The sequence below is a fragment of the Notechis scutatus genome, chromosome Z (genome assembly GCF_049901735.1).
Source record: "Notechis scutatus isolate UNSWTSFEM ecotype Mainland chromosome Z, rNotScu1.2, whole genome shotgun sequence".
Lineage (NCBI taxonomy): Eukaryota > Metazoa > Chordata > Lepidosauria > Squamata > Elapidae > Notechis > Notechis scutatus.
The window spans coordinates 40,767,582-40,839,670 of NC_142025.1; positions in this window are offsets into that span (position 1 = coordinate 40,767,582).

The window sequence follows — 72,089 nt, forward strand, 5'->3', positions numbered from 1 at the left end:
CTCAAACTGCTAATTATTGGGATAAAATCCTGAACCAATTGCCATCCATTCAAAAACTCTCATGAAAATTGGATATTAGTTCAGTTTGTGCTCTACCAGAAGCAATGATGGTTCTTACATCTCAGATTTCAGATCGCTATAGCCCTTCATTCTTCATGACTGATTTTTGCAGTGCTTTTTCTTTATCAAAGCTGAAATTCTTTACTGCATGTTACCAATAGTTAGCATTCCAGTACCACTATAATAATCAATATACATTTTGTGGCATTCGGAAAAGACTGAGCTGAAGTCTTCACTCCGGTCTGTGTTTCCAGCGGGAACACGGACCATTCCTATTGGCTGATGCCGTTTGACAGCCGGCTATAAAAGGGAGCTGTCAATGGCATCAGCTGTTGTCTGCTGGCTGGCTACCTTGTTAGCGTGGCAGCCGTGGCAACCCTTTATTGCTACAATAAACTAAAAGCTGAAGTTTGCTCTGTGTTTGCCTCAGGTTATTCCGCCGCTCTACAACACTGACGATGAGGACAGGATACCTATAAGAGGCAACCGGGCAAAGAATCGCTGAGCGAAGTCACTACAAAAAGAGCCAAAGTCACTACCAAGCTGAATGTCACTTTAAGAGCTACTGTCACTATTCGCAAGCACGAATTTCAACTTTCCTCGAAAGTTCCAGCACCGCTGAGTCGAGATAACTTTGAACCCTGCATTCCCGCCTTTCAGACCGACAGCGGAAACATGGGAGTCCTACAGAAACCAATTTGACTGTTTCCTAGATGCCATAGACCTTGCTGACATTTCCGACCATAGGAAAAAGTCCTACTTTTTAAACTTTTGCGGAGCCACAGTGTTTGACACTGCTACGGCATTATTGGCTCCACATTCAATTAAGACTGTTCCATGGGAAGAATTGCAGGAAATTATTTCCAACCACTATTCCCCTAAGCCATCCCAAATTGCCAGGCATCATGCTTTTAGGAGATGGATTTAGGCTGAGGGAGAGACTGTTAGTGGGTACATGGCTGCCCTACGAACAGCTGCCTTGCATTGTGGGTTTAGAGACATGTTATTAGACCAACTAGTTTGTGGAGTCAGGGATTTAAGACTACAAAGGCATCTATTGGCTAAAGGGGATTTAACCCTTAAATTAGCAATTGAAGAGTCTCAAGCTGCTGAACTATCAGCACTTTCAGCAGCAGAAATTCAGGGAAATCCAATTAGCCAGGGCAGCTCAGCCATCCATTACGATGAAGCCTCCTCAGAAGAAGGCTATGAAAAGGCTAATGATGTAAATCACCTCAGGCAGCAAAAAACCAGTCAAGGGGAAAACAGGCCAAACCCCAATCTACCTCCACGGCATCAGCCCATTTGTCTAAGCTGTGGGGGAAAGCACCTCAGGGCATCCTGCAAGTTCAGGAATGCCATTTGTCTAAAATGCCAAAGGAAGGGTCATTTAGCCACGATCTGTCAAGCAGGAAAGACTTTTGCCCCAAAGCCTCAGACAACCCAACATTTCCAAAAACAAGTTGAAGACTGTTTTACCTGCTATCAAGCCAAGCTGACTAACAAAGGCTCTAACAAAATTAGTGTTTTTGTTTCTATAGAAGGGAAACCTTGCAGGATGGAGGTTGACACAGGCTCAGCACTGTCCATCATCTCATGAAGTACCTTGAAACAACTACTTCCCAGAATGGCTAAGAAGAAGCTTCACGGCTGCCAGTTAGCCCTACGCGACTACCAAGGCAGAACCATCCCAGTCATCGGAAAAGTTTTTTGTACAATTTCAAAATATTAAAGGTCACTTTGCCTTTAGTGGTAGTGGATGGTGCCCTCCCTAGCCTGTTGGGGTTAGACTGGTTCCCTGCCCTTGGCCTCCATATAAGCGGAATCCACTCTATTACAAATGCTGAAGTGGACACCTTGAAGTGGACACCTTGTTTAATGACTATGCTGATGTGTTCAGCGAGGGGCTGGGCTGTTATTCAGGAACCCCAATATCTTTCAACTTGGACCCTCAGGCAGTACCAATCCGTTTAAAGCCTCGAAGGGTATCTTTTGCAATCCGCCCCAAATTAGACATGGAGCTTGACAAATTAATTAAACAAGGTGTATTAGAGCCTGTGGACTTCACAAAATGGGAAACCCCAATAGTGACACCCCTGAAGAAAGACGGGAGCATAAGAAACTGCACGGATTACAAGACGTCATTGAAAAAATATTTACAAATCAGCGCCTATCCAGTCCCTGTTATCCAGCACCTACTACATTCTTTTGAGCCAGGAACCATTTTCGCTAAATTAGACATGTCACAGGCCTATCAACAGTTCCCTGTTGATGACACAGCCGCTGAACTACAAACTATTGTAATGCACAGGGGCGCTTTCAAATGTAGTCGCCTCCAATTTGGCGTAAGTGTAGCCCCAGGAATTTTCTAATCCTTAATGGAAAGACTTCTTCAAGGATTACCGGGTGTAATTCCGTATTTTGATGACATTTTAATATCTGCCCCTGACAAGCCTCAGTTACTGCAAAGAGTCAGAGGAGTCCTCGATCATTTCAGACAGCATGCTCTTAAGTTAAAGAAAGACAAGTGCACTATTGCCACCCCACAGGTAGAGTTGTTGGGATACAGAATTGGCGCCTCTGGTATTCACCCAATCGAATCCAAAGTAAGGGCTATTCACGAGGCATCCACGCCAACTAACAAAACTGAGCTCCAGGCCGTTTTAGGACTTCTTAATTTTTATGCTTCATTTTTGCCTCATAAAGCTTCCGTTGCAGAGCCTCTGCACAGCCTCTTGGACAAGCAATCCCCCTGGCACTGGGGACCTAGGGAAGCCCATGCCTTCCATGCTGTCAAATCATTAGTTACATCCAATGCTGTCCTGATACAATTTAATGAACATTTACCTTTAGTTTTAGCAGCAGATGCTTCTCCTTTTGGCATAGGTGCTGTTTTAAGTCATAGACTGCCTAACGGTTCTGAGGCACCCATTGCCTTTTTCTCCAGAACTTTTTCCCCAGCTGAGCTCAACTACAGCCAAATTGACAAGGAGGCTTTGGCTGCAGTTGCTTCTGTCAAAAAATTCCATGAGTTTCTATATGGACACTATTTTGAGTTGATCACAGATCACAAGCCTCTGTTAGGCCTTCTGTCTGGTGAAAGACAAACTCCTCAGATTTTGTCTCCAAGAATGACCAGGTGGACTTTATTTCTGGCTGCCTATTCCTATATGCTGGTTCATCGACCTGGCAAGAGTCTATGCCACGCTGATGCTCTTAGTCGCTGCCCCCTGCCTGTTCCTGTGGAGGATCCTGCACCAACTAATGCTGTTTTCCAGATCAACTATCTCAAACTCCCCATCACTGCCCTTGATATCGCTGCCTACTCTTCCAGGGACAAGGTAATCGCCCAAGTTCTTGACTGGGTGGGAAGGGGGTCGCCAGCAATTCCTTATGCCCCCGAATTTGTGCCTTTCAAAATTCACCAGCAAGAACTATCTTCTTTGCAGGGCTGTTTACTTTGGGGAATGAGGGTAGTTATCCCTTCCAAGTTGCAAGACTCAGTTTTAAAGGTCCTGCATGAGGGCCATCCCAGCATTGTCAGGATGGAGGCCCTGGCTTGCAGTTATGTATGGTGGCCAGGCATGGATGCTCAGATTACAAGTTGGGTGAATGCTTGTCAGCCATGCCAAGCTACCAGACCTGCTCCACCCACATCCACTCCAGGCAGGTGGGAAGATTCTGTGGCCCCTTGGTCCCAGGTGCATATTGATCTGGCTGGCCCTGTTCATGGGTGTACATTCCTGGTGATGGTTGATTCTTTTTCTAAGTGGGTAGAACTGACCTTGATGACCACCACAACTTCAGAAGCTGTCACTAAGGCTCTATCAAGGATATTCGCTACCCATGGCCTCCCTGACACCATCGTGTCTGATAACGGCACCCAGTTTACTTCCTGTGAGTTTGAGGTCTTCCTAGCCAACCTAGGAATAAGGCACGCACTTACAGCTCCTTTTCATCCTGCCAGTAATGGCCTGGCTGAAAGGGCAGTCAGATCAGTTAAGGAGGCCCTGGCAAGGTGTGGGCCTATAGATTGGCACTCTAGGCTCACTAAGTATCTCCTGACCCAGCACACAACTCCCTGTGCCACCACTAATAGGTCTCCGGCTGAACTTCTCATGGGTAGACGTCTGAGGACCACCCTAGACAGACTCCATCCGCATTATGCCCCAGTCACACCCCTAGGGTCAAAAAGCCAGGCAAGGGAGTTCGCTGAGAATGACCAGGTCTATGCCTGGAACTATGCAGGACACCCTTTGTGGATGCCTGGGCAAATTGTGGCGGTAACTGGTCCTAAGTCTTACAGGGTCCAACTGCAAGATGGGCACATCTGCCGCTGCCATATCAATCAGCTTAGAAGGCATTGGAGTGCGTCTGCAGATGGCCCTCAAGACATTCCTGCAAGAGAGAAACCGCTGGCGTCCAAAGAAACTTCCCTTGGATCCGACAGGAATGCAAGCCTACCTGAACAGCCATCTGTCCCTCGCCCAGAAATGCCTGAAGCCGAGACGCCAGCTTCGTTGGCACCAGAAGTTGCCCAGCAAGCAGAAAAGTTCCTTCCAGCAGCAGCTTCATCAGGACTTAGAAGATCTGGCCACCTGCACAAGCGCCCGGGTTATCTGAAGGACTACGCATGCTCCGTTCTGGGGGAAAGGAGTGTGGCGTTCAGAAAAGTCTTCACTCCGGTCCGTGTTTCCAGCGGGAACATGGACCATTCCTATTGGCTGATGCCGTTTGACAGCCGGCTATAAAGGGAGCTGTCAACGGCATCAGCTGTTGTCTGCCGGCTGGCTACCTTGTTAGCGCGGCAGCTGCGGCAACCCTTTATTGCTACAATTAAGTAAAAGCTGAAGTTCGCTCCGTGTTTGCCTCAGGTTATTCCACCGCTCTACAATACATTTAATAGAATACATTGCATGAAATGTGAGGAAGGCAAAATGATATGGGATTTTTATGTAATTAAATATTTGTTTCTCATTTTTTATTAATTTATAATATAAAATACAAAAGTATGAAAGAAAATAGTAGAAAAAAATAGGGCAGGGAACAGGGAAGGGTAAGGGAAAATTTATATGTGTTTACTTTATTGATTCCATGGGCCATATCAAAGGGCAGAGTTCCAAACACAAATTATTATTAAAATCTGATAAAAACAATTTAAAATGGAATTGGATTAAAATACAATTTAAAATGAAATTGGAATAAATATACTATTTAAAATGAGATTGGAATAAAATACAAGAATTTAATATATGGATAAATAAAATATGATAAAGTTATATTTAAGTGTCACCCCTATAATTTACCCTAATCACTCTCACATATGCTGATCTCAACCAAACCATTTTGCTCAAGTACTGTGCTATGCTAAATGTTGTTTTCAAATTCTGGCAGCACATATGGTAAATTGTTTTGATATGGGGTTATAAATGGATCATTCATTTAGTATATAGACCAAGGTCTCTCACCTTCTTATACAGGCAATAGTCAAATAGGATGTGAGCCAGGTGTTCTACCTCTGCCACTCCGCAAATGCAAAGACGTCCATTATAGGGTATAGAATGGAATCTCCAATATCTGACCATTGTGTCAAGCTGTTTGAATCTCACTTCCATAAATATTTCCCACGATGTTTGGAAAAGCGTCGGAAATAGAAGGAAAAAAAAGGGGGGAAAGATATTGACTTCTGACTCCCCTTGGTGCATTAGACTAAGATAATAACATCAAACCTCAACTTTTTACTTTTACATAATAGTATAAACTAGCCATTTCTATAACAACAAACCTATTTAATTGATAATACCGAAAATCAAAGTTTTTTTTTCTACCTTTAGCACCAAATCCAGAATTGGTTTCTAAGTAGAAACAAAAATAGAGAAGAATGTTGAAATTAAAAGAGTTTTGAAATTGTAATTTTGGATGAACTTTATATACTGGTATTAGGAATGAACAGAAATCAAAACAAACTTCACAAGTTTTCCATATTTACACAATTTATGCTTTTTGAATTATTATGGGAATGACAAATAGCATACAAGATCTATATGTATGTTATCTAAACAGATACAGATGCATTCTAATAATTACATCATGAGTGTCTCTACCAAAGATATTGTATGATATTGTTCACCACTGGTGTTATCAAATAAGAAGGGTTTAGAAACTTCACCATGAAGCCCTTCCAGATATTAATTCATTCTTTCTAATAAAAGTGCAGGAGAGAGTCACATTTACTCCCATATTCATTTTGGGTGAGATATGCATGTCAACTGTGACTAGAGAATATTTCAGAAATGAACATAGCGCTTAGCCATAGCACTTAGACTTATATATCTCTTCACAGTGCTTTACAGACTCTCTAAGTGGTTTTCAGACTCAGCATATTTCCCCCAATAATCTGGGTCCTCATTTTACCAACCTCAGAAGGATGGAAGGCTAAGTCAACGTTGAGCCTGGTAGCCGGCCGTCAGCAGAAGTAGCCTGCAGTACTGCATTCTAGTCACTGCACCACCATGGCTCATATAAGTGCAGGGACTCATCTAGAATGACCCAAAATAGTTTTAAAATTTAAATCCAATTGTCAGGAGTATTATAAATTGAGTGTATTGTTATAATTTTAAATATATTTTTAATTTGTGGCCTATTACCTATAATTAATGCAATAGCGGTCATCAAAGCAACTTTCTAAGAAAATATTGGTCTTAAACACCATCAGTGAAAAACTGTCAAAATAACTTTTTAAAAATATGGTAGGATCAAAACATTGCAAGGATAGCAGAATGTTGTTGACCATATTCAAATCAAGAAAACTCAATCATGCATTGAAGCTGGAAGCATCAGTGTTACAAATATATTTTGGAAGGCAACTCATGGAAAAAGTGGATTAAGATAGTAGCAGTTGAAGGCACATTCCTTATCAAAGTATAATGTACAACCTCAGTTCTGAGTGAATGGATTGTTTTAATTGGAAAACTATTTGATGAAAAGTATGGCTTCACTCATTCAAAGATTGAAACTTTGGTTACTTTACCATGAATGATCCCCAAATATACGGGCAACCCTAATAATGAAAAAAAAAAATGTGAAGTGATATTGATACTCATTCATTACTTTAAATATTGTGTGAGAAAAAAGGTTTAAAAAGTAGAATTTATTACTGCACCTTCTAAAGCCTCTGATGTAAACTGTGGAAAAATACACAAGGCCTTTGGCAAATACAATTAGAAGAAAAAGTTATTGGATTTTGTGCTGACAACACAAATACTATCTCTGGTGGTAAAGTAAGAGTGGGAGGGGGGAAATCCAATATTTTCTGAAGACTGAAAGTAATTCTTGGGAACTTTTTAATTAGAGTGGTGGTTCAGCCCACACTGCCACACTGCTGTGCAAAGTGCTGGTGAGATATTACCTTTTGACATTAAGTCCTTTGAAATCAATTACTTTCATATTTATACCATCTGTTGAAAGAAGTTTGAGTTGGTAATTTGGAATAGCAGTTCCTTTCCACCCAAAGCTTACTGGTTTTCTCTGATACCTACATTGGACATGTGCTGAAGCTGTTTTCAACTGTCCAATCTTACTTTTGTTCAAATTACTTGATGTTCTTGTGTTCTTGGATGATCCTTTCGTTGAAATATAGCTCAGATTTCTGAACAATTATTTCTTTCAGGTACAAAATAAAGACAGAAGATAAGTATAATAAATGTAATGGAATTGACAACATGTCAATTCAACCTCAAAGAAAGTTGTTAGAACAAAAAGATAGAAAGCTTTTTATGAAAAGCAGGAAATACTATAAGCAACAAGGTTCCAAAATTCTGTCCATTCCTTCTTTGCTTACTCAAGTAAATGTGTTGCATTGTCTTGGAGCCCAGAGGCTTACTATTTGGGAAGTGTGCTCTCTAGTTTATGCAGATATACTAGAGAGCACTTTCACATATATAGAAATATTGTAAAGACAAAATAGCAGAATGGAACAGGGAAAGAAGTCAATGGATGAGAAATGTTTATTCATTTTGGAAAGACGCAAAATTAGAAGCATGATCCTGTAATATGTTTTGCCACATATCTGTCTGGTATGAATATACCTACATTATAAAACAAAAATTTTCTATTATAAATAGTTGGACAGAGAGGAAACAAAAGGAATTGGAATCTCTAAAATCATTGCTTATCTTGAGGGTTGCTTGTTATTACAGTGGTACTGAATTCTAAAATACTGCATGCTTCTTTAAAAATATATTCAAAAAAGATTGTTGTGAAATTGCATTTAACATTAATAATATACAAATTTATACAAATTAAAGTATCCCAGTCTTATACATGGAAACAAAATTGCTATAATAAAATAAAATCTTGGGTATTTTTTATGCTGGTTATGTTTGAGTGTATTTTGTTGCATATCCATTTAAGTTTTCTTTTGAAATTTTAAGAATAGGGTTCCAGTACAGACAGTTCTGTGTTTATGATAACAACTGAGACCACAATTTCCATTTCTAAGCAAAGCAGTTATTAAGTGAGTTGTGAAAAATGTTATGACCTCTTTGCTGTGGTAATAAAGTGCATCACCACAATCATTAAGTAAATCACATAGTTGTTAAGTTATTCTAGCTTCACCATTGACTTTGTTTTTTGGAAGTCACCTGGGAAAGTCACAAATGACAATTACATAATTATATGTTTACCAAGCAACCTCAATTTTGATCAAATGGCTATGGAAGCATTGTAATGGTCATACATGCAGCTGGTTATAAGTCACTTTCTTAAGCACTGTTGTAATTTCAAAAAGTCACTAGACAATTGGTTGTAAGTCAAGGACTACCTGTAGCAAATATCTTTGGAAACTATGAAGGTGAAACTTTTCAGCAGGTTTCTTATGACAAATCAACAGGTAAGGAGAAACTGAAGGAAATCTGATTAGCCCTGACATTATGCATTCCATCATCTACAACCCTAGTGTCTGTGCATACAGAATGAATGTCTAGTGGAACTAACCTTTCTGAGTTTTCTTTGCAAGGATTCACATTTTATATTAACATATCAGGAGTAAAGTTAATCGACCTACTTAGCTTCAAGGAGTCCTTGCTCTCTCTTCATATCTCTACATATAAATAACAACTTCTGAAGATGGCTTGAGAGACTCCTTTTATGATATCTATGCTATCTTATGCACAACAGATTCTTGAATGAATACAAATTTTTATTACAGTTACTGACCAGAATTGCAAACAAATAGATTAAAAATAAAAAGTAAAAACAGAATAAAATATTGTATTGGTGGTAGGTTCATCATTGCTTAACAAAAATCTGCCTAATTTTACAGGCAGTAGATAAAAATTTAGCTATGCTCAAGACTAAATCATATTGATCTGATAACAACAGCACAATAAAAAGATCAGAATTTCCAGATGTTTTACCAAATAAGGAATTATAAAGCACTTATGTAGAGGATACAGTGTAGCAGAAAATCACAGTTTTGAGTGGGAAAATGTAGGTTTCAATTAATAGATACTCTGCATTTCTCCACAAATTTTGTAGAAATAGCAATAGCACTTAGTTATATACCACTTAGACTTATATACCAAAATGGCTTCTCAATTTACCGAGTTCAGAAGGATAGAAGACTAAATAAACTTTGAGCCAGTTAGAATAGAACTCCTGGCAGTGAACAGTGAGTTAGCCTGCAATTCTGCATTCTAACCACTGCACCACCATGGCTTAGAAATGAAATGGCAACATATCAAGAAACAAGTCTGAAAGTGGGATATATACAAGAAAATTTCCTTCTTGCTAACAACAGCTGAAAATACAAGTTTAGAGCTTCATTTTATGTATGATTTAGAGGCTCTTAAAGAATCCTTACAGCCTCATAAACTTGCAGTAAAATAAACTTAAACAGCATTGGCAACATTTTTCATCTGTAACCATTCCATTGTTTTTTCATAGCAAAGGTAAGATTCCCAAAGATTAATTGGACTGAAAGCATAGACAAATGTGATGATGACCAATATCTGAAAGCATGTGTGATGGTTGATATTATTATTATTATTATTATTATTATTATTATTATTATTATTATTATTATTATTATTATTATTATTATTATTATTATTGTCAATTACTTACAAGATAATAGGAATAAGTATAAACATGAGTAGGTACAAATAAATGGGGACAATGGGATAGGGATGGTAGGCACAATTGTGCACTTATGCAGACCTCTTAGGAATGGGGTGAGGTCAATAGTGGATAGTTTGAGGTGAAAGGAGTGGGGTTAGAGGATGTAACAACAGAGTCAGGTAATGCATTCCAAGCATTGATCACTCTGTTGCTGAAGTCATACTTTCTGCAATCAACTTTGGAGCAGTTTATATTGAGTTTGTAGCTGTTATATGCTCTTGTATTTTTGCAGTTGAAGCTGAAGTAGTCATTGACTGGTAGGACATTGTAGCAGATAATTTTGTGTAGGACATTTAAGTCCAACTGTAGGCGGAGTAGTTCAAGGTTGTCCAAGCCCAAAATTTCAAGCCTGGTGATATAAGGTATTCTGTTGCGAGCAGTATAGTACTCTTCTCGTGAAATACTTCTGGACTTGCTCAATTGTATTAATGACTGGATTCCAGAATGATGAGTTGTATTTGAATATTGGTCTAGCAAAAGTTTTGTATGCTCTAGTTAGCAATTCAAAATTTCTGGGGGAGAAGCTTCATAAGATTAGATTTACAACTCTTAATGCCTTTTTGGCAATGCTATTACAGTGAGTTCTGGCACTTAGGTCATTTGATATGAGTACTCCAAGTTCTTGACAGAGTGAGGATCGTAAACGAGGTCATATCTGCCTAGCTTGTATTTGGTGTACTGATTTTTTTTAATCAATGTGTAGGACAGAGCATTTGTTGGTCAAGATTTGGAGTTGTCAATTGTTTGACTATTCAGACACATAATCAAGGTCGCTTTGAAAGACAGTAGTATTGGTGGTGCTGAATAGTTTAACATCATCCACAAAGAGGATACAGTTACTTATAAAGTGATTGCAAAGGTCATTTAAATAGAGTATAAAAAGTGTGGGTCCTAGAACACTGTCTTGGGGGACACCGCTGTTAACTGGAGCAGGTTTGATATAGCACTCCCTATTTTTACTATTTGTTGCCTGTTTGACAGGATGCAATAATCAACTTATGAAGGGATCCGGAAATACTGTAAGAGTTTAGTTTTAATAGTAGTTTGTCATGTACCTCTGAACCAAAGGCTTTGCAGAAGTCTATGTAAATTGCATCTGTTGCTTTACCCTGGTGAAATAGAGTAGTCCATATGTTTTTGCAATGTAGGAGTTGTAGATAGCAGGACAATTTTTCTTTGAAACCAAATTGTTTTTGGAGAGTAGGTTGTTTGACTCTAAGTGGAGGGTAATGAATTGGTTAATGATTGATTCCATGACTTTGTACATAACACAACAAAGTGAGATTTGTCTGTAGTTTTCAACCAGGCTGGGCTCACCTTTTTTGAAGATGGCGATGACCGTAGCTAAGGATCATAGGTTCGGTAAGGAGCTGGTTCTGAATGATATCTCATATATAATGCTTAGGGTTCCGCTATGGCAGAAGAGAGCTTTTTAAAGATATATGCACATAATCTATCAGGGCCAATAGACAGGGATGGTTTTAGGTTATGTAGTGTCTTTGACATTATCTTCTGTAAAGTCAATATGTAGTAGATCATTAGTTATGGTATGACTAGGAAATATGGGACATGAGCCATTGCTGTTTACAAAGATTGAAATGAAGAATTTGTTGAAGAGGTTGGCCTTAATGGCTTCATCACTGCAGTCTTTCCCATTTGGTCCTTTTAGGGGTGGAATGTTTCTTGAGTCTTTAAGTTTGGTGTTTACAAAATTGTAGAAGGTGAAGATAGATTTTGTACATAGTAGATTTTCCTCTTGCTTGCAGTGGTAATTTGTGCATTCTGCCTTTATCTATCGGCATAAGGAGTTATATTGGTTTTTAAAGTTGCTACGTAGCTAGTTTTGTTTTTATGCCATAGCGATTTTTTAAATTGATGTTTCCTTATTGTTATAGCTAATTTTTTAGGGTTTTTTTGTTTTTTAGGGTTACTAATGGTACATATAGTTTAATCACTCTTTCAAGTTCAAGCAAGAATGCATTATAATGGTCTTCTGTAAAACTACAGCTAGAGAACAGAATATGCCAAACAAGAGATGATAGGTCGGCATCTATGAGATCATAGTTGGCTTTTATGAAGTTGTATTTTGGGGACCATCATTATGATCCTCATTGTGAGGACATGGCTCGCCCTATGTTATCTGATTCAAGTTTACCTGAAACACTGTGGGGTGAAGCCATAATGTGTAGTAACCATGTTTTAAACAATGTAGTTAATACAACTGGAGAATTGCCATTCACTCGTTGGCATAGCAGAAAGCCAAATTTAAGTTATCTACACACATTTGGAGCTCCAGCATGGGTGCATATTCCCTCACAAGTAAGACTGAAAGGGCAACATAGAGCTAAGAAGTTATTTTTTGTGGGTTATGAGGCCAACCATAGATCATTTAGATTCTGGGATCAAGTCACAGCTCATGTTTATTGTAGTGCTAGTGCAAAATTTCTAGAGCACGTTGGGTGGGATAAACTGGAACAGGAATCCAGCAATGATGTTATTATTGACACCCAAATAGTCCCTAAAGATAAAATAAGTAAACCACGAATAGCCATTAAAGAGGAAGAACAGGGGGAAGTAGGAGAACAGGCACAGGAGGAGGTAGAAGAACAGGAGCAGGTGGCACAGGTGAGTCCACCAGTAAGCCCTGTATTACCAAGACGTTCAACCCGAGTAACACAACCACCTGATAGATATCAGGCTAGTGTTGTATGCCAAGTGAATACAGTTCCAAGGAATTATAGTGAACTAAAACTGTATCCTGCTAAGGATCAGGCTGCTTGGCATAAAGTAATGGATAAGGAACTGGAATCTTTAAAAAGATTGGAGGTATACGAAAATGTTAAGTTTTCACCAGGTAAACATGCCATAGGGTGTAAATGGATTTATAAACTGAAGACAGGTGTAGATGGGACTGTTACCCATAAAGCCAGGTTAGTAGCACAAGGGTTCAATCAGACAGCAAATGACTATGATGAGGTGTTTGCACCTAGTCTGAAGGCTACTACATTAAGGGCAGCATTAGTGTGGGCAGCTAAGGAGAAATATATTATAAATCATTTAGATGTGGAGACGGCATATCAGCATGCACCGTTGCAACACATTATATATTTAAAGAAACCTTTAGGTCTCAAAAATGATAATACAACTGATTGCTGGAGATTGAAAAAGAGTCTTTATGGCTTGAAGCAATCAGGATATGAGTGGAACCAGTGTATAGTTAAAGAATTAACTAAGATAGGTTTTGTATCTGGCATGGCTGGTCCATGTTTGTTTAAAAGAGAAAGTAATGGTGTAATTTCATTATTGTTATTGTTTACTGATGACATAGCATTAATCACCAAAACCGAACAAGAAGCTACTAAAATAATCTCACTGTTTGGGAGGAAATTTAAGATAAAACAGTTAGGAGAAATCAAACAACATCTTAGTTTAAAGATAGAACTAGGGGAGGATACAAAATCTCACAGTCAGATAAAATTAACCAATTACTAAAAAGTTTTAAAATGGAACTTTGTAAGCCGGCTAAAACACCAATGAGCCAGATATCAGTCCTTGAATGGTAGTTTATCTTATCTCAGTAATTGGTCAAGGCCAGATATCGCATACAGTGTTAATCAATTAGCAAGATTTAACACTGAGCTGACTGAAAGGCACTGGCAAGCTGCTAAACGTGTGTTAAGATATCTGAAACAAACAATGCATTATGCATTGTATTTGGAGCCTAAAGATGAACTGAGTTTAACTGCATATGCTGATGCAAGTTTTGCTACAGACATAAATACACGAAAATCTACATCGGGTACTGTAGGGAAAAGTATTGATTGGATGAAGGTCTATTAGACAGAAACATCTACGTTTGTCAACAATGGAGGCTGAATTCTTATGTTTGTCTTTATTATGTACAGATTTAGTTTTGTATAAGTTTTGTATTAATTGATATGGGAATTAATGTAACAGATTCTATTGTTGTTTATGAAGATAACCAATCAGCAATACAGATGGCTTCAAATATTGCTGTTAAGACAAGAACGAAACACACAGATTTAAGATATTTAAATGTGAGACAATGTGTGCAAAGTAAAATGATTAAGCTGGAATACTGTATGTCAGAAAACAACATAGCAGATCATTTTACAAAGGACCAAGGCTCTATAAAGCATAAAGCTTGCTGTGAGGGTTATGGATTTAGAATGTAAGGTTGTATATATTGTCCTACCCAAAAGGGGAGAATGTTAGGAATGTAAGTCACCTAACAATTATTTGAGTTGGACAATATATAAACCAGGATAAACATTTTAATCCTGTCTCTTTAAGAGAATCCTAAAAGTGTAATTGGGTGTGGTTTCTCAAATGGCCATAAGATGGGGCCAGAAACCTGGGTTGTTTTCGTCTTAGTCTCAGAAGAAGTCTCAGTGAGTCTCTGTTTCCTTCTGTTGGAGAATATTGCCGTTCCTTCTAATTGATTGCTATTCCTAGATTTGATGTAAGTCTGATACTGAACTGTTTTTGACACTGGACATTGTTATTGGATTATCCCTGGACTGAAAACTGACTGATTTAACCTGTGAATGACTTTGGACTGTGTTTGAACTTTGCTTAATGTTTCTGGAAGTAAAAACCTACATTAACAGTGTATCTGTGTGCTGTGTGTGTATTATTCAAACACTTCTCTCACTACGTCTCCCTATATGCGCTCATTCTCTTAACAGGGAATTACCTCAACAGTTTGGCATTGGATTTTTTTTCCTGGCATGAGAAGTTTGTTGAGATGGTACGTTGATTAAATAGTTCAATCAAACAAGATATTTGGGCAATCAATATAGCCTATATTGCACCAATTAATCAATTACAATAATCATGCTAGTCAAATAATTTCACTAAGCAACAATCACCCTAATGAATTAATTACACTAATCACTAATCACACTTGTCAATTAATTTCACTAAATCACTAATTTTACTAATCAATTAAATTACACTAATCGCTGATCTTGTACACTGATCAGTAATCACACTATTTACACTAAACACTCTAATCACACTAATCAATCAAATAATAAATCAATAAATCAATTGATAAATTAATATGTGCTGGTCAGTTACATAATGTAATGTTAAATTACACACTAATAAATGTGATAGGTATCAAAAAAGGGTAAAAAATCTCCCCACTATATTGCATAAACCCTCCCATGGTCATTCCTCTTCTCCTGTTTTCAGACATTACATTTTTTGTAATATACTCTGAAAATAGCCATTACCCAGTGTCTTATACCATATTCAATTTAGGTAAACACTGACAAAAATGCAACAATTATGGGCTTCTGTCAATTATCTAAAGCACAGAACAGGCAGCTGAGGAATCATCATTCATCCGTTGACAAAGAATTAGTCATTTAGAAGAAGTTGATGGAACTGCAGTTAAAGGGCAGTGTCTCCTTTACTAAAGATTTAAAGTACTTGCTACACTTCATTGGATGTTACTGAATAGAGCAAGTAAAATTAATAATAATAATAATAATAATAATAATAATAATAATAATAATAATAATAATAATAATAATAATAATAAATATTAGCATGCATGATTAAAGAAAAGAATGAACTAAGTCTACTGTTATTTCCAAGAAGTTTGGCAATTAGCAATTTAGTTCTAGGGTCGCAAGTGTATTTTTATCTTGATAGAAAAAAACACTTTATTAGAATGTATTCATTGCTGCAGCTGGACCTATAATCAGAAGTAGTCAACTTTCCCCCCTGTTATTCTGAATGAAGCATTTGAATGAGTGTTTCCATTTATATACCCTAAGTAATGTTTCATATAGAAAATATTTTTCCTGCCTTTGCAGTTCACTCAAAACTAAAAAAAAATACCCTGGAGTCATGCTGTTGTTTTAAATCGTATAGTGAAGTTGGATGACCTCCTATGGCGATTTCTCCTTAACCCGAGTAATTATAGGCTTCCAACTGCCCTCATAAAGCAAGGGCAGTTCTTTTTGGAAAGGAATTTAATTAATTCTGTGCATATGGAAGATTTCCCTTTAGCCATAAGGTGGCAGATTATTTCCACAGGAATTTATTCTCAGCAACAATATTTTAGCTGATCTGTTGCTCTTGACCAGATTATTTCTGATTCAGAAGTTAAACCTCCTCCCCCCTTCTCTCTCTCCCCCCCGTGTGTGTGTGTGTGTGTGTGTGTGTGTAGAAAATTGTTTTTCTTCAGCCTCTTCCTCAGCAGTATTTTCTTCTATATGGGGATATTTTCTTCTTTGTTTGCTTGTTTACTACTCAAATTTCTATGCCACCCAGCTTGAAACAAGTCCTGGCCAAGTGAGAAATCAATCAGTAATCAAAATAACACTGTTTAAATCTAACACTGTTTGGGGAACATTCAAAGTATTTATGACTCCAACTTAGTTGAGAGAGATGGTGTTTTGTAAAAAAAAAAAAAGTTCAGAAAAATAAAGATGGCGGTCAAAACTTCACAATCTGATCATAGCTCTCTTTTATCATCATCATCCTCTCTCTTTTATCATCATCATCCTCTTTTAATGACCCTATGATCCCTTGAAGGATGAAGTTTGGGCAACTGAATGGAGCTGATTGTTTAGTGGCTGGATGCCCTTCCTGGCGCCAATGTGGAATTTTTTCAGCAGCTATATTTTCAGTGTGCCCAAAGAGAGAGATAGCTGCCTTTACTTAGGATTGAACTCCCAGCCCCGTGATTATGAGGCAACAGCTCTACCTCTAGGCCACCATACCATTCCACCACACCTCTCTTTTATATGCACATAAAAAGGGGTGAGATTTCAGTCTCACAGTAATGGCTGCTATCTTGGCTTTTTTGACATCTCTTTCTGGAGATACCCTTATCTAAGACTTTTACAAAACTGGCATATTTTCCTATACTCTTTGGGGGATTTTTTTATTTTAATTCTTACTTCTCGTCTCCTGTTTCCTTGCTCCAGACAACCCTGCCTCTTTCCCTTTTATTAAATTTCAATATCGTGTTTTCAGAAGTTTTGTCTTTCCTTGCATGGATTATTTAGTATGCACTTCTCAACTGATTACACTAGCATGCAATCATAGTCACTACTGTACTTAGAAAAAAATTAGCAATTTCAAAATCATTCATAAGTTATCATGTAACCTTCACAAATCACACAAATTATAAAAAAAAAAACTACAACAGACGATTAATGACTGGGGAAATTCTAATACTTTGCTCTATGTTATTATTTATTTATTTTATCTCTATGGCATTCAGTTATGCTGTTTTTGTCAGTATCTTATTCCTGCCACTATGTATTGGATTGTCTCTGAAACCTCTAGGCAAAATCTGCACCTCAGGTTATGTCTAGTGTGATAGACTCCCACTTCTATGGATATGGTTCTTAGTTCCTGTTATTGTGTTGCTCTGATCAGTGCCTCAGTGCTGTCTTTTAGTCCAGCCCTTTCCAGCTACTGGTAGGATGTCTGCCATCTTTCTCTCATGTCTGCTGTTGTGCCAGACATTCTCTCAGCAACTCATCTTTAGGTGTCACCTTATTGAAATACTCCTGGATACTCTGGGTTTGATCCAGGATGTTGGTTTGACATAGATAGATAGATAGATAGATAGATAGATAGATAGATAGATAGATAGATAGATAGATAGATAGATAGATAGATAGATATGTGTGTATACTAATGTGTGTATACTAGTGTGTGTATACTAATAAATGTGCCTATGAAACTTCAAGGGAAAAGAATCAGTCACAAAGTGAGGACCACCACAGAAAAACACTGTTCCTGGGCACTTTGTGCACTTAAGAGACCCAAAGCATCCTCAACTTGGCAGGCTAGTCCAACATGAAGAAGGTGACCCCAAAGATACCTATTCCCTTAAGGGGAAAAGTTTCCTACACCTTGGCATCAGATTAAAAATGATCATGCTAATCCCTTTCCTCTTGCAAATCCATGTATGTCCTAGTAAGGTTATCCCTTGCCATAAGAAAATATTCAAAGTTAACACTTAGACTCAATCCTTTTTCCAGATCCAATATAAAATTTTACTATCATCTCTCAAAAGACACACCATGATAACTTGTTTTTACATTTTCAGTGGCTTCACCCAATACAGCAATCCCTTATAAAGTTTATTTAGGTATTGTCACATCTATTGTGATTTGTAAACCACATAAATGATTCAATATTATGTATAATGGACAAGTTTGTCTTATGATTTGTGATGAAGAATGCTACCCAGGAAGATTTCAGAAGCACATTTGGATTAAAAGGCTTCACTTTATATTAAAAAACAAACAAACAAGTGGGAGACATTTTACTTATCCACCAAATAACATCTATGTTTCCTGAATTAGGGCAGGAATTGCTGTTCCTATACAGATTAATTAATGGAAACAAAGCCAAACTACCCATATCTATTAAATTTCCACAAAATTAGACCCTCCAAAAGGAAACTCTCTTACAAATGATTGCCTTTTAAAATTGAAAAGAAAAGAAAAACGCACTTTCAAGGACAGTTCAAATGAAGAAGGTTTCAGGAACAAGACCTCTAGCTCTAAAGGGTAATCATGTGCCAGCCTTGACTTATCTTGAAAAAGTCAGGCACTCATTAAAACTTATCTGATGCCAAAGTTATATGTTATAGTTTATTGCCTGGAGTACCAATTAATAAAGAATTAAAGAAATGAAGAAACCAGTAATTCACACTTTTTGTAGGGAGAAAGCTCATATACTTCAGAATAGTGTTAAAATATTAATAGTCATTTTAGTCATGTATTATTTTATTAAGCACTTAGCTTTGTAGGTTTTATCAAAAGATATATGACATTCATTTTTAACAAAAATACTGATTTCAGGAAAAAGAAATAATTTATTCAGAATCTAATAGAGTTTGAATGAAAAAAGAGAAAAAATGTATTACTAATTAGTAATAATAATACTTTAATAAGTAGTTTAATAGTTATTGGTTTAATAATACTTTTAGTTACACTTATTGATTTCATAGTTTATTATAGTTTAATAATAAAAAATAGTTGAAATCAAGGCATCAACATTCTTATGGAATTTTATACTGAAAGTGAGATAAATCTCAAAATAAATTTAATTAAATAAATACAACATCCTAGCATACATCAAACAGATAAATCTATTTGAAAATGTATTTAAGTGAAATGTTACTTCTGAGATAATAGGCAGTAAACGCAGGGGTGGGATTCAAATTTTTTAACAACCGGTTCAGTGGGCGTGGCTAAGCTGGTGGGCATGGCTTGGTGGTCATGTTATTTGGCTGGGCGTGGCCAACTCAATATCACTCACATTGAGGCACACATCTCCTCGCTTGGCCTCTCATGACTGTGGGGATGCTGCAACAGTCGTAAGTGTGAAAAACGGTCAAAAGTCACTTTTTTCAGTGCCATTGTAACTTTGAATGGTCACTCCACACAGTAGGTACCAGCAAAGGAGGGGAAAAAAACTCCAGAGAAGTTCCTGAGACAGGAAGTCTAGTCCTGCAAAGAACATAATAAGGGTTAACGGAGAGGCAGTTTCTGTAAGCAACACCAAAATGTTTCCTTCCTGCCTTCCTTACAGGATTAGGTCAGTAATTTCTTCTAACAACTGGTTCTCCGAACTGCTTAGAATGTTAACAACTGTTTTTATCAAATAGGTGCGAACTGGTAGAATCCCACCCCTGAGTAAATGGATAAAACTTCTGTTTGTGGAAAATGTCCTTTGTATATGCAAAGAGTAATCTCATATTGGGATAAAAACTACAATTATATCTGAAAGTTTGCTTCCCATAGTTATTTGCAATCTTCTCTCCATGTTTGCTGTCATATGAAATAAGCACCTACAATCTTGTCAATAAAATGTAGCCAATAAAAAGATAGCATTGAAAGGAACCAAAAATTTTTTAAAAAAAAAACACTAATATTTTTAATGTCTTTTTCAAGCCTGAGATACTCTGTAGTATCTTGGCTTAAAAGGTAGTCTCTCGATTAGGGATGTAAGATTGCACAGAATAGTATAAGGATTGTTAGAGTGAAACTGGATTTATGATAAGTTCAAAAACTGACCATTTACCATTAACAGGAACTACTGCACATGATAGAAGTACCACTTAGGCTACTAACTTGGTTTATATATTCTTATTTTAACAAAACATAGTTATGAAAATTTTGATGAACTAATCTTTCTCTTTCTCTCTCTCTCCCCCTCCCCCCTCTCTCCCCCCTCTCTGTCCTCCCTCCCTCCCCCTCTCTCTCTCTCACCCTCCCCCCCAAATAAATAGTCTGCTGGGTACATTTCTGAGAGAGCAGATCCAGATCCAATTGGATACAAGCCAGATCAACCTTCCCCGCAGGAGAAATCAGTATCAGGAGAATCAAATCAGTAATAAAGCAAGTCTTATTACAGCTGATGTGGCACTTAAAAGCAGCAGTCTAAAACCCAAGCTTTCACAAATCTGTTGACCAGGTAAAAAAAATAGAGTGCAAGGGCACAGAAAATAGGACCCATACTAAATATTGAAGACACATTCCTTTGAATGTCTCTGCCTTTGCCTCCCATTTTATTTCCTGTTGCTTGACACTGCTGAAATAGCCTGCCCAATCCTGCCTTCCTTGTTAGCCATTCCATCCCCAATTCTCAACACTCCAAAAGTACCGAACAGTCAGGGGTAAGGTGAGCCCAACAGGCATTACAGCACTTGATCTAATGGCAGAGACAAATATCTATGGATCTATCTGGTGTTGATTGTAACAAATGAAACATAGAAAACTAGACTTTAAGAAAAATAAATGGTAAACACATAAATGAATAAATAAAAATAATGGAAAAAATAGGAATGAGGTGTCTGTAAAAGTAAAAGATGGGATGAAGCTACAGTGAGGCTAAACAAAAGTGGTCCAATGTTGTGAATGTTAGGAATAAATTTAGCATGGTGAAGATGTAGGCTTAATTATGAATGAAGGGGCTACAGGTATGATTTGTTTTCACTGAAGAACTAGAAATTTGTTCAGAAGGAATTGTGTGATGTTGTGAATCAGGAAAGAGAAAAATAATAACATGAATTAATATTTGGAAGCCAGACAGTTATTGGTTTTTAAGACGAACATAGACAAACAAAACATAAAAACATCAAGCCATCTTATATATATATATACAATCAAAAATTAAAACATCAAACCATCTTCCATATATGTACATACAGTGTGCCGGTTGGTTTACAAATTGTTTTGTGCTTCCATTTCGTAGTCTTCAATTACAATTACATTGCATATATCTCGTATTTTCAATCAAAAATTAAATACCTTAGTATTATTATTAATCAATCATTTGACTATACTTTTATTCATTCATGTTTTACAAGATAATCATAATTTACTTAGTTGGTTTTGTAACAGTTCTTATTATCATCCCAAATCTATCCTAAAATCATTTTGTAGATATAATAAGAAAGAAGTATATCTTTATATATTTATTATTTTCTAAATGTCTACATATTTCATTACTGTATTTTATTGTCTAACCATTGATAGAATAGATCCCAAATTTTATAAAATTGTTTATCCTCTTGTTCTCTAATTTCAAATGTCAATCTACTCATTTCAGCACATTCCAATATTTTCTTAATGATTTCCTCCTGTGATGGTGTTTTCTAATTTTTCCAGTTTTTGGCAAATACAATCCTAGCCACTGTTATTACATTTACAATCAGATATTTCCAGTCTTTACTATATATTTCAGGTAAAATTCCCAATAAAATATCTCTGGTTTCAAGTCTATATGTTTTTTGTCATTTTTTCCAACCACATGTGGATTTTAGTCCAGTATTTTTTAGCATCCGCACAAGTCCACCACATATGGTAATATGAGCCAGGTGTCTGATGACATTTCCAACATTTTTTGGATTTATTCTTGAACATTCTTGCTATTCTTGTCAGGGGAAAATGCCACCTGTAAAACATCTTATACAAATTTTCTTTATATGCTGTTGACATTGTCATTTTATAATTTTGAGACCACAATTTTTGCCATTTCTCTAAATCAATCCCATATCCAAAATTCTTCCCCCAAGCAATCATAGTTTCTTTAACTTGTTCTTCTTCTAATTTAATTTCTAATAAATATCCATACAATTTTTTAATCACCTTTTCATCGGTACTGTTAGGAATAACCATAGTTACCTAACGTTGTTTGGGTAAATAATATATAAACCATGATAGCAAAGTTTAAATGTGTTTTTCACTTTAAACTCTAAATGATATAATTTGGGTGTGGTTGAGAAACTGCCATAAGAGGGAGCTAGAGAACCTGGATTGCTACTGGATTGATGGTTGATTGTTCTGCGTGTTCCCTGTTGCTGACATCGAAGGAGGAAAGAGTTTTTGAATGCTGCATATCTAATCTACTGTGAGAAGATATTTACTGGACTGATTTATGGATTGACATTGTAAGTTAACTGACTTTTTTTTTCGACACTGGATTTTTGCAATTGAACAATCTCCGGACTGAATTGACTGAACACTAGTGAATGATATTTGGACTGTTTGACCCTGCTAAACTCTTAATGGAATAAACTATTCAACTAGGACAGTGTATCCATTTTTACTGAGTGTGTAAACTAAAAAACGCTTTCTCTCATATTCACCTGAATGCCTGACTGCTGTGCACATTCTGCTAGGGTATATCCCTAACACTGGTTATGGGCCCAGGCTGCACAGTCAGACTAACCAGGATACAACAGGCTTATATAAATTGAGAGTTAGTGTAGTTACACAATACTGTAAACTGACAGCTGTGTTTTATTAGTTTATTATAGTTTAATATCCAAAGAAAAATGGCACAAGTTAATTTACCAAGTTTGTCTCTAATATCCAAACTGGATGGAACAAACTATGTTTCATGGTCTATGAAATACACTCTACTTCTACGCAGAGAAGGTTTGTGGAGTATAATTCAAAACCCACCAGAGGTAGATGATTGGGATCCGGAAGATGAGAATGATGCCCAGAAAATAAATGAATATAAACTGAAAAATGAGCAAGCTCTATGTATAATAGGACTGACACTCTGTGACCAGCAGCTTGTCCATATTCGTGGAGAAGAAACAGATGCTAAGTGTTGGGAGAATTTAAAGAAGATTTATGTTCGAGACAGTGTAGGAGCACATATAAAGCTTACACGGAGGCTGTTCAGAACACATCTTCAAAAGAATGGAGATGTTGACTCATATAAACACTATGAAGAGGATTTTTCAGGAACTGCATGAAAAAGAACTTATCTTCACAGAACTGCATCAGGTTTATATAATTTTGTCTTCGTTAGATGAGAGCTATGACAACTATGTAACTTCACTGGAAGTACTGCCAAAAGATAACCTCACATTAACTGACATTACTGGCAGATTAATTGAAGAAGCCAGGAGAAGGCTTGAAAGGGATCAACTGAGAAGGGAACAACCACAAGAAGAGAAATTATCTTCAACAGCCTATACAATTAAAAAATGTTTTAATTGTGGAGAAAAAGGACATTTGGCTAGATTCTGCAAAAAAGGAAAACGCCAGAATGCCAAAAAGCATCAAAAAGATGAAATTTTTTTTGAAATAGCCATGTATAGCAGCAAAATTGTAACTAATAATTTATGGGTTGTAGATAGTGGAGCGTCACACTGCATAACAAAAGATAAGAAAAGATTTATTAAGATGTCAATGAGTTCACAACAGATATCGTTAGCTAATGGCTGGAAAATGAAAGCAAAAGCTGAAGGTATTGCACATTGTTCGTGTATAAAAGAAAATGTTAAAATGTTGTATGTACCACAACTTAAGTTTAATTTGCTTTCAGTTAGAGTTTTGATTAAACTAAGTTATGTAGTTACTAGGGGAGAAAACTGCATAATAGAAAAGGAAGGTAAAAAAGTGACTGCAACTTTAAAAGATGAATTGTATGTATTGAATGATAATCAATTAGAGGTGGCTAATACAGTGTATAATAACGTTAAGCCTCATGACGAATGCATACATTTGCTACACAGACGTTTAGGGCATATAAATTTTAAAATGCTCAAGCAAACGGTTGAACTGTCTGAAGGTATAAAACTGAAGCCTTGCAGTAAGTATTTGCACTGCAATGCTTGCAGTCAAGAAAAGAGCAAGGTAATACCAGCAAATAGAAGTAATGGATTTAAAACTAAAGAACCTCTAGAGGTCATATTTGCTGATATTATAGGTCCTAAAAAACCTAGTATGGGAGGTGCTCGTTATATATTAAGCATAATGGATCATTACTCAAGATATGGTTTCTGTTATTTAATGAAGAGTAAAAACGGAAACATATCAGAATTTCTTTAATTGGTTGAAGTTTGCTGAAAGAAAAACTAAAAGAAAACTAGTAACTCTTGTAACTGATAATGGTACGGAATTTATAAATAAGAAATTCCAAAATAGACTGAAGATGGCAGGTGTTGAACATAAAAGTCTGCACCATATAGGCCACAACATAATTCTTTTATAGAAAGACGAGGCCAAACAATACAAGCAATGGCTCGTACTATGTTGTCAGATTCAGGATTACCTGAAACTTTGTGGGGAGAAGCAATAATGTGTGGTAATCATATATTAAATAATGTTGTTAACACAACAACAGGTGAATTACCATTCACATGGTGGCATGGTAGAAAACCTGACCTAAGCTACATGCACACATTTGGAGCACCAGCATGGGTGCACATTCCTACACAACTGAGACATAAGGGGCAGCATAGGACTAAAAAGTTATTCTTTGTAGGTTATGAATCTAATCACAAATCATACAGATTCTGGGGAAAAGATACATCTAGCGTTTACTGTAGTGCTAGTGCACAATTCCTTGAACATGTAGGATGGGAAAAACTGGAGCAAGATTCAAGTAAGGATATAATCATAGAAATCTATAGAAGATCAAAACAATATATCAGTAAGCAAAAGAGTACAATTAAAGAAGAAGTATAGGAAGAGCTCATAAAACCAGAACAGGAAAGAATAGATGAACAGGATGAGGTAGATAAACAGGAACAAGTAGTACATGAAAGTCCACCTGTAAGCCCTGTAATACCTAGACGTTCAACACGTGAAATCAGACCACCTGACAGGTACCAAGCAAGTGTAGTTTGCCAAGTTAGTAAAGTTCCAACTACTGTTGAAGAACTTAGAATGTATCCTGCAAAGGATCAAGAAAATTGGCATAGAGCGATGGAGAAGGAACTAAATTCACTGAAATAAATTGAAGTTTATGAAAACTTTAAATTACCTCCAGGTAAAAAATCCATTGGCTGTAAATGGATATTTAAATTGAAAACAGGTAAATATGGAACTGTTACCCATAAGGTTAGGTTGGTAGCTCAAGGATTTAATCAAACTGCAAGTGATTATGATGAAGTATTTGCACCGAGTCTAAAAGCAACAACCTTGAGAGCAGCTTTAGTGTGGGCAGCTAAGAAGAACTATATCATAAATCACTTAGATGTAGAAACTGCCTATCTGCATGCACCATTGCAGCACACAATATACCTAAAGAAACCTGTAGGAATTAAGAACGATAGAACAAATAATGACTGTTGGAAGCTTAAAAAGAGTCTCTATGGGTTAAAACAATCTGGTTACAAATGGAACCAATATATTGATAAGGAGTTAACCAATATAGGGTTTAAAGCAGGTTTAGCTGATTCATGTTTATTTAGGAGAGAGACTAATGGAACAGTATCATTGTTATTATTATTCACTGATGATATTGCCTTAATCACAAAAACTAATAATGAAGCTACTGAAATAATATCATTATTAGGTAAGAAGATAAAAATAAAGCAACTAGGAGAGATAAAGCAGTATCTAGGATTAACCATAAAGAAAACCAAAGGTGGCTATAAGATATCTCAAGAGGATAAGATTTATCAATTACTAAAAACATACAAGATGGAACTTTGTAAGCCTACTAAAACTCCAATGAGTCAAGAATTTAGCCACACTGATATTCAAAGTCCAAGGTTTGATAAAACTATCTATCAATCGCTAATTGGTAGTCTATCGTACATTAGTAATTGGTCAAAGCCAGATATTGCGTATAGCGTTAATCAATTGGCACGATTCAACGCTGAACCTACTGAACGACACTGGCAAGCGACAAACGTATCTTAAGATATCTTAAAAGGACAATGCACTATGCATTGTATTTGGAGCCAAAAGATGATCTGATTTTAAGTGCATATGCTGATGCAAGTTTTGCAACAGACATAAACACTAGGAAATCAAATTCAGGTACGGCTATACTGTTAGGAAAGGCACTGATTGGTTGGAGGTCAATTAGACAGCAACACATAAGTATGTCTACAATGGAAGCAGAATTTTCATGTCTATCTTTGTTGTGTACTGATTTGATTCTTTATAAACAATTGTTAATGGATATGGGAATAAATGTAAATGATTCCATTGTAGTATATGAGGACAATCAAGCAGCCATACAAATGGCTACAAATAGTGCTGTGAAAACGAGAACTAAGCATACAGATCTTAGATATCTAAATGTAAGGCAATCTGTACAAAGTAATTTGATAAGACTGGAATATTGTATGTCTGAAGACAATATAGCTGATCAATTTATGAAGGCCCAAGGTTCAATCAAACACAAAGAAAGTTGTGATGATTATGGGTTAAGATTGTAAAGAGATGTATATATTTTTATGTTACCCAAAAGGGAGTATGTTAGGAATAACCATAGTTACCTAACGTTGTTTGGGTAAATAATATATAAACCATGATAGCAAAGTTTAAATGTGTTTTTCACTTTAAACTCTAAATGATATAATTTGGGTGCGGTTGAGAAACTGCCATAAGAGGGAGCTAGAGAACCTGGATTGCTACTGGATTGATGGTTGATTGTTCTGCGTGTTCCCTGTTGCTGACGTCGAAGGAAAAAAGAGTTTTTGAATGCTGCATATCTAATCTACTGTGAGAAGATATTTACTGGACTGATTTATGGATTGACATTGTAAGTTAACTGACTTTTTTTTTCGACACTGGATTTTTGCAATTGAACAATCTCCGGACTGAACTGACTGAACACTAGTGAATGATATTTGAACTGTTTGACCCTGCTAAACTCTTAATGGAATAAACTATTCAACTAGGACAGTGTATCCATTTTTACTGAGTGTGTAAACTAAAAAACACTTTCTCTCATATTCGCCTGAATGCCTGACTGCTGTGCACATTCTGCTAGGGTATATCCCTAACAGGTACCTGTCAAAATCTTATCTAAATCAGTCAATTTATCATAGAAACCTTCCATTTTAGAATCTTTATCATACCTTGAATGTATTTGCGCATATGAAAACCAATTCATCTTTATACCTTGTTCCTCTAGTTTTTGTATAGATTTGAGTTCACCCTTTTCATTCAATATTTCACCATATCTAACTGTTTGTTCCTTTTTTGTATATTATAGGATAAGAAAATGCTTCAATAGTCAATAGCCAGACTGGAATTTTCAAATAACATTGTCTTTTAATCTTCTCTCAGTTTAACCACAGAGACTCCCGTATATAATGTCTTCTAAAATACTCCTGTGTTTTAGTTCCTTTATACCATAAAGAAGCATGCCACCCCAACAATAAATCATGTCCTTCTAATGTCAACAATCTAGTATTTCTTAGTGTTATCCATTCCTTAACCCACATCAGATTTGTAGCTTGATAATACAACTCCCAATTAGGCAAACCAAATCCTCCTCTAATTCTAGCATCTTGCAAAAGTTTTAACTTTATTCTCGCTTTCTTACCTTGCCATATATATTTCAACACAATTTTATTTAAATCTTCAAAGTAATCTTTTCCAAGCCTAATTGGAATTGTTTGAAACAAATATAAAATTCTGGGTAATATATTCATCTTGATTGTTGAAATTCTCCCTATTAGTGACAGTAGTAAATTTTCCCATTTCACCAGATCTAGCGCTATCTGCTGTTTAAGTTTGATATAATTATTCCCTTTCAATGTACTACATCTTGCTGTCAAATATATCCCCAAGTACTTGATCTTATTCGTGACCTGAATTTTCAATAGGTCTGCCAGTTCTTCCTTTTGTCTTAATAGCATATTCTTTGTCAAGATCTTTGTCTTATCTTTATTTATTTTCAAACCAGCTACCTTTCCATATGTCTCTATCTTTTCTATCAATTTTGATGCTGTTTCTAAAGGGTCTTCTAAGATGAAAACCAGATCATCTGCAAATGCTTGCAGCTTAAATTCTTCCTTTTTGATTTTCATTCCTTTTATATTCTTTTCATCTCTAATATTTCTGTTTAACACTTCCAAAGTTAACACAAACAGCAAAGGTGATAGTGGGCACCCTTGTCTTGTTCCTTTTCTTATATTGATAGAGTCTGTCAGTTCTCCCTCTATCATTACCTTTGCCCTTTGCTTATAGTATATACTTCTATTGCTTGAATAAATTTTCTAGCAAAACCCATCTGTTCCAACAGTAATAACATGAATCACCAATTCACATTATCAAATGCCTTCTGTGCATCTAGAAATATCAGAGCCATTTGTTTTTCAGGATGTGTCTCATTGTATTCCAAGGTGTCCAAGATTACTCTCATATTGTCTTTAATTTGTCTCTTTGGCAGAAATTCATTTTGATCAGGATGAATAAAATTATTCAAATATTTTTTAAGTCTTTCTGCCAATATTGAAGCAAAGATTTTATAATCTGCATTTAGTAGAGAAATAGGTCTATAGTTCTTAATTTGTAATGGATCGGCCTCCTCTTTTGGAATAAGTGTTATATAGGCTTCTGACCATGATTTAGGCATCTTCTTCTTTAACATAACTTCATTCATAACTTCTAGCAATGGAAGATTCAACGATTCTTGTAATGTTTTGTAAAATTCTGCCGGAAGTCCATCTGGGCCTTGTGCCTTTCCATTATTTTGCATCTTGAGTGCTTCAGTTAACTCCATCATCGTTATACTGCTATATACTAATTTATATTTATACTAATATCACACCCCATCCTTTGTAGCCAGTTCAGGGATACCATGAAACATGACTGAGATGAGTCTGGATAACTACTTCTTCTAAAATCCTTTACAATTGTTGTCCAACCAATGTTGCACACTGGACAATAATTGTCCAGGATGGCTGAATCCAGTTAATGAATCTTGAAAAAGTACCATTCTTCAAAGCTGAAGGAAGAACTTCTTCCTTCAAGAAGTCAGCATTATTGTATGGATAATTCCCACATTAGTCATGAAATCCAATTGGATGACTTTAAGTCAGTCACTCTGTCTCTCTCAGCCAAAACCATCTCATAGAATTGTTCTTATAGACAGTGTAGGTGGAAGAAGATGTATTGGATATGTTTTCTGTCTTGAGTTATGAATGCATGAATGAATGAAAACACCAGAGTCTGCCAACTCCTCATGTACATACTAATGTCTGGAGGGGGTTGATAAGAACTGGGAAGAACTGAGATTCTGAAGTCTCAGACAATTCTAAGCCTTGCATGACCACCAGTTCTTAACTTCACCTCACTGTTTGCCAATCTTTCTTAGGCAGGGCACTGTTGTTTTTTTCCTGTGCAAAACACCATCAAGAATGAGGAAGAGACATAGATGTACATTTCCATGATGATGCCAGTGATGCTAAAACAAAAAAAAAAATGAACATTGTGATGTCATAACAAAAATGTTACCCCTTTAAAAATTCTACAACATCATCAGCAAGAACATAAGGAATATAGTTTGCATCGTGATATCATGGATCATATTTCACTATTTGCTTCCCCTTGCTTTACTCTATAAATAATTATCAGTGTATGAAATGACATTCAGGGTTTTAGCAGAAATTCAAAATATTCATACTAAGGAATATAAATAAAATTGATGCTGTTGCCATATATTCATCATATTTTATGGGTAAATTATCAATGTTCAGACATTCATCTTATAAAATATTGGTGTATATATGGCAGATATAATGTGTGAATTAATTCTACTGTTAGGTTTTGCCTATTTTTATTTTATTTTATTTGGTTTGTCAATTGCTTACAAGATAATAGGTATAAGTAAAAACATAGTTATAAATACATGGATACATATAAGAAAAATTAAAAATATATATAAATAGGACAGGGACGGTAGGCACGTTGGTGCACTTATGCATGCTCCCTACAGACCTCTTCGGAAAGGGGTGAGGTCAATAGTAGACCATCTAAGGTTAAAGTTTTTGGGGTTTGGGGAAGAAACCACAGAGTCAGGTAGAATATTCCAGACATTGACCACTCTGTTGCTGAAGTCGTATTTCCTGCAATCAAATTTGGTACGATTAACCTTGAGTTTGTATCTATTGTGTACTCTTGTGTCAGTGTAGAAAAGACATGCTATCCTGGAATTCTTCTTCATGTGGAAGCCAACATACTTTCCTTCTTTTATACAGATATTCATACACAACTTTTGAATATCTACTAGACCAGTGGTGGCTAACCTTTTGGGGCTCCCGTGCTGAAAATTGTGTGCACTGCACGCAAGCACGCTCACATGCCAGCACCAAGAAGGAAATGTGCACGCCCCACACACACCCTGCGAATGCATGTGCAGCACATGTTGCGTGCACCATATGCTTTTTTTATTTTATTTTTGTTTGTCAATTGCTTACAAGATAATAGGTATAAGTAAAAACATAGTTATAAACTACATGGATACATATAAGAAAAATTAAAAAAATATAAAAGAAACAATAGGACAGGGACGGTAGGCAGGCTGGTGCGCTTATGCATGCTCTCTCTTCGGAAAGGGGTGAGGTCAATAGTAGACCATCTAAGGTTAAAGTTTTTGGGGTTTGGGGAATAAACCACAGAGTCAGGTAGAGTATTCCAGACATTGACCACTCTGTTGCTGAAGTCGTATTTCCTGCAATCAAATTTGATACGATTAACCTTGAGTTTGTATCTATTGTGTGCTCTTGTGTTGTTATGGTTGAAGCTGAAGTATTCATTGATAGGCAGGACATTGCAATGTATGATTTTTTATACTATACTTAGATTGGACTGAAGGTGGCATAGTTCTAGGTTTTCTAGGTCTAGAATTTCAAGTCTGGTGGCATAACATATTCTGCAATGAATAGGGGAGTGGAGAACTCTTCTTGCGAAATATTTCTGGACTTTCTCAACTGTGTTAATATCAGATACATAATGTGGGTTCCAGACTGATGAGCTATATTTGAGTATTGGTCTAGCAAATGTTTTGTATGCTCTAGTTAGTAGTGTAATATTACCAGAGAAAAAGCTACGTAAGATTAGGTTAGCAATTCTTAACACCTTTTTGGCTATGTAGTTAGAGTGGGCTCTAGCATTTAGGTCATTAGAGATGAGTACTCCAAGGTCCTTGACAGAGTTTGGATCATCAACAAGGTCTTGACTATTCAGCCTGCATTTTATTTTCTGATTTTTTTTGTCAATATGTAGGACAGAGCATTTATTTCTTGAGATTTGAAGTTGCCATTTTTTTGACCATTCTGATACATAGTCAAGGTCTTTTTAAAGGGTAGCAGTATTGTCTGTGGTGTTGAATAGCTTTACATCATCAGCAAAGAGAATGCAGTTGCTCTTAATATGATCACAGAGGTCATTTATGTAGAGTATGAAGAGAGTTGGTCCTAGAACACTGCCTTGGGGGACACCACTGTTGACAGGTACAGAATTTGATAGGATGCTCCCAATTTTGACCATTTGTTGTCTGTTTGACAGGAATGTTCTATCCAGTTATGCGGGTTTCCAGAGATACCATAAGATTTTAGTTTTAGGAGTAGTTTGTCATGTACCACTGAATCAAAGGCTTTATAGAAGTCTATGTAGATTGCATCTATTGTTTTGCCCTGGTCGAGTTGTGTAGTCCATATGTTTTTGCAGTGTAAGTTTTTGCAGTTGCTTCAATTTGGAAGAGGAGACTAAGAAAAAGAGAAATAGATAGAAGCCATATAGTTACATCAAAGTTACAAAATAACCAGAATCTGGATGCATCCGGATGATTAGTAAAAAGGGACAGGTGTTTTTCTTTTGTGAATAGATATGCATGTGAGAGAAATAGAAAGGGAGAGAAGGAGGGAAGTCAGAGGTAATGAATAGATAGGTAATGGTTAAATGAAAATAAACACAGAAAACAGTAGGTTGAGGAGGACAGGTTATCCGCATCCACTGAGATTTAAGTTTAATCATTACTAGCATTTGTGGTCCCTAACCACTTTTCCATTAGAAACACATTTTTCTGGACCATGATCCAAGTATTAGAAAATAGTCAATCAAAGATCTTTGAACTTTTAAAAGGCATATTAAATAAGTACATATTTTAAGCTACTTTTTTCATTAAAATTTCAGCTTCCTTTTGATAGTTGTGTTCTAAAGAAGAGTGGTTTGCTTCAAAGTCAAGCTCCATTAATTCTCTTTCAAGAATTAACAATATTGCAGTAAAGAATGATATTCCCTCTCTTAGTTTTCTCCAAACTGGTACTCACAGGTAGAGGTGACTGGCTTCAAGTGGTAAAATGCCTAAACAAAAATAGAGCCTTAAGTTTTATATCTGTTGAAGGGAACAAGCTATTTTTTTAAATGCTAAAGCTACTCAGTTATATTACTGTATAGCCATTCCCATTCTCCTGAAACAAAACCTGGTTTCTAGACTTAATTGCAAAATGTTTCCTTCTTCATTTAATGTGTAATTTTTTTTACATTTCTTATTGTGTGTACTCAATGAAAATAAGATATATTTGGGCAATATAAATAAAACTTGTTGACACATACCTCCTTGTGAGTTGTGTGGGAGTGTGTACATTTTATTCTGGCTTCCTGCTGGCTTCTTGGCTTTCTTTGCAACCACAAATAGTCATTACTGAGTGTGCTTTTTGACATTTCCTTTCACTCTTGTCTTTTCAGCATTACTATAATAATTATAACATTTCAATCAAGGGAATGGAGTAGTTTCCTATTATAGTTGCAATGCTATTTCATAGCCCAGTGCTATAGATATTAAAAACAAAACAAACTCCAAAAACAAAACAGAGATGGATGTCTAAAGCTGCCTAATCATGGAATTAGAAACAATATTGATTTCTTTAGTTCTCTTTTTCATTTACAGATTGTAGTGATAATAAAACACACCAAAGTTGTATGTTCAAACAACCAGGATTTTTTTTTTAGAAACCCTCTTCAAAATTCCAATTTAGGAGTCACTTAGATAAGATGGACAGTATAAAAATGTAATGAATAAGTAAAAATAAAATAAATAAAAGCAGCTTTAGCCTCTTCTTTGGAACTTCTTCAGACATGTGGCTCACATGTTCCTGGAGTGTTTTATTCACCTCAAATTGGCATGTCATCTACAGGATTTAGCACAGTGTTTTGAAACTTGGCAATATTAAGATGTGTAGACTACATGGTGACTTAGAAATTCTGGGACTTGAAGTTTACATATTTAAAGTTGACAGATTTGAAAAACACCAACTTAGACTCACTTTATGTATCAGTAGGAACCACTTAAAGATTCTAATAACAGTTATTGGCAAGATATTGAAAAATTCATAAAATCTAAAATGAGACAAATACTTATTTACTCAGCTGTATGTTTGGTTCCTGCATATCTACACAGTTGTATATGTATACAAATAGATACTATTCAGTCTAAATGCCCACTGGTTTAACATAAGAGGCCTCATCTTAAAGTTATAAGGATTAAAATATGGCATTACCTATCCATTTTTAGAAGCATTTAAAACTTCTTCACTTTTTTTTTTTGAAATTTGTTTCAGCAAAAAACAGTAAAACATAGAAAAACAGGAAAATAAAAAAGTCAGGAATGAAACAAGATCAAGAATGTCAAAAAGAAAAAGGAATAAAAAATAGAAAAGGAGTAAACATATATATATACAAATATAAAGTATAATTATTTTTTTGCTCTAAGATTAACAATTAAGTGTCATTTCTTTCAGTTCTTTCAGATACAGACAAATTAACTATTTTGATTTTTTTTTAAAAAGATTACTTGGCTTTTTCTAATTCCACACCACTCCTTTAAAGTTTAAAACACATCTGGATTCCCTCCCCCCTAGTAAATCAATACTTTGATGGGATCCTTCAATAATCTGGATGCTTCAAACATTTCTTCCTTCCTCTTTTTTATGTTAAGTAAAGCAAAATAACTTCATACTTTCTCATAACATCTAAGGGTGCACAATTTTGCAAAACCCCATATTCTTTTCTATTCTAATAGTCAACTGCTATGTGACAAGAGACAAACACAGTAAATTATTCTTTTACTATCCCTTCTGCCCCCCTCCATTCCTGAAAGCTATATATTATTCAGAATACTAACAATAAATATTTCCTTTGTTTTGTTTTGTTTGTAAAAAAAAGCTTTATTAAAGTTATACAAGATTAAATTTAGAAAAGAAAAAAAGTATTAAAAAGAAAAATAAAGCAAAGAGGGAGATGCAAAAGAATAAGGAAAAAAGTAAAGTAAACTACAGATGGTTGATGCCAGAAGGCTTTTGTTCACTTGGCAGGAACAAAGACACAGAATTGATACAGTTGGAAAAGCTGAGCTATTCTACTTAGAATACTTTAGAGAAAAGGAGGAAGAAGAAAGAAAGGAAGAGTCACTAATTGAATTTCAAGAGGAGTGTATAGCAGTAATTGAAAAAGAAAAAGAAGAAGGTGCAGTAGGTGGTGAACCCAGAGAACGAGAATCGAGATCTACTAGAGCAATAAAACCCTCTTATAAAGCTTAACATGGATTAAAGAAAACTGATTACGATTAACATAAATGCACTTAATTCGGCTATTAAAAGAAGAAAAGTATTTCACAAATTAGATAAATTAAAATTTGATATAATCTGCTTACAAGAGGTACATATTAAAAAGCAACATGAATATATACTAAAACAAGGAAAATTAGGGAAATTATTTACATCACTGGCACAATTGAAAAAAAGAGGTGTGGCATCATATATTCAAGAAACAATTTTGGCAGAACTAATTTATACAGATGATGATGGAAGGATTTTGATGGTGGAGATAATGGATAACAGTGTTAAAACACTTTTAATTGCAATTTATGCCCCGAATGATAAACAAGAATTCTATAGGAAATTACATACAAAAATAATTGATTTGGACTATGTTAATATCTTTATGATGGGTGATTTTAATGGAATAATTAATGACTGGTTGGACTATAAAACACAGAAGACAACAAAGAGAGTTAGAAAGATACTACCAAAATCCTTCCTTCGAATAACAGAAGAATTTAATTTAAAAGATGCATGGAGAGAGAGAAATGCAGAAAGTAAGCAATATACTTTCTATTCAAATAGACACACATCCTGGTCTAGAATAGATATGATATGGATGTCAGCAGAATTATTGACTAATGTATGACAGATTGAAATAGAAACAAGCACATGGGCAGATCATAATCCAGTGTCAGTTATTTGGAAAGGATACAAGAGGAGATCTAGATGGACTCTAAATAATGTGATTCTGAAAGAAAAAGACTTTAAACAGAAAATAGAGAAAGAACTTGGTTTCTTCTTCAAAGAAAATAGAAAAGAGGATACATCTTTACAGAATCTCTGGGACATGATGAAGGCCTACACAAGAGGCTTGATAATAGATTATACTAGGAGAAGAAACAGAAAACAGAAAAAGAAATTTAAGACATTAGAGGATGACTATAAAAGACTGGAAAAAACTTACAGAAGTCCCCACAAAAAAAAGATATTAAAAATAAAATGGATATAATTAAACATAAAATGGGACTAATGGAAAAAGAGGAATTAGCACAAAAAATTAAAAGTGTGAAACAGAATTACTTTGAAGATGCAAATAAACCAAGCAGATGGCTAGCTTATAAATTAAGAAGGGAAAGAGAAGCAAGAAGAATTAGCCAGTTATGGAAATGAGGAGCAGAAAAAAATTATACAAGATTACTATGGAAAACTATACTTTCAAGAGAATATTCAAGAAGAAAAAATCAAGCAATATCGTCAAAAAGCGAACTTACCTCAGATACCAAAAATATTGAAACAATGTTAGAAGGAAGTATAACAATGATGGAACTAACTGAAGCCTTAAAAAAACAGAATGCTAGGAAAACTCCAGGTCCAGATGGGTTGCCAGCGGAATTCTATAAGACTTTTCAGGAAATATTGAATTTATATCTTCTAGAAATTATGAATGAAGTTAGGTTAAAGAAAAGAATACCAAAAAAAAAAAATGGTCAGAAGCATACATTACACTTATACGGAAGGAAGGTACAGACCTACAGCAAGTTAAAAATTATAAACCTATATCTTTATTGAACTCAGACTGTAAAATCTTTGCTTCAATTTTGGCAGAAAGATTAAAAAGATATTTAAATAATTTTATTCATACTGATCAAAATGGTTTTCTGCCAAAAAACCAAATCAAAGACAATGTGAGAATCATTTTGGATACTCTGGAATATTATGAAGCACACCCTGAGAAGCAAATGACCCTGGTGTTTTTAGATGCTCAAAAAGCCTTTGACAATGTGAATTGGCGATTTATTTTACTGCAACTGATACAAATGAGCTTTGGTAAGAAATTTATCCAAGCCATTGAAACAATATATCATGAACAAACTGCAAAGGTGATGGTGAATGGAGAATTAACAGAATCCATAGATATAAGAAAAGGGACAAGGCAAGGCTGTCCATTATCGCCTTTGCTGTTTGTGTTAACATTGGAAGTGTTGAACAGGAATATCAGAGAATAAAAAGAAATAAAAGGAATGAAAATTAAAAAGGAGGAGTATAAATTGCAAGCTTTTGCAGATGACCTGGTATTTATATTAGAAGACCCAATGGAAACAACACCCAAATTAATAGAAAAAATAGAAGAATATGGAAAAGTAGGAGGTTTGAGAATAAATAAAGACAAAACAAAGATATTAACAAAGAATATGTTAACAAGACAAAAGAAAGAGTTGGAAGAAACTTTAAAAATACAGGTCACGAACAAGGTTAAATACTTAGGGATTTATATTACACCAAGATGCAGTACCCTGAAGGAAGATAACTATGTTAAACTCAAACAGCAGATTGCGACAGACTTGATGAAATGGGAAAAATTGCAACTATCATTGATTGGGAGAATATCCACAATTAAGATGAATATATTGCCTAGAGTTTTATACTTATTCCAGACAATTCCTATTCGATTAGGGAAAGAGTTTTTTGAAGATTTAAATAGAATTGTGTTGAAATATATTTGGCAGGGTAAAAAAGCACGAATAAAATTAAAGCTGTTACAACATGCAAGAATAAGAGGAGGATTTGCCTTGCCCAATTGGGAGCTGTATTACCAGGCGACAAGTTTGATGTGGGTAAAGGAATGGATAACACTAAGGAACAGTAGATTATTGACTTTAGAAGGTCATGACTTGCTGCTGGGATGGCATGCCTTTCTCTGGTATAAGGGAACTAACGCACAGGTTTTTTTTAGAAGACAATATATTCGTGAGGCACTGTTTTTGAGTTGGGAGAAGATTAAAAGACAATATTACTTAAAAATTCCAACATGGATATCAACTATTGAAGCTTTTTCTTATCCAATAATATATAAAAAGGAACAAACAGTTAGATATGGGCAGTTATTGAATGAAAAGGGTGAACTTAAATCTATGCAAATGTTACAAGAACAAGGTGTAAAAATGAATTGGTTTTCTTAGTTGCAAATACTCTATATTTCTTAAGATAAATTATCCCAATAAATTCAGATCTGATATTCATTAAATCCCATGGTCTTATTATTCATAGCATCCCAAAGCCCATCTTATATGGAATGAGTGAATCTTTATCACTGCAAATCTATACTGAGATTAACATTTAAATCAGATATGAAATGAGTATGAAGCTCTCCAAACATTTTCAGCTGTCATATTCACACAACTGTTAGAACTGAAACAGAAGAGCAATGTTTGATTGCACACATGTATGTGTTCTCCCACAGAAATAATTGTCTGTACTGAAGGAAGAACAGCTGTTGGGAACTTTTGGCATTAGCAGGTGTGGAAAGCACTAAAGGGAGAGCTTTGAGAACACACTCTCCATTTTATACAATCCCTTTCCATCTGCCTCAGATTTTAAAAATCTTAAAGATAATTTTCCTAGCTGCCTTCAGTCTCCTTTATTTAGATATAATTGCAATCTATTTCTGCTTGTTATACTGTTGTCCATGCCATGTAATTGTAGAACAGAAGGGTAGCAGTAACAAAACCCAAAGGTAATTAGTATCACCCTCTAACAAAATCATGGACAGGAAAATTCAGATCTCTTTCTCCCTTAGGTGATGAGAAATGTCAATTCTTCTGTTTTAGATATTCAGGCCAAATCTAAAATGTCTACTTTTTTGACAGGTCTGTGCATGGTTGCAGAAAGCCTATGTTCTATGAAAATCAAGGAAGTCATAGACAAAGATCATGATATTAAATTAGCTACAATTGGCAGGAAAGGGGCAACACTATTTTCTTTGATTGCAGAAAACAGTTCATCCTACACTAACTGAGCAGAATTTATTTGTCTTATTTTCCAACTACTGTAATATCAAAATAGTAGCTGAACAATGGGATTAAATTAAAAAGCATGTATATAGTAGCACAGATTAATGGTTTTATCATCATCAGAAAGTTTTGGGACTTTTTTATCTTATTTTACTAAGTGCAAGAGCAGTTCTCTTTGTAGATCAAAAGATGCACACTAATTGACAAACGTGTTTGACTTCAATTATTGGTCAGAAGCACAAGCCTTAATTATTAGCTCTGGTTGATCTTGACTGGAGTAGAAGTTAAGTAGGATCTAGACTAGTGAATAGTTTAAATGGAAGATTACCATGGCTATAGGCTAGATTAGGCTGAAGAAGAAAGTGATAATATGATTATCAGGGGTGGGCTTCAAAAATTTTAGCAAAGGGTTCTCTGCCCTGTTGCTGGCTGGGTGTGATCATGGTGGGCGTGGCCTAGCACCATGGCAGGGAGGGTGTTTTTGCCCTCCCCGGGCTCCGGAGGCTTTCCTCAAGCATGCAGGAGAGCGAAATCGGCCTTCCCAGGCTCTGGAGACTCTCTGGCCTTCCCAAACTTCTGGGACACCTGTTTTTCAGCCTCCCTGAGGCACATGCCTTGCACTTACCTGCATCCAAAATTGGCTCCTGGGAGGGGTGGGGTGGGCAGGGCCCAGCCAGGAGTGGGATTTGGGGCTTCTCCAAACAGTGCAGAATCTTAGCTAGGGGCTGTCCAGAAACCCTGCAAACCCCCAGCAGCCCACCCCTGGAAATTATATTTTGTTGTCCCCTGAAACTTGCCTATTTATGTGTCCACCAGAATCTATGGTTGCCTCTATCATTTATCTTATTAGACAGCTCTAGCTGGCTAGCCTTTCCTGGCTCAAAAGATCAGCTCTCATTACTGCATGAGAGTAATAGTGAATACAGACAGAAGCCTAGTTTAGGAAATCAAATTATAGGCACACGCACACAAAACAGAAGCAAATTACTCCTATATGGCTGCCAGAAAACAATGTGTGTTGAGACTCCTACAGACATGTTTCCTTCCTCCCAGCCTCTAGCAGTGGCTTTTATGGGCATTTCAGTTTAGGCTGGTAGAGAATAACCAGATTTCTGGTTTCTGTCATGAAATCTGCCTGTGGAAATGATCTTCACTTTATAAACTCCCATTGTCATTTTCATAGACATTTTCATATTTGCAGTATAGAGGCTTACTAAACCTGTTATTAAAGGCATGTTCAGCCATCTGAAGCCAAAATACACTGTCTATTAAAAAGTTGGGAGAGATGTGTCCCCTAGAAGAAAAACAAGGCCAGGGAAATCTCCTAATTATTGCTTTCATCCTACAGTCTTATATTATCTGACAGCCAGAATATAAAGACAGCATCCCTCACAAGCCTCATTAATGATTCGCATAAGAGCTTTACCATCAGGGCAGTGCAAATAATGCCAGGATATTTCTCTGCTGACTTGAGGATTGGAAAAATGCATATTAATGTGATTGAATAGAAGAGCCTGTTATGTTGACATTTATTATGAGCATCAGCAAAATCCTGTTGCTTGATCATTAATCTGCATTTTTCTTTTTGTCTCTTTGTAACTTATAAATTCCCATTCATAAAACTACCATCTTGGTAATGAAGGGATGGGATGGGTTCAAGAAAATAAATCTATTACTACAATGAATTGCATTCATAAACAAGTAATGAGAATAATAAAACTAGCTTTTGCAGAGAACTATCAAAATAAAGGTGTAATCTAAAAAGGACACTTGATTTAAGATGCATAAGAGCTTTACCTTTATGGAGCCTTTCATTTCACTTTGGTTGCTTAGAAAACCATTATAATTCCTCCCCCCCCCCCCCAAGTGGTTGATACCTCCAGTTTGAGATATAGATTGTTTGAGATATAGATAACTTTGAGATATAGATAACTTTGTTTGGTAGCAGTCATGAGTGAGTTATTCCAATCTGCACTACCACAACTGGAAAATTTACCTCCACATGGCTGGAATTCCATTTCAGGCTGTCATGATACACTACACTGCACCTGGTTCATCACAAGATACAGCGTTAGCAATGTGTTTCCTGATATTTCTGCAGTCTCCAAATATAGCCATGAAAGCAAATTCTCAAAACAAAAAAAAAGAAGTTGGTATCAAAGCTTTAAGTCCAACAAATAAAGTTTTCTATATTATTACACACACACAAACACACAATTCAAAGGAATGTCTTTCCTGAATATAAAGCAAGATAGTGTTTTTGCTTCTTCTTCTTCAGCACTGACAGATTTTTTTTTTTCATTTCACATATGACAAGAGAGTAATAAGCATTCTGGTTTATTTTTATGACAACTCAAAGAGCCATCAAACAGGCTTTGATACTTAAAAGCAAATTTGATATCAGTTATAGAATATAGTTAATTTTTGTTTTTGTGCCTTCAAATTATTCTTAACCTCTGGCGACTGCCTGGAGACATTTGCCATTCCCTGTTTTCTAGATATAAGAGAGAGTGACTGGCTAATGGTCATCCATCTACCTTAGCTTTGTGCCTAAGGTAGGACTTCTGGTTTCTAAACCGTAACCACTACATCAAATTGTCCACATTTAAATGCCCTGAGTTTATTTACTCTAATAACATATGGAATCTTAAACAAGAGTGGGATTCAAAAATCCCAGCAACTGTTCGCTGCCCAGTTGGTGGGTGGATGTAGCCCTGGTCGGCATGGCCTACCAGAACTTCCTGGAGGGCCATTTTTCACCCTCCCAAGGATCCGGAGGCTTCCCCCGGGCCTCTGGGAGGATGAAAACCACCTCCCCCAGGCTCTGGAGGCCACCAGAAGCCAGAAATAGTCCCATTTCCGGACTTCTGAAAGGCCTGTTTTTCTCCCTCCCAGAGCCTCTGTGCAGACCCTGCACTTACCTGCATCGCATGAAGACTCCTGGGAGGGGAGCGGTGGGTGGGCCCAGCCAGTTAGTTGAAATACCGGTTTGGCAACCAGATGAAAACTTAACATCCGGTTCGTCTGGACCAGTCCGAACTGGTAGAATCCCATCCCGGTCTTAAATAAAACCATGACTTCTATATGCAGCTGAAAAAGTCTAAACCTTGTCTCCCATATTTGTTTCTTTTCAATTTCCTCCTCTAGAACTACAATATTTAGCATGAAACAGTCTGGATTATCATTATATGAAAATTACACATGGTTTCTTATATGAAATTGTTTATATTTTGCAGTCTTAGTATTAAAAGTAATGGAAAATAATCCTAAATTTAACAACTCCCAAGTGTAATGGAGCTAAAGTATTGAACACAGAACATATAATAATAGAGTTGGAAGGGAACTTGGAGATATTATAGCCCAATACCTTGCTCAAGAAGGAGCCCCTTATGATTTCAGACAAATGGCTGTCCAGACAAGCTATTCCATTGGTTGATTGCCCTCACCATTAGGAAGTTTCTTCTTAGTTCTAGGTTGGTTCTCTCGTTGGTCAGTTTCCATCCATTGTTTCTTGTCTTGCCTTTTGGTGTTTTGGAAAATAATCTGACCCCTTCATCTTTGTATAAGCCCCTCAAATATTGGAACACTGCTAACATATCTCCCGTAGTCCTTCTTTTCATTAGATAGACATGCCCCATTCCTGTAACTGCTCTTCATATGTTTTAGCCTCCAGCCTCTAATCATTCTTGTTGCTCTTCTCTGCATTATTCCCAAGACTCAACATCTTTTTTATATTGTGGTGACCAAAACTGGATCCATTATTTTAAATGCAGTCTTACTACATTTTTGTAAAGTAGTAAAGTTCTGGGCAGCTGGATGATAGACCAGAAACAAAACAAATGTGAAGCCAATTTACAGATTGATTAACAAGTACATTTGAGCCCAAAATTTCCATTTTGCTAAGCAAGACAGTTGTTAAATGATTTTGCCCTATTTTACATTTCCTGCTGCAGTTGTTAAGTGACATCACAGCTGTTAAGTTAGTGACACAGTTATTAAAGGAATCTAGCTTCCCGAATTGTTTTTGTTAGATGTTCTCCAAAGGTGATTATGTGACCCTGTGACATGATGGGACAGTGTAACCATCATACATATATGACAGTTGCTAAGTACCTACATTTTAATCACATGACTACAGGATGCTGCAATGGTTGTAAATGTGTAAAACAGTCATATATCATTTTTTTTCAGTACTGTTGTTAACTTTGAACAGTCACTAAATGAATGGTTATAAATCAAGGGCTACCTGTAATTTCTTTTTTAGTTCTAATCTGAGGTGGTAGTTTCTATGGCTACTGCAGAATAAAATCAGGATTAAAAATAAGTTAAGTAGCCAAAATTAATATGTAGCAAAATCCTTAAATATTTTTACATTCTACCACACTAAAGCATGATGTACTTAACTTGCTGAATAAATATGCTACATTCAAATAGCACAGGAAGCAAGAAATATGCTTTATAAGCAACAGTAATTGGGTTCACACAATGCATTACTTATCCTTAGAGAAAAGTATTTACGGCTACAAAAGACATTGTGTATTATGTAAGTAAGAAAAAAATTAGGTGTAAAACAGCCTCTCTTCCAATTTTGCCACGCATCTTCTGTTGTGAGCTATTAGCTAGAAAAGGAAAAGTGGCTCTGTTGTTCTTCATAGTCCATACAATCCTTTTACTTATTCTTAAAATATACATTTTCTTTTACTAATCATCTCACTCCTGCTGAGTTTCATTTTGTTTCTTTGCCTATACTTTATAAAATACCAGAATAAAAAAAACTTTGGCTTCATTCTGATTTGGCTTCTGAAGGAATCTATTAGCCGGATCTCATTGGGTACCTGATCTTAATAAGAAACCAAATCAAAATGAAGATAATGAGTATTAGTCTTCTATCAAGGACTCAAAATATTTTAATTGACAACATATAGCCCTTTTATTCACTCTGGCATTTGGGGGGTTATTTTAATTATTATAGTTTATTCCCTGCCTTATTAATACTTTATTGATGTTTATAGGTTAACTTATTGATTAATATTTAATTTTTATAGCCTGAAATATATTTTCAAAGATCCTGTGCTCTTACAAATTTAGCAAATGTTGAAGAATAATTGTTTTTAATGGGATGACTTTATCTTATCTTATGTTTCCATTACCATGATTATATTTTAGTGCTTTATTATGTTAATTGTTTTGGGACCATTTCTTCTGAGAAAATATATAAATGAATAATCAATATAAGCCAAGCAACTTGATGGAGCAAGTTCAATTCTATGGCCACTGAAACAGCTTTAGTTATCCCTACTCCTAGATTACAGTAAGTTCTCTGCTTTCACATAAATCTAATGTTCAATTTTCTGTTCAATTTTTTGGCCAGTGTATGAAGTTGGCTATTTTCAAGATTCTAAAATCTACAGTACAAAATATGACAGTGGTAATTTATGGAATCCTTGCTGCTTCCTGAATTTCATTGTTTGCTTGCAGACATTTCATTACCCAATTAAATAACATCATCAGGGCTAATATGTGTGGTGGTTGCTCCTTGTTTATATATAGTAGCTTGCCCTGCCAGTGTTGGGGTAGGTATTGTTGGGGCAGGACTAGTACAGATACTAGATTAATTTTATATTTACTGAAGGTTTTTTTTTATTTGATTAATTTTAAAAATCTGTATTTAGAAATGGTTGAACATAGTAGACAAATAAACAAGTGTTCCTAAAGGGTGGTTCATCAGAATGTTGCAATTTGTGATGGACAGTTTTTATTATCAATTTCAACTTACTTGTTGATGAGCTGTAAACTGCTCAAGTGTATTCAGAATTGGAGTGGCACATAAACAAATAGGCAGGCAAACTTAATAATGGGAAAGGTTTGCTAAACAATCTGTGAGTTTGTTAAATCTTCCATCATGCAACTTCCTGTAGTAGGGTTAAGTGGTTGAAGCTGATGGGAATGGAAACTCAATACATTCAAATTATCTATTTCTGCTATAAAAATTATGTGACTGAGATAAATGGCAAAGAAGTTCACTTAAAAGTAAGTATTTTGTGTATTGGCAGACTATTTTAACTTGTGTACAAAGTTTATAAACAGGAAAGCATACTTTGATACTGTAGAAAATGCAAACATATTAAAGTGTTTTTTGAAATTTCACAGGAGAAAAGGCTGAAGCTGGTGACCATTAGAATTACCGCTTCACAGCAAAAGTCAATTTTTCACACTTCCTTCAAGGCTTGTTGAGGAGAAAAATATTTCAAAGCACAGATGTCTCATCTCAATTTAAATTCTATTCCAAAAACCTTATATATATATATATATATATATATATATATATATATATATATATATATATATATATATATATATATATATACACACATATATATACATACATATATATATATATATATATATATATATATATATATATATATATATATATATATATATATATATATATATATATATACATATATATATATATATATATATATATATATATATATATATATATATATATATATATATATATATATATATATATATATATATAGTAATATGTATAGGAATACATAAACTAAAAATTGGCCCACAAAACACTTGAGTTATAAAAAAAGAAGATTTCACTTAAGAACTACTATAATGATAAAAGCAAAGGGTTTGGGAAAGAGATTGATTTTAGCATTGATTCATTCAAGAAAAATGTTCAAATCTCATATAAAAATAATTGCTTATTTTAAATGCTTTGGTGGCATAACTGTATAATATATGCTCATTTGGAGGTAAGAGTGACAGATTTACAAAATTGTTAGTATGAGAACAATACGATAGCAATGTTAGTTGCTGGTCTCATCTCCCCTGGCAGAGATAACTTTTTTGGCATTAGAAACTTCTAGTCTTGTTACAATTCCAATACATATGGAACAGTAAAAGATCGTGAGAATAAGGACTCTGTGCATTGTAAATAAAATATTAAAAGTATAAAAAAACTACATCAAATATAAATGAGACAATAAATGTCAGGAGAGGACATTTTGGTTGCATATTCATTTGTGTGCCCCAAACAAAAATTCAGAGCTATGTTTTTATACCTTTATGGTAGACCAAAAGAGTAGGGACCTACCTCATCCCAGGTGGGAGCATGTTGCACAGGGCAGGGGCAATGGCAGAGAAGGCTTGCTTCCTAGACATGCTGGTTTAAGTTTAAACATCCTTCCAGCAGTAAAGGTTGAACTAGTCACCCAAACATAACTTGGGACTTAAATCTCTCACTGTGGTGACCTTAATACACTCTTGCATTTATAATCCCACAAATGTCCAATTCTTCTTTTGTCAACTTCCTCTCAATGATTCACTGTAGAATGATGATTTTTATTTCCATTAAGAAAACAAAAACATATAAACTGAAGCTCAATTTGCACTTGATTATGTAACTGCCTTGTATCTGAGTTTAAACACTCAAGTCATGCAGTGAGATTATTCCTTAAGAGATTAATCCTCTATTCATGTTTTCTCAAAATTTACAATAAATAAGGCTTACACTAGCAGGAGTCATCAAATATATGATACTAGCAGCTAATGACATGAACCAATCTATTGAAAATATAATGAGTTGACACCTCTGTGTTTATTGTAATTTGCAATTCAACCCCATTAATAAGAAAAGCACATGGAATAATCCCAATTATGATTGCTTTCAGTGAAGTTTGTGGCAGACTAGAGGAGCAAGAAAGCATTATAGCTAGTGGGAAGACACTGGCTTATGAAATCTCTCTGGATCAAAGATAAATTGTGAGAAAATAGATTTAAAGGATTTAAAGAAATCATAAACAGTTTAAGAAAAAGATGGCTTAAACGTTTAAATAAATAAAAGAGGACAGTGATTTTTCTATTTTTATTTTTGAATGAAACTGATTTTGCACTAACATAAATTACAGTAGATAAAGGATCTTGATGAGAATCCCTTCTGTTTACTATCGAAGAGCACAGTAATTGATTTAACACAACCAGAGATAAAGGTGATTTAACCCAGACGATATTGCTTTGTTGCTATAGTGATGTGGGTTATGCTGTATCTCGAAATTCCAGGTACCTCTAGAATTGAAAGTGTCAAACACAATGAAAGATACAATAATTAAAAAATGAGAAACTTATCTTTTACTTTTTATCTTCACAATTACAATTATAACAACTAAAAAAAGAGTAAGATCAAGACAGGACAGGACAGGGGGAATCACTAGAGCAACCAGCAGAGAGAACCAGATGTACCTTAAAAACTATTTGCGCAAATGGGCACTAAAATAGATGCTTTTGAAAAAAGAAGAGATGAAAGAAGAATTTTTTTTAAATGGGAAGATCTGCAAAACAAATTTCTGGAAAGCTAAAACAAATGAATAACAAAATAGAATTTTAGAAAGTGAAGCAGAAATTATAGACAAAGAGTTGGAAACAGAATTAGATAACTTGGCCCACTGAAATTGAAAGACTAGGCATTTTGTTTGAGACTTACAGTATATTATGAAATAGATTTTTATGAAAAATGTTGTGAATGAATAAAAAGTAATAAACCTAAATGCAAAGCAGGTTTTGGAAGCCTGCACATTTGATTGGTCCTTAAACAATGAACAAGGATTGGTTCATAACAAGCCTCTGATTGGCCAAGCTTAGGACACTTCTTATTGGTTATTAGTTTGAACTTAATGCACTTAGTATTGGTTAATAGGGTAACAGCCAACCCTATAAAAGGGGCTACTGCTGCCCATAGACTTGCTCTGTTCTGTTCTATTTACTGTTATTAAAGAGTTGAAGTCACTGGTCAGATGTCTGGTCTCCATTATTCTCCAAACTTAACACTGGTGACGAGGGTGGGATCCGGAGACCGAAGAGCTGACTGAGTTACAGAGCAACCAACAGAGCACGTGGTCGAACACGCACCATCAACGGCAACATGACCAGCGGTGCCGTACCACCCGGCTCCATTCGACCCAGAAACCGAAGACTGGGAGTCATACATGGATCGGTTCCAGATGTTTCTGGAGACCAACAATTTGAAAGACGCTACAATCAGCAAAAAAGAGCTATATTCCTAACTCATTGCGGGCCTACCATGTTTAAAATGGCAAAATCGCTTGCCAAGCCAGCCGAAGTAAAAGCGATGGACTCGGACGTCCTCGAGCCTTTGCTACGGGCTCACTACGTGCCCACCGTGCCAACCTTAGTCAGAAGACACGAATATTACCAGAGGGACCAACGGAAGGGCGAAAGCCTTGCCAATTACATCGCGTACCTCTGCAACCTTGGAGGCCTCTGCGAATTCTCCGACTTAGAAGAAGCCCTCCGGGACCGCCTGGTTCTGGGCCTAAAGACGGCACGATCCAGAGCAAAATTATGGCTAAGGGGACATCAGCCTCACCGATGCCCTCAAAAGCCACTGCAGCGGAGGCGACCAAGAAGTCGGCAGCCCGAATGCGCCGCACCAACGCACCGCTATGTCAACTCGCCAAAGATACCTCCCCCGCTCAGAGAGACACCGGTATCTACTCACCACGAAGACCTAGAATCCCCATCAGAAATCGATGAGGAAGAGGTCAACCGACTCCGAACGGAACGAGACCAGTTCACACAACCCTCATCCCGACCGTGTGCAGGATGTGGGGCGAATCACCCACGATCCAGCTGCAAATTCCTCGACGCACTCTGGCCGCATTTGCGGGAAAAGAGGTCACATCGCAAAGGTTTGCAGAAGCAAACAAAACTCCAAACCCCGACAGGCGAATGCCAGTCTTCAGAATTCTTCGGCACACCCCGAAACAAACTGAATCACCAATGGGGAAGCCACTCCTACAGAAACAAACCGTCCACCACTTCCACCAGGTGGGAAGAAACCAGGCGGGAAGAGACCCACCAAACAATTACCATAGGCCACGCTACATCCCTTGATGCCGGGAAAATCCGAGTAGAGGTCGCAATCGAAAACAAACCTTGCATCATGGAGGTGGACTCAGGATCATCCCTCTCGATGGTGTCCTGGAAGATGCTTCAACAGCTCATCCCGACGATTCGCCGCCAAGACCTAAACCCTCAAAGGGTTATCCTCAAAGATTACCAGGGTAACCGAATTCCCGTTGTCGGGTCCCGCCGATTCCAGGTCTCTTTCAAGGACCGCACCGTTGCACTGCCACTGACTGTTGTGGACCGTGACCGGCCTAGTCTTTTAGGCCTTCAATGGTTCAGACCACTTGGAATCACTGTAGCGGGAGTCCACCGTGCCGAGAGCAACGATTGGGAGGAAGCCCTCGTGCAAGAATTCCAAGACGTTTTTGCGAACGGACTAGGCAAGTACAAGGGGACCCCAATCTCATTTAGCTTGAACCCCGAGGTAGCACCCATGCGCCTTAAGCCGCGGCGGGGGCCGTTCGTCCTGAAACCTAAAATCGATGAACAACTCGATAAACTGATAGAACAGGGCGTGTTGGAACCCACCGACCACGCCCGATGGGAAACCCCAATAGTGACGCCTATCAAGCCTGATGGGTCACTGAGAATTTGGCGGAGACTACCGGGCCACCCTAAACCACGCACTTCAGCAAAGTGCATATCCAGTGCTGGTAGTGCAACACCTGCTCCATTCCCTGGGTGGCGGGAAAGTTTTCGCTAAACTAGACCTAGCGCAGGCTTATCAACAATTGCCTGTAGATTCAGCCACCGCGGAGGCGCAAACTATCGTCATGCATAGGGGCGCATTTAAATGCAACCGGCTCCAGTTCGGGGTGAGCGTCGCCCAGGAATTTTTCAGAGCTTAATGGAAAGGCTGTTACAAGGATAAGAGGGGTCATACCGTATTTCGACGAGGTGCTCATCGCCACCCCGAACAGGGACATTCTAGAAAAACGACTCCACCTAGTTTTACAAAGGTTCCAAAACGCAGGCCTCAAAGTTAAAAAAAATAAATGCCAGCTATGTACCGAAAGGGTGGAGTTTTTGGGATACCTCCTGGACAGTCAAGGAATCCATCCCACTGAGGACAAACTAAAGGCAATTAAGAAGGCCCCCACTCCAAGGAACAAGGCAGATCTACGGGCGTTCCTTGGACTTATCAATTTTTATAACGCCTTTTTATCCAATAAAGCAACCGTAGCTGAACCATTACATAGACTCTTAGACAAAAAGCAACGTGGGTTTGGGGACAACGTGAACAAAACACTTTCCAGCAAGTAAAGAAATTGCTAACTTCTGATTCTGTACTTATGCAGTACAACGAGACTCTGCCATTAACTATTACTTGTGACGCCTCACCTTTTGGCATTGGAGCAATCTTGGCCCACGTCTTACCGAATGGAGCAGAAGCTCCCGTCGCATTTTTTTCACGAACTTTAGCTAAAGCTGAAAGAAATTATAGTCAGCTGGATAAAGAAGCTTTAGCTATTGTGGCGGCAGTTAAAAGGTTTCATGAATATGTGTATGGGCATGCGTTTACAATAATTACTGATCATAAACCACTACTGGGGATTATTGCAGTAATAAACCAACCCCGTATATATTGTCCCCCAGAATGACCCGCTGGTCTGAATTCTTGGCGCGCATAACTACACCTTGCAACACCGCCGGGGAAATCAATTCTCCACGCTGATGCATTGAGCAGAACACCGCTTCCAGAATCGGTTGAAGATCCAGCCCCAACCATCACAACATTGCAAATTGAGACTCTACACGCACCGCCATTGACGGCGAGAGACATTGCCCTCAAGACAAACGAGATCCGGTCCTGCAACACATCCTACGCTGGGTTAAGCGTGGTTGGCCAACAGAACAGCTATCACCTGAATGGGCGCCCTTTAAAGCACGCCAAACCGAGCTGTTTTCTCAAAAGGGTTGCATCTTGTGGGGCGATAGAGTCGTAATCCCGGCAAACTGTAACGAACTGTTTTAGCGGTATTGCACGACGGACATCCAGGCATCGTGCGGATGAAAGCACTCGCACGAAGCTACGCTTGGTGGCCGGGAATCGACAAAGAATCGAGGCCTGGGTCGCCACTTGTCAACATTGCCAAGACATCAGCAACGCCCACCTAAAGCAAGCCCAACCGAATGGGAAACTCCTAGAGGACCTTGGTCCCGTATCCATATTGACTTTGCAGGGCCTACGAATGGGCACACTTTCCCTTATTACAGTCGATGCCTATTCAAATTGGCTCGAGATCCATCGAATGAGCACCACTACAACGGACTCAGTTATCAACAAATTAAACAGGTTATTTGCCACACATGGTTTTCCTCGGACGCCCTCGTCTCGGATAACGGCCCACAGTTCACAGCATTACCATTCGAACAATATCTTGCTGACCGGGCATCCGCCATGCGCTAACCTCACCCGCGCACCCTGTGGCGAACGGGCGTGCAGAACGCATGGTACAGTTCGTAAAAAGACCCTCCACAAAATGGAATTCGGAAACATCGACGAGAAAATCAATCGAATTTTATTATTGCAGCACATCACGCCCACAGCGTTACTAACAAAACGCCCGCCAACTTCTTATGGGCGGAAACTACGATCGCACCTCGACCGCTCCACTGCGCATACGCACCCGAAAAGCCTTTCGCTCCAGCAGCAAATGCCGGGAATTTAAGGTAGGCGATTTAATCTTTGCCAAAAACTTGTCCGGCGACCCTTTATGGATACCTGCTACCGTTACCCACCTCACTGGGCCTAAATCTTACCGCCTGCTAACAGACGATGGCAGGGTGTGGAAACGCCACATAGACCAACTCTGTTCGAGATTACTACCCAGCGCCAATGGCTCCCCGGGTTCACCAACTGAGGCGGGAGGAAATATCGAGGAAATTGACTTCGATATAACGGATAGCAGGCCAACGGAAACCCTATGGCCCAGCGAAGTACCGGGGATTGAAACGGGGAGGGAGTTGACTTTTCCATGGGACTTGAACACGGGGGAAACCGAACTGCGAAACCCCGAAGAAACATTGATTGATGGAGACAACAACAACGGAAGCAGCACGGAATCACCGCAGCGAAACGGAACTTAATAACGATCATCCAAACGCTCCACCGAACCGGACTTAAGAACAAACCCGGTGGAGCCACGGAAATCATCCAGACAGACCAAACGGCCTGTCTACCTTGAAGATTTTGTTACAGCTCCCCTCAAATGGAACCCAAGGGGGAGGGGTGTTGTGAATGAATAAAAAGTAATAAACCTAAATGCAAAGCAGGTTTTGGAAGCCTGCACATTTGATTGGTCCTTAAACAATGAACAAGGATTGGTTCATAACAAGCCTCTGATTGGCCAAGCTTAGGACACTTCTTATTGGTTATTAGTTTGAACTTGATGCACTTAGTATTGGTTAATAGGGTAACAGCCAACCCTATAAAAGGGGCTACTGCTGCCCATAGCCTTGCTCTGTTCTGTTCTATTTACTGTTATTAAAGAGTTGAAGTCACTGGTCAGATGTCTGGTCTCCATTATTCTCCAAACTTAACAAAAAGATTAGAAAAATATATTTTTTTTTGGATTGAGAAGAAGATATAGAGCAGAAATTAATAAAATTGCCAGAACAAGAAATGCTCTGAATAATGTATTTGTGTATATGTTTAGGAAGAAGACAGCAGCATATAAATACATAACTGAGAATAGATAATACAGATATGTTTTAAAAGAAATTCCTATCAGAATTTTATACAACAGAAAATATTTGCTGAAGCAGCAAAGGACCACATTTTCATGAGATAAAAGATGTGGTTTTTACTTTTAAACACCAGATATTTCAATCAAATTTTGTTGAGAAGGTGAGATAATTTTTAGAAACATTCAAGGTTTTAGAAGAGAAAAATAACAACAGGAACAACAGAAATGGAGAGAATTAAGTGCTACAGATACTGAATTTCCTACATTTTTGTCTTGATTATGAATGACAAATGTTTCAGACAGAATATAAATGTTTGAAAAAATTGAAATTATATTATTTGCTATAAGATACTCACATATAAAAAAGAATACAAAATATTTTATATATAAAACTTGTGGGGATAATTTATTTCAGCAGATAACCAAAACCTATAACAATAAAGAAAGATCTGGCCCGTGAGGTGGCTAGATCTGGACTGTGGGCCATCCTGGAAGCAGTGAAGGACTAGCCTGTGGTGCCTCAGTCTGGCCCAGGCCAACTGGCCACTAATCTGCAACCTGCTGGTGGCAGAAGCAGAACTGCCTTCTCAGCTTTAGGCATAGAATCAGTCCAGACATGGATACAATGGATTAGAGAGTGCACAAAAAGGAAAACCACTGCTCAGATTTTTTTAACCTGCCAGAGGGTCCAGAGGCTTTCCATTTTGATCCCTCCCCCATAGTTGTGCCTATCTGAGGAGAAGATGACCTGCTGTCCAACCATAAGCAAAAATAAACAGTGAGACAGAATAAGCACATCAAGCGATCCACATCATGGGCCTCCCCACCACCTACTGCTAATACCACTGCTGTGCCTGCTACTTGGATGGCCAGCCTGGTTGAACAGGTTCCAGAGCCACAGAGTATGTCAGCTGAGGGGCCGGTAGGCTGAGACTGCTTCCAGAAACCATTGGTCTCCATGGAGAAAGATCAGTGAGCATGCAGTGGCTGTCAGTTTCCAGCAGTGGTCACCTCACCCCTTGCCTCACCTCACCTCACCTCATCCCATGGGACAAGCCTCCCGCCCATCACCCACCTGCCGGATATCCTTCTATTCTCTTTCCAATTCCACCCATCCCCCACAGATAGCCCCATGTGAGCACTGTCTAGATGTCCCTGCCCCCTGGGCCATACCCAGCCAGCCATGACCATCCCAGCCACACCTACCCACACACCCTGATTCCCCGAGGACGACCACAATGCTGATATGGCCCTAAATGAAATTGAGTTTAGATGAAAGACTGGAAATAATTTTGTAATAATTTATTCATGAGAGTTAATGTAAGTTTTTACCTAAAGACAGTTAAAGGACAATATTGGACATTTTGGAATATTTTGAACACAACATATTGAAAAACAAGGTTTTTTTAAGATGTAAATTTTTTGCCTTTAATAATTACTACTTTTACTTGAACTACTTTTATGTTTAAAGTTCCAGGAAAAAAACCTTCATGAATTCATAAAATTAAACCATGTTATCAATTAATCATAATAAAGCTGGAAGGTATCTTGGAAGTCTTCTAGTCCAACGCGCTGCTCAAACAAGAGACCCTATATCATTTCAAATAGGTGGCTGTCAAGTCTTTTCTTAAAACTATCCAGTGATGAAGCATCTACAACTTCTGAAGGCAAACTATTCCACTGGTTAATCTCCCCCACTATTAGGAAGTTTCTCCTTAATTCCATAAATGTTTGCTTTATGGAAAGTACAAATAATTGTATTTTTATTTTTATTCAAAAATAAATTAAAATACAAAACTTCAAAAAAAAAAAAACACAAAACAAACAAGACATTTAAAAAAGCATTTTCAGACAGATGCGTACAATTATAATCCAGGTTTTGGAAAATGCTTTTCCAAGCTATTAAATCTCAAGGGCAACCTTTTCTCAGCTCACCACCCTGCTAGTAATGGAGAAGCTGAAAAAATTAACCAGCTCTTCTAACAGTACTTGGCTTCTGTATCTATCAATATTGCCACTTGCAGAATTTTCTTACAATTTACTGCACTCATACATTTTAACTACACCATTTCAAGCCATGTATAACACCTGCCTTAACATTTTGCCAGACCACCCTGCACTGAACTCAACTGTCCCAAGGTCAGGTTGACTATTTACAGGAACAACTTGCTGTCCAAAAACTTTTGAAACCTTGACCAAAGAAGGCAGCAGATGCCCTTTGGTGATAGGGACTACCCATAGTGGTAGGAAACAAGGTCTGACATTCTACCAAATTCTTAGGCACTTCAAGACCTTCTAGGTAGCTAGATGTTAAATTTGTGGGACCATTCAAAGTTCTCCAAGAAACCAACCCTGTAGACTTTCACCTCCAATTACCCCTTATCTATACTGCATCCAGTATTTTACCAAGCATTACTCTCCAAAGAAGCTTCCCCAAGCACAATATGATTCTGGTGCCCCATCCACCATCAGTCATAATGGAGAGAGAACCAGAATAAGAGATCCTAGACTGTAGGAAATGACGCAAAGGAATTCAGTATTTAATTCTTTGGAAAGACTATCCTGTTGCAAATCACTTCTGGGAAAACACATGATATATTTATCAATGTCACCAGTGCTTTCCTGACAAACCTGGCCAGCTAAGTGCAAAGTCCCTCACTCAATTTCAGCTGAGGAATCTGTCAAGGAAGAGGCTAACCAGTTCCTCTACATTGTTCCAGGCCCAGCGGGTGGCAAGACACTTGTCTATGCTTGGCCTTCTACATCTGTCCTTCAATTCTAGGAAGGGGAGGACAGAAAACCATTAATGATGCTTTTTCTGTTACAACTACTGATTTCTTAAACTGATGGGCAGACAAATTTCTTTGCTACTGCTTCCATTCTACCCTTGCCAACTTTCCTTTGAAGACATAATGCAGGAGGGGGAAAGCAGCATAGAAGAACCCATGGAAGACGCTTCTCTTGTTATAAAAGAATGCAAACAAGATCTTAAGAGAGGTGCATGTAAACAACTCTTCTGAGTCTATTCAGTTGATATTTCTTTCCAACAGATCTTTTGCTTTCAAATCACATTCCTTTTGTGAATCTAATTTACCCAGAGCTGCATGCATCTGAATATTTTCATTTCATCTTTTTTAAAAAAAGAGCTTCCAACTAAGGATTGCATGTTATCAAACAGGATATTTTCAAATATCACATTTTGCTTGCCTCTAATCTGATAACTTGTTGCACTATGTAATTTAAGAATAGCAAATAAGAGAACACTGAATCCAAGTGAAGAAATAGAAAAAGAAACAAGGAATATATTTTCTGAATATTTTGATCCAAAGTTAAAAGAAAAATTCAAAAATAAATTCCAAATATTTGCAAATTGATAAAATTGAAAAAAAAATCCCAAGATCACTCTCACAGTTACTACTATAGAACCAGGTACTATCTATACTACACTTGTGCATTTGGTTTTCTTGCCTAAATGTAGAATTTTACTTTTTTTCCAATTGAATTTTGTTTTGTTAGATAGTACCCAACTTTCTGTCACGATCCCTCTGTATCTTAAGCCTATCTTCTGGAGTGTTGGCCATTCCTGCCAGCTTGGTGTCATCTGCAAATTTGATGAGTTCCCTATCTATCCAAGTCATTGTTTAAGATGTTGAAGAGTACTGGGCCTAAAACAGAGCCTTGGGATACCTCACTGCATATTTCCTTCAGTATAAATGCAGTTCCATTGCGGACTATATGTTAAATGTGGTTGTTCAACCAGTTATGAATCCATCTGGTAGTGATCATGTCTAATCCACATTTTTATATCTTATCAAGTAGTAGGTTGTGGTCTATTTTATCAAATGCCTTACTGAAGTCCAGGTAAATTATGTCCACAGCATTCCTCTGGTCTACAAATTTTGTGACATTGTCAAAGAATGCAAAAAGATTTGTCTGGCATGATCTGTTTTTGATAAACTCATGTTGGTTTTTGGTTATGATTTTGTTTGCCTAGTGGATCAATCATTTCCTTAACTTTTTTCTCATTTCTTACATGTTGAAAGTAACCTTTTGTTGTTATTAACTTTGACTTTCACTTCATCTTTGCAGGCTCAGGCTATTTGCTGATATTCTGCCTTAGTTATGTGTTCATCTAATGAAAACCATGTGAGATACAAAAAGGAACAAGAAAAGGCTGTCTGTCTTGTCTATTTATTTTAGTACCTGAAATACTGAATAGAGACATACAACAGGATAAGAGAATTGTGGCCATAAAGATTAAAAAGAGACATTTTGCAGATGTTTGGTGTTGGTTTTGGAAGATCTTTTAAAGATAAATTAAATATTAATGGGTAAATTAGAAAAAAATGTGGTGATGAAAAAATGATTTATTTATAAATCTTAAAACCTAGCAGGTTTTAAGATTTATAAATAAAAGGCAAGGATGTTAATGAAAAGTGCAAAAATACAAAATCAAACAAAAACTGATAAATAAAATGGGTTTAAAGGTTGCAAAGAAGGTAAAATACTTGGATACAAACATGATAAATATGAATTTTATTTATTTCAAAATATTTATCTAAAGTTATGGATTGAAGTTTAAAAGATATGTTAAGATAAGATTATTGTCATTGTTGGGAAAATTTATATTTTAAATATTTTTATTTTAATGTTTTTATTTTGATAAATAACTCAATGTGTGAACATATCTAGAACTCCTCCCTCCTAATTTTCCCACAATAGCAATCTTGTGAGGTGAGGTTAGCTGAGAAAGAGTGAAATTTCTGTGGTTAGGATGAATGTTTTACCTAGAATGTTATTTATTTTATTTTTATTTTATTTTATTTGTCAATTGCTAACAAGATAATAGGTATAAGTATAAACATGAGTAAGAATACAGGAAATAGGTACGAATAAATGGGAATAATAGGACAGGGACGATAGGCACGATTGTGCACTTATGCACGCCCCTTACAGACCTCTTAGGAATGGGGTGAAGTCAATAGTGGATAGTTTGAGGTTAAAGGTGTCAGGGGGGGGGTGTTAGAGGATGTTTCAGGCAATATTTTTGTTTTGACAAATGTACCATTTAAAGAGTGGAAGAAGGATATATTTAAATTTGTGTGGTAAAGAGAAAAAACAAAATTAAATATAAGGTATTACAAGATTCAAAGGAAATAGGAAGAGTTACCTGACTTGAAATTATACTTCTCTGTTGTTTGGATGAAGAAGTGGATCTTGCTGAGAAACAAGCAGGTAGGGTTATCTGAGATTTAGGTGGCATGGGTATTTTGGCTAAGTTTAAAAATAATTATTCATTATGCATTAGGCATGCAATTTTGTGAATATGAAATAAATACAAATCCAGATGGTACCCAAATATTACAATTCTCAGCACAAGAAGCATTTTATGATGAGACATGATAAGCGAATAAAAATAGTTATTTAAACCATAACTTTATAAAACAGAACATAAAATAGAATCAAGACAAAAATCTGGTAGCAGGTGGATATTCCTGTTAATGTTTTTCTTATTTACAACTATTGGGCAGATTTAAATTATTTATGGTTTTGTATGATAAATCTTTGAATAATGTTCAAACATTATAGTTAAAATGTATACACTTCTATTGGAATTTGGAACAGAAGAACAACAAGTGAATGACAAAAAGTGCATGACAAAATAGGCTAAATTTCTGCTTATTTTATCCAAATAGAATCAGACACTTTAATTTTGTGATTGATGGACAAGCAGTAGGAAAATATCATGGAATGTTGTTTTAATATTTCACAATTGCAGCAAGACTATTATATTCTCAAAAGTGCAAAAGTACTTGGCACTATCCTCAATGGAGGATTGTGGATGCTTGAAATGCTTGAAAAAGATGATAGAATTTGTAGAGATGGTAACACCACTTTCTTTCTATCTTTCTTTCTTTTTTGTAAACCAATTTTTTATTTTATTCAAAACATTAAAAAATTAACTCAAAAAAGGAAAAATTACAAAAACAAAAGAACATTTATCAGTCTTTGATTGGTAGCTTATCTTATCTCAGTAATTGATCAAGGCCAGAAATAGCATACAGTGTTAACCAATTAGCTAGGTTTTACACTGAGCCAACTGAAAGGCATTGGCAAGCTGCTAAACGTGTGTTAAGATATCTGAAATAAACAATGCATTATGCATTATATTTGGAGCCTAAGGATGAACTAAGTTTAACTGCATATATTGATGCAAGTTTCGCTACAGACGTAAATGCACGTAAATCAACATCAGGTACTGTCGTGTTATTAGGAAAGGCGTTGATTGGATGGAGGTCTATTCAACAGAAACATCTAAGTTTATCAACAATGGAGGCTGAATTCTCATGTTTGTCTTTATTATGTACAGATTTAGTTTGTTATAACCAACTATTGGTTGATATGGGAATTGGTGTAACAGATTATATTGTTGTTTATGAAGACAACCAATCAGCAATACAGATGGCTTCCAATCTTGCTGTAAAGCCAAGATCAAAACACACAGATTTAAGATATTTAAATGTGAGACAATGTGTACAAAGTAAAATGAATGAACTGGAGTACTGCATGCCAGAGAGTAACATAGCAGATCATTTTACAAAAGCCCAGGCTCAATAAAGCATAAGGCTTGCTGCGAAAGATATGGACTTAAAGTGTAAGGTGTTATATATTGTCCTACCCAAAGGGGAGAATGTTAGGAATTGATAGTCACCTAACAGTTGGGTTTCGAAATATATAAACCAGGATAGACATTTAATACTGTCTCTTTAAGGGAATGCTAAAATTGTAATTGGGTGCGGTTTCTCAAATGGCTATAAGATGGAGCCAGAAACCTGGGTTGTTATGTTCCATTGTTGCTAGATGTTCTGATGTTCGCTGTTTTTGGTTCCTGCATTTTTCCCTATTGACTGTTACTGATCGTTGTTCTTCTTGGATTGCTGTAAGTCTGTTACTGAACTGTTTATGATACTGGATTTCATTAACTGAAAATCTGAAAATCGATTGAGAAAGACTATACCATTAGATCTATGGGAGCCTATGTGGCAAAATTATTCATTAGAGTGTTGATCAATCATTCCATTCAAACAGGATGTTTGCTGGAAGTCTAAGATTCAATTCCAGCAATAATGATGCTGTTCAAAGAAGTTATGGGAGCTGAACTCTATACACCTGGAAACCAGTCAGTTTGGAGAAGGCTAAGCCATGTTATCTGGATATTCTAGAATTACACTATTTGAAGACATATTGAGTTCTGATGCTCTTCAAAAATCTTATTTTTTTTCAACTAATAAGGTTTCAAGGCAGTAATCTGTTGTTGACATTCTAGCATAGTATTTAGGAAAATATACTGTCAAGTTCAGTATAATTAAGGATGACATTCATGCTACTGCCTATAATAGTTCAGATACCTAATCAGTGTAATAATGTAGACAGTGTCATTCATTTTTGATAAGGTTTTGACTTGCTTCTTTGCTCTATTTGTAAGCAAAACCTTGCAACTCTATGTAGCAAACATACTTCAGCATAGCTGTAGAAATTTCAGGGTGTTAGTCCTTTATTGTAACTTATATTCTCAATGTCAAGCCATCATACATCCCAGGAGGGACTCTAAATCACTATATACAGTATTATACAGAAAAGAGAACAGAATAACAGCATTTTTACACCATGTTTATCCATGATATTGATGACTCACACCAAATTTATTTTTAGCTCCAATAATAATAAAACCTCAGTTATTACAGCACTCATGAATTGGTGTAATTTAAAAGGCAGGTCTGAAATAAAAGGCAGGAGCTGTGTCTCTTCATCCCAGAAACACAAGGCACTTTAAAATTATTGTGCATTATTCAATTTAGCCTCATTGTCGTTTTGTATTTTGTATCCTAGAGAGAGTTCAAATGAAATAAAGGTCAGCATGGAACATCAAATGATTTAGCATTTGGTGTTATTTTGAAAATACCTAACAAATAAAAAAAAATTCTGTGAGGTAAATTCTGTGAGGTTTATAAATGTGATAAATAAATAAAAATACAAAAAATACAAAACAGCATGCTGGCTGAGGAATTCAAGAAATTGAAGTCCACACATCTTAAAGTTAATGTTCAGAAACATAAGCTGAATGAATCTTATCTCTGGAAATTTGAATAAGAATTAATTTGATCAAACTCTTATGGATGTCAATTCAAACAGAAACATATAGTTGACTTATTTAGAACTGAGTTCCTCTGAGTTTAGTAAAACAATGAATTCAATCCTATGTGAAAAGGAAAATAAATTGAACATAATTTCTTTTACTTTCATGGACTAAAATAATCAAGGTGGAAGTTTGTGAATGTTGCCTCCATTGAACTATGTAAGGCAAGGGTCTTCCAACTTGATAGCTTTAAGACTTGTGGACTTCAACTCCCAGAATTCCTCCTCCAGTCATGTTAGTTGGGGAATTCTGGGAAATGAAGTCCACAAGTCTTAAACTTGCCAAGTTTCAAGACCCTCGATGTAAGGCAAATGGGGGAATATTAAATTCTGGATATTTTCATTTTCTTTTTGCATTATCCCTAGAACATAGTTTTTACTCACACCAATATCAGAATATTCACTATGGGAAGACAACATTATTCTGAATTCTACCACATAACATGAATATTTGAAACACAAAGCTCCTCCTCTAAGATTCAACCAGGCTCTTCAGCCTTTGAAAGGAAAATCCACTGTATTTTGTGATTGGGTTATCTTTGCAGAGTGATTATTCTCTAAAGTAGGTGTGCATCCAAACATAGGATTAGGTTCAGATGGATCTGGCAGATTCTTCCTTCCAGGAGGAAGCATGTGACTGTGTGGTAAATTCGGGAACATGGTATGGAGAATAATGAACAGTTCAAAAAAGTTCAAAACAGCAATATGAAGCAGAGCATGCTTCCATAACCTAGAACTAAAAGTTCTAAACCTAGAACTAAAAGTTCTAGGAAGTTAGGAAAAAAATTCAATGAACCATACAACACTCTTCTAGTATTGATCTGCTAATGAAAACCACATTTTCTATTCAATGCCAACAGCTTAGTGTTTGTTAGTGGTTAACAGAAGGGCTACTCAGAAGGAAAGTTCCTCAGCTGCAGGCTTATTATCCTTGATAAGATTTCTTTGACAATTGAGCCAGCCTCTCTCTCTCTCTCTCTCTCTCTCTCTCTCTCTCTCTCTCTCTCTCTCTCTCTCTCTCCCTCCCCTCCCTCCTCCCTCCCTCCCTATATGTAGGTGCTTTAAAAGCACCACTACTATGACGTGGGAAAATACCCGAACAAAGCTGAATGCCATACATGTAAGTACCCGCGAGTACCTGTAAGTACCTTAAGAAAATATATCTATCTATCTATCTATCTATCTATCTATCTATCTATCTATCTATCTATCTATCTATCTATCTATATCTATCTATCTATATATCTATATCTATATCTATATCTATATCTATATCTATATCTATATCTATATCTATATCTATATCTATATCTATATCTATATCTATATCTATCTATCTATCTATCTATCTATCTATCTATCTATCTATCTATATATATATATATATATATATATATATATATATCGATAGATATAGATATAGATATAGATATAGATATAGATATAGATATAGATATAGATATAGATAGATATATTATTAGCCCTATGGGGCCCTAATGTCTAGCTTCACTCTGTTCACTAGAGTGTCTTTGCCACTGCTTACTCTCAAAGTCTTTGAATTTTAGAGTTTTGGGTAGTTTGATTTATTCTTAGACTGTTCTATGATTCTTGCATTTACCACTCTGCTAACCTCCACTGTTTGAGGTTGAAAAAATAAGATATCCCTTGAAGGATTCTAGCCCCTTCAGAACCTCATAATGCTAGTCTTTGGAAAACCCTCTGACTAGTCTGATACTAAAAATGAGATGAAAACTATTTCTTCATAGTGGAAGTGTAGATACCTTATCCTGTGGGCTGCAACCAGAAAAATTTGGATGTGTTTAGAAGAAATATCAGGATGTAATTTGATGTTGAATTTATATCCTGTCTTTCTTCCAAGTTTGATCCTTCATCAGTTTATACTGCAACAGAATTGTGGCATCTTGCATCTCTATGCTGAGAAATTAAGTTGGTACTAGGTGTACTTCCATGGTTTATGGTGATTTGAATCCAGGCCTTTTTGGTCATGTTCCATTATTTGAATGATTATGACACATTGCCTCTTTTGGCTTATTTTATATTTTTTGAATAATCTAGTTCTTTACTCAAATTTTCTTAGAAATATCTGTATCAGATGTATTCATACCATACATATTTAAAAGAAAATGTTTAACATGAATACTGTTAAGGGAACTGCTTTACCACAAATAGTTAAATACCTTTTCAAAAATAAAATCACAGATAAATGCAGAAATAAGATGAAAAGATTTATGAAAGAACTCAACAAAAGTGATATAACCCCCCCCCCCAAACAGATTCTTCCTTCCAGTCACATCCTTTGATAATTTCCTCACCTAAGATTTACCAGCAAAATAATAATAAAAAATAATGTAAATAAAGAAGCAGTGAATTCTGCATGTTTGACTACACAAACTAATTAGCAAATAATTAGCACATTTGGCATTTTGACAAATTCGCTGATGCTTCTTTAATGTGTATTGGAGATTGAGTAAATAAATCATGAAAGGATATTCTTTACATTTGTTTGTTTTGAAACACACTTTTGAGAAGCTGGTATCATAAAGAAATCAATTATTATAGCTTCATAAACATTCTGTATTTTATAAAACAAATTGTTTAGTCATTAAGGAATACCAAATAATGTTTAATTCTACAGATTACCTTTAAAGTGTCAGAAAGATTGATAGGGCACAATATAGCTTTGTCAAGGTTTGCCAAACTTCTATCTGAAAATTTCAAGGAAGACCCTAGAAGATCCTTTTAACAGCTCTGACTGAATTCTGAAGATGTACACATCTAAACATAGTCATCAAGACAACAATCAGTGCATTAAGGAGATATTTTATTTATTGGAATAATATATTTTTTGCACTATAATATTATTTTTTCCCCTTTGGATACCGAGAAACCTACCCATGTGAGAAGTACTAGTATAAGCTAATTCTCAATAGTTTCAAAAACACTGCTACAAGGACACATAAAATCCTTGCCAATTTCCTACACATTCACTTGGAAAATTTAGATATTTCAGTAACATCCATACTTCAATTGACCTACCACACTGTAATTACTCAAAAGTGCATCATCCCGGTGAAATGATTTCTGAATTACTGTTTTGTTTGGGGGATGTCTAATGGAGATCCATCAAAAATGCAGGGGGTCTCTCAAGGTCCAGTGCATTTTAGCACACCTCTTAGTGTCTTTGGGCAACTTGATGAAAATTGTAGATATGCAAGGAGTGTAGATAAAGGCAATAGAATTTGTAAAAGAAAAAAATCACACTGAGCTTTCACTTGGAAATTCTCAAAGTTTTGATAGTGATTTTATTCCTCAAGGAAAGATAAAATCCCAGAAGCAGCCCAGAATTAATATCTATAAATAAAAAGCAAATAGTAAAATAAGCCATAGTATTCCTTGAGAAAGGTTTCTAAAGAAGAAATACTAGCTGTAAATTCTTGTTAAAGATTTCCTTCTAGTGTGGATTTTTTTCACTAGAATGACATAGAATACAACCTTTATTATTGCCTCAAAATTTAACATTACATATTAAAATACCTTTATTTTAATTGACATGCTTTTAATTCATCAAGAATATACTTCCTATTGTGCACAAGTTTTAAGGCTGCATCTTATACTTGGCTTAGTTTGTTGCCTGTTTGTTTGCCCTATTTCTTTGTGATGAAATTTTATGTAGGTGAATTGTGCTACGTAAGACCTCATTTTTATATTATGGTTAAGTTTTGAAAATGGCTCAAATTGGACAACTTCATTTCACCATATTATAGAATAATGTTTTTCCCATTCAAAAAGCTTCCCATAATTAAGAAAACCCAACATTTCATGGAAGAAGTCAAATAATGCGTTCAATATATGTTCTTTTTTTCCTTTGCTTTATAGGCTGTCCAAAGATTTTCAGAGACAATTAATGCATATTTAAATTGAAAATCATGTGGTATATGGTAATAAGTGTGTTTCTTTATTCAAATAATACGCACAAAATGTTACAGTAGCTTGAAATGAAATGAAAATTGTGCAGTTACAGTTTATAAGGCAATTTCTGGTGTAATGTTTTAAGAATCACGAAGGGCTGTGTTTGAAATTATTTAAATATATGGAACTTTCTATAAAATGGTTTCCAATAAAATTTTATCAAGAATATGGAAATAATGCTAGAAAAAATAGTTACTATCTGAGTTAGCATTATACTTAATATTTGATATTTTGAACAAAGATTAATTAAAACAAAAAAAATGTTTGGATGCACACATGTATCTTGATCCCCATCCCTATTCCTTTATTTAAACCTAAATCTAAATTGAATAGCAGATATATTGATTAACTGGGAAAAGATTGGAGTGGCATCAAAGCAAGAGTAATTGTAGCACAACTAGAACTAAACATCAGCTGAAGGAAGTGAAATGCTGTGAGTGGAAGCAAGAAAAAAATCAGAATGGGGAAGGAAAGAAAGGATGGTGGGATGGAGGGGGGAGAGGGAGGGAGGGAGGAAGGAAGTCATTTCTAGAGAAGAATATTGACAATTAAAACTATGAGGATGGTGAGTGAAAAATATGTGATAAGGTATAAAAAAGGATGTATGTATGAATTGTTGCTTTAAATATTTAAGTCTCATCTGATTTGATCCATTTCAACTTGTCAGTTCAAATTACTGACTGGATTTGATCTCATTATTTCAACAGATTTGACAAAATCAAACAATTTTTTTTTTTCAAAAAGTGCAGAATCTTAACATACCAATTAGACATTTTAACCCAAAGAAATTTTTCCCTGTTTATCAGAACCTTAAACCTCTCATATTTATATGTTCCTGAAGCTGTTTCACTAATCAATAAGGACCAATAAGGTCTCCCTCCCTCTCCCTCTTCTCTCTTATCTGTCTCCTCTCCAAGGGTGGAATTCAACCGGTACTATCAGTTCAGTGATTACGTTTTGCCGTGTGTAAAAAAACCTTAAGCTGTGCTGCCCGGGTGTGCAGCGTTTGAAAAGCCACTTTTTTTTACTGCTTTTTCAACCTTAGCTGTGCTCGCAAAGCAGCTGATGTTGAAAAAGCAGGAAATAAAGGACAAGTAAGAGCCCGGGCAGGCAGGTGGGCCAAACAGCAGCAAACACAAAACCTGTTTGGTGTCTGCTGCTCTTCGGAGCTACTGGTTCTATAGAGCCAGGCAGAACCAGTAGCATCCCACCCCTGCTTTTCTCCCTCTCCCTCTCTTCTCTCTCTCTCCCTCTCCCTGTAATGAACCAATGGATAGTGAAAATATGAAGAATATCCCTGTTCCATACTAGCAGGCTTGAAGGCCTGCGTTTCTATTGGTCCAGAAAAGCCGGGCCGTGATTGGACAGAATAAGCAATCCTGACTGGTTATTACTCAGGCTGTCGCGATTGGGTAAAACCAAGCGCGGCAAGCTCAAAAGCTTGTCATAGGCTGCCTAGCCGCAGCCAGCTCTATAAAAAGGGCTGCTGCGGCTAGAGTTGTTGTCTCAGTATCTGATTTCCTAATAAAGAGCTGTTGTTACTACCTCGAGTCTCGTCTCTCCTTGGGACTCACTGCCCGGACTTAACACTGGCGACGAGGATGGGATACTGAGACAACAAGAGCTGACAGCACATGGCGGAGACCGCAGGGACGACCAGCAAAATGGCTAGCAGCGCTGTGCCACCCGCACCCTTCAATCCGGCCAGCGAGGACTGGGAGTCCTACATTGATCGTTTCCAAATGTTTTTGGAATCCAACAAACTAAAAGACACCACCGGAAGTAAGAAGCGAGCGGTCTTTCTGACGCACTGCGGACCCGCCGTTTTTAAAATGGCCAAAGCACTCGCGAAGCCCACAGAAGTCAAGATGATGGATTGGGACACCCTGGCTCCCATCCTGAAGAACCATTATGCTCCGGCAGTACCGACTCTCATCCGTAGGCATGACTTTTACCAGAGAGATCAACGTGAGGGCGAGAGCATCGGAGAGTTCGTAGCCTACCTGAGGGACCTAGGAGGCTTATGCGGATTCGCCAATCTAGACGAGGCTATGCGAGACTGAGTCGTCCTCGGCCTGAAAGACCCAACCCTACAAAGCAGGTTAATGGCAAAAGGGGACATCTCCCTCGCTGATGCCATAGCCGAAGCCACCGCAGCCAAGGCCACCCGCATGTCAGCGGCACGAATGCAGTGTTCCAACGGAACCGACCGCCAACCCACCAGCGATATGGCAACCGCATCAGAGAGACATGCAGCATCCCCCCCCCACGGCGACATTGAATCCCCTTCCAACAGCGAAGAAGAAGAAATTCACAGACTCCAGTCGGAACGCGAGCGACGAGACCGGTGCGGTCATAAGTCGAATTACCAATGTGCCAGCTGCGGAGGAAATCACCTGCATTCCGAATGTATGTTCCTGGATGCTGTGTGCCGTTTTTGTGAGAAACGAGGGCATATTGCCAAAGTATGCTGCAACAAACGAAATTCAAGCCCCCAACAACGAGGAAACAGCCCAAGAAGAATTGATGGCACCCCTGCCATGAACCGAGACCGCCAAAATGACAGCAGATGGAACTGGGACAACCGACCCAGAAAATTCAGCGATGTGCCCAGATGAGAAGAAGCGCACCAAACAGTCATCATTGGCCACGCTTCATCAATAGACGCACGGAAAATACGTGTAGAGGTCACCATCGAAAATCAGCCTTGCACCATGGAGGTAGACTCCAGCTCCTCCCTCTTTATGGTCTCCTGGAAGACCATAAAACGACTGATTCCCAGCATCCGTCGACAAGAGCTAAGTGATCAGAAACTAATATTAAGAGACTATCAAGGTAACCGCATTCTGGTCGCGGGCACTGGACATTTTAAAGTGTCCTTCAAGAACCACACCACCATCCTACCATTCACCATCGTTGACCGGGATCGACCCAGCCTACTCGGGTTGCAGCAGTTCGCACCGTTGGGGATCAAGATGGCAGGCATCAACCACACAGAAGACGACGACTGGGAAAAAGCGCTCGTCCGCGACTTCCAAGAAGTCTTCAGTGAAAATCTAGGCAAGTACAAGGGGTCCCCTATCTCCTTTAATCTTAGCCCTGACATCACTCCCATCCGCCTCAAACTGCGCCGAGTGCCTTTTGCACTCAAGCCTAAGATAGATGAACAATTAGACAAACTAATAGCGCAAGGCGTGCTTGAACCCATTGATCATGTCTGTTGGGAGACCCCAATTGTCACCCCCATCAAACCAGATGGCTCTCTGAGAATTTGTGGGGACTACAAGGCCACCCTCAACCACGCATTACAGCAAAGCGCCTACCCGGTACCAGTAGTCCAACATCTTCTACACTCACTAGGGGGTGGCAAAATCTTTGCAAAGCTCGACCTGGCTCAAGCTTATCAACAGCTGCCAGTCGATGCTGAAACCGCGGAAGCCCAAACTATAGTGACACATAGAGGGGCGTTCAAGTGTAACCGGCTCCAATTTGGGGTCAGCGTTGCACCAGGGATTTTTCAAAGTCTGATGGAGAGGTTGCTGCAGGGAATTAAAGGAGTCGTGCCCTATTTTGATGACGTCTTAGTAGCAGCCCCCACTAAAACACAATTAGAAAAACGACTGAGGACGGTCCTACAGAAATTCAAAGATGCTGGCCTCAAGGTGAAAAAGGAAAAGTGCCAATTATGTACTGAAAGGGTTGAATTTCTTGGATACCTCCTTGACAAGCAAGGAATTCACCCCACAGACAAAAAATTGAAGGCTATCAAAAACGCCCCCAGACCAAAGAACAAATCGGACCTCCAAGCCTTCCTTGGACTCATCAATTTCTATAACATTTTCCTACCCCAGAAAGCAACTGTTGCGGAACCCCTGCATCGACTCCTTGACAAAAAGGCTTCCTGGATATGGGGACGAAGAGAGGAGCACGCTTTTCACCAAATAAAAAACCTTTTGACTTCAGATGCAGTCCTTATTCAATATAATGAAACATTACCATTGACCGTTACTTGCGACGCATCGCCCTTGGGGTTAGCACCATCCTGAGCCACGTTTTACTGAATGGAACAGAAGCCCCCGTTGTCTTCTTTTCCAGAACCTTGTCCAAACCAGAGAGGAACTATAGCCAGCTGGACAAAGAAGCCCTCGCCATCATTTCCGCACTAAAGAGATTCCACGAATACATTTATGGTAGGACATTTTCCATTATTACAGACCATAAGCCCCTACTTGGTATTTTGTCGGGTGACAAACCCACTCCATACATCTTGTCACCCAGAATGACCAGATGGTCTGAATTTCTTGCCGCGTACAATTACAAATTGATACATCGCCCAGGCAAGACTATTTCGCATGCTGATGCCTTAAGCCGTTCCCCCTTGCCGGATTTGCAAGACGACACAGCGCCCACATTACCAGTCTTGCAAATTGAAACTATACCAATGCCACCAGTCACCACGCAAGACATTGCACACGAAACTAAAAAGGACAAACGCTTGGCGCGAGTGCTCAGCTGGGTGGAGAGGGGATGGCCAGAAACCGAGCCAAACAAACTTTTTAAACCATTTAAAAACAGGCAAACTGAACTCTTTTCGCAAAAAGTTGCATGTTGTGGGGAGACCAGGTAGTAATACCAGAGACACTACAGAAAAAAGTTTTAGACTTACTACATGAAGGGCATCCCGGTATTGTGTGCATGAAAGCCCTGGCCAGGAGCTATGCTTGGTGGCCAGGCATGGACAAACAAATTGAAACCTGGGTCGCCGCTTGTAACAGATGCCAGGAGACTCGCTCGGCTCCCCCAAAGGCCCCACCATTGGAATGGGAAACACCCAGAGGCCCTTGGTCGCGCAGGGCCAACCAAGGGCCATACCTTCTTAATTACTGTTGACGCGTATTCCAATTGGCTCGAGGTGAGCACAATGAAAACAACCACCACGGAACCTGTCATCAAAAAACTAAATAGACTTTTTGCCACGCATGGCCTGCCAGATGTTATAGTATCTGACAATGGCCCACAATTTACTGCCTTGGCGTTCGAGCAATACTTGGCAGACCACGGCATCCGACACGCATTAACCTCACCAGCTCACCCGGTGGCGAACGGTAGAGCTGAACGCATGGTTCAATTTACAAAACAAACACTGTACAAAATGGAACATGGCAACATCCATGAGAAGATCACCAAGATGCTTCTCCTACAGCACATCACACCGAATACCACCACCAACAAGACCCCAGCCGAACTTCTAATGGGCAGAAAACTCAGGTCACCTCTAGACCGCCTGCACCCTGCTACACCCCTGAAAAACCCATCGGTTCCAGCAGCAAACACCGCGTTTTCAAGGTAGGAGACACTGTGTTTGCCAAAAACTTTGCAGGGGACCCAATTTGGATCCCTGCAAAAATCACGCAAATCACAGGTCCCCGCTCCTACCGGCTGGAAACCACCGACGGGAGGTCGTGGAAACGCCACATTGACCAGCTAAGATCCAGGCTGGCCACTTCCACCCTCATAGACTCTAACCAAGAAATCAGAGGGGGGGGGAATCTCGAGTGCAGGAAAAGAACAAACACCTGTGCTAGCAGAACACCCCCCACAAACATTAAATAAAAACCAACAATACTTACCAGCCAGAAGGGAGCCGTGGCAGACGGGTACTTCGCCTGGAAGCAGCAGCCGGACAAGCTCTACCAGCCCAGAGAACCCAGGCTGGAGCAGCAGAGCGAACAACTCAACCGACCCGGGATCACCAGGTGGGAATCGCAGCTATGGGACCGGCTCACCCTTCCAGGCAGTTCCATCGAGCTGTTTGAGAGCGACGCGGAGACCGTCCGAACCCGATGGCGAACAGAGACTTTGTGAACTGCGCAAGTCAAGTAGGCAGGTACGAAGACCCGCCTACTTGCGTGACTACGTTACCCCGCCCCTTGGACGGAACCAAGAGGGGAGGGGTGTTCCATACTAGCAGGCTTGAAGGCCTGCGTTTCTATTGGTCCAGAAAAGCCGGGCCGTGATTGGACAGAATAAGCAATCCTGATTGGTTATTACTCGGGCTGCCGCGATTGGGTAAAACTAAGCGCGGCAAGCTCAAAAGCTTGTCATAGGCTGCCTAGCCGCAGCCAGCTCTATAAAAAGGGCTGCTGCGGCTAGAGTTGTTGTCTCAGTATCTGATTTCCTAATAAAGAGCTGTTGTTACTACCTCGAGTCTCGTCTCTCCTTGGGACCCACTGCCCGGACTTAACAATCCCAGTTTTATTAGAAAGCATCTTTTGAAAATCTAAAAGTATATTGAGGGACTACTGATAGTAGGGTCAAGTATACTAGCTTATATAGAGCAATGATTTGGCATCATACAGCTAACAACCAGGATTGCTTTAGAGAAACCACTGTTTGTCAATATCAGTTCAACTTCCATCTCTCCTGCTAAGGTAAGGTTGAAATAATGCTGCTGCCAAGGGAGATACAGAGAAAAAAAAGTTGCAGAGGTCACTTTTTGCAGAGTTAAAGAACTGTGTTTTTTTTTTCACGCTGAACCAAATCCTGCTTTGCTATTTTTAGATCTTTTTCCATTGCAAAAAGAGACTTTTGTTTTTCTATTTTATTCTCAGAGCACTCAAGAATTTGTTTTGAATTCTTTGAGACTCCTTTTTTATTGGAAAATGAAGAACGTCCTACTGCTAGTGTTCTTGGCTATGCAGTTTTCTATCACTCTGAAGTTCTCCTAGCTGACTTTCAAATATGAGGAACAATTTTGTGTTATTTTTTGCCTTGGGATTTAAAGAAGTGTGGAAAATTAGGGAGGTTATAGATCAGGGGTGCAAACTCAAGGCCTGTGGGCTGGATCCAGCCTGCAGGGTGCTTAGATCCAGCCCATGGAGCCAGCCTAGAAACAGCAGTGGCCCGTGGTGCCTCTGCCAGCAAAAAAGGAGCTGGGGCCCCTGCACGCAGCTTTCCATGCCCCATTTTTGGCTGTGATAGCCTCCTGCAGTCCTGTCAGCAAAAATGGCATGCAGAGAGGGCCTGGGCTCCATTTTTGGTGGCAGAAGGCTATCTAAACAAACTAAAAAGAAAACAAAAAGAGAAATGTTTCCCTTTTTGCATTTGGGCATGGAAGAGGGACAGGAAAGGAAAAAGGGAAAGAGGCAAGACAAAGAAAGAAAAATGGGAAGAGAACAAGGAAAGAAAAATAAGGAAAGAGAAGAAGGAAGGAGAAGGAAAAAGGAAGGAAAAAGAAAAGGAAGGGAGGGAGGGAGGAAGGGAGGAAGGAAGGAAGGAAGGAAGGAAGGGAGGAAGGAAGGAAGGAAGGAAGGAAGGAAGGAAGGAGATATTATAATGAGAGTGAGGGAGGGTCTCAGGGAAGTCCTGCCTTAGCACTTGGCCACTACAGTTTCCCCTGACATGAATCCCATG